This window comes from Piliocolobus tephrosceles, chromosome 1 (genome assembly GCF_002776525.5).
Source record: "Piliocolobus tephrosceles isolate RC106 chromosome 1, ASM277652v3, whole genome shotgun sequence".
NCBI classification, from domain to species: domain Eukaryota; kingdom Metazoa; phylum Chordata; class Mammalia; order Primates; family Cercopithecidae; genus Piliocolobus; species Piliocolobus tephrosceles.
The window spans coordinates 198,137,796-198,208,343 of NC_045434.1; the positions used below are offsets into that span (position 1 = coordinate 198,137,796).

At 44.3% G+C, this 70,548-nt stretch overlaps 1 protein-coding gene across 4 annotated transcripts; it reads right to left on the reverse strand.

Moving 5' to 3' along the window:
- Positions 1–21,978: 21,978 nt before the first annotated feature.
- RCAN3 (RCAN family member 3) lies at positions 21,979–60,347 on the reverse strand. 4 transcript variants are annotated; one of them, XM_023219638.3, is made up of 5 exons: positions 60,236–60,347; positions 48,300–48,547; positions 27,060–27,233; positions 25,547–25,718; positions 21,979–23,888 (listed from the first exon to the last, which is right to left on the reverse strand). In XM_023219638.3, the coding sequence occupies exons 2-5, from the start codon at positions 48,492–48,494 to the stop codon at positions 23,704–23,706; spliced, it is 726 nt and encodes a 241-aa protein (XP_023075406.1). In that variant the 5' UTR covers positions 48,495–48,547; positions 60,236–60,347; the 3' UTR covers positions 21,979–23,703. The 4 variants fall into 4 exon arrangements, with proteins under 4 accessions (XP_023075406.1, XP_023075405.1, XP_023075403.1 ...); XM_023219637.3 differs by lacking the exon at positions 60,236–60,347 and adding an exon at positions 59,534–59,801; XM_023219635.3 differs by lacking the exon at positions 60,236–60,347 and adding an exon at positions 59,567–59,796.
- Between the last annotated feature and the right edge of the window lie 10,201 nt (positions 60,348–70,548).

The window sequence follows — 70,548 nt, forward strand, 5'->3', positions numbered from 1 at the left end:
TCCACATGGATTCCTTGAGCCCCTCCTGTGAGCCAGACGCCATGCTAGGTGGGGACACAGTGAGAAGCAAGGCAGGCTTGCTCCCTGCTTTTCTAGAGCTTAGGGCAAAACACAGATATTAAACAAGGGTTGTTTGGATTATGGAAAGTGCTACAAGGAGAAGCTTCGAACTTGGCCCTCTTAGGGGCTCCAGCGCCTCCTGACTGTTGATGTACTCCTCCAGTCTCCACCTCCACTTTAGACCTTTGCTTCTCACATATTCGTGGTCAACCCAGGGAGATGGAAACCCACTGCAGCTGCCCGCCGGGACGTCATAAAACTAAAACTAGCTTTGCTTAGAGTGGCTCTACCTCAAGGACACAGCTCCTTCCTGGCTCCAGGCAGGAATGGCCACAGTCCACATGGTGCTATGGAGCCCAGGAACTGGCCCAGGGGATAAGCTGTTGATAGAAAACCACTACACCAGATTCCCACAGAGCCCAGCCAGTTCCTCAAGCCCAGCTCACTATATGCCCAGCTCACCGCACACGCCGTGGCTGGTTGGCTTGGCACCATGCTGCCTCCCCACAGCTCACCTCAGCCCCAGCCAGCAAAGAGCCCGGCAGGGACAAGGTGAAGAATGCCCCACGCCATGAAGGGGTCATGGGAAGCCCTTTCCCTTTTCCTCCTCCCCTCCCACGAGGCATTCATGGTCCTTTGGTGTCTCTTGACCGCCTTTCTTTCCCATCTCCCCACTTAGAGGACATGAGTAAAGCTATTGGTCTACTTAGAATTCCTGCTCCATCATCCACTCCCATGGGCTGCTAGGACCCAGGATTCCAGTGCCCTTCTCTACCCCAGTGCTCCGGCTGTGCCTGTCACTTTCTACTACCACCACCAACACACGCACGTGCGCACACACACTTACACACATGCACACATATACACATGCACCATAGGAGGGGGTGTCTATAGTCTGTTGCTCTGAGCTTATGCTTATAACGGTTCCATCCACCTAGACCACTCTCTGGCATCCATATGCACCTCTTAGAACCAGTCATCTGTAAATTCACTATTTGTGTCAAGCATTGTACTTCATACTCATTCATTCATTCATTGGACAAATATGTATTGAGACCTACTGCATGCTGGACACCGTGCTGGTGCTGGGGATACCAGGGTGAACCAAATAGGAATCATCCCTGCCCCCAAGCAGCTGCCAGTAGACGTTAATAGCTTATGTTTATGGAGTGCCTACTATATACCGACCCTGTATTAAGCACTTTCTGAATTATCTGATTTAATCTGTCAGAGAAATTGTTTCATTTAAGGAGCACATCAAACTGAACCACAGAGAAAAGTGTGGACTTGCCCGAGACTGTTGGACGGCCTTGGCTGAGGGGTAAAGCAGGGACTCCAAAGTGCGGCCCTAACCACCACCTTTCCTTTCCCTGCCCCACTCAGATGCCACCTCCTCCAAGGAGTCTTCCGGAATCTTCTCCCAGACTCAAGGACTGCCTTCGTCTCTCTAATCCAGCCTTCAAATTTGACACAGCCATCTCCTCCTCCCACAAGGATACCCAGAGAACTGGAGCCGTCTCTGCATCCTTCCTCAGGAGCGCAGTTGGATGAGTGACCCCCGAGCCCCTCCAAACGTGCGGCGGATCGGAACTAGAGCCCTGGGCTCCTTCTCTGCCATGGCTTTTCATCTCGCTGAACCGCAGATCTTCCGGAGGGGCCTCTGCGTAGGGCCGATCCATCAAGGCGCCCATTTAACAGATGAGGCGGACAAGGCCCCAAGTGGGTAAAAGCTCCTTGCATCTCCAGGCCGGGTCAAGGTCGACCCCCTTTTCTTCCAGCGAGCCTTGGCCCCTCCGCCAGAGGCTTGGGTGAGGAGAGGACAAGGAACCCACTGGAGACGGTCAGCCTCCCTCCCACCACCCCGGACCAACGCCCTCCCGCGCAGACCCCAGGCACTTCCTCCAACAGAGGTGGGGGCGAGACTGGGGACCCCTCGTCCCCACCCCCAGGCCCTCCTTCGCCCAGCGCGGTCGGCAGGTGGACAGGAAGCCACCGTACCTACGCCGGGCCGCTCCTCGCTCCTCGCAGCCCCGGGCGCCCCGGCGACCAGACGCCTCCTACCTGCTCTGTCGAGCCCTGCTCGGCCTCCCGCCGGCGCCGCCGCGCTCCCAGCCTGGGTCCCCGCCGCCGCCCGCGCTGCCACCCTGGGGATCCCGCCCTCGCCCGGGGCGTCCCGCCCCCGGCCCCGCCCCGTGCAGGTGATCCCGGGGGCCGCGCCGGGGGTGCCAGGGTCCCGCACACTGGAGTGGCGGCGCCTCCCCGTGGTGTCCCCGAGCCTGGGTCCTTTTTGGGACTGGCTCTGGCACTCCCAGGCACTCAGTCCAGTAGAGAAATCCAGCAGGAGGCTTCCAGGTCGGACTCCTCCTCCGAGGAGTAAGGAGAGGGGAGGGGCCTCGCAAACACACCCAGGTGAGCTCTAGGCACTTTGAGTAGGGTCTTTAAAGGAGCACGGCGCTAATCTGATTGAAGGTTGTGGGGGGCAGGTGGGGATTCAGACAGCCACAGAACGTTAGACCAGGAGGAAACAGGTTTGGCAGCGGCAAGTGTCAAGAACTCGGCCGCTGTAGGATCAAAGGCTCCTTCCTCCCCAGGCTGTCGGGCTTCCAGCTGTATCCCAGGAGCCCAGGGCGATATCCCTGGCTGGCAGCAGGCTCTCAATCAATATTTATAGAAAGCGGGAAGAGACCTAGGAGAGGGGATCTCTTCTTTCAGAAACAGGGAAGCTGAGGCCCAGGAAGCAGAGGTGAGTACAAAGTCTTATAGCAGGTTAGTGACAGAATCAGGAGTAGAGGCTGGTTTCCCGGTTCTGTTTTCAAATGATTTCCAGAAAGTGATTGAATCTGGGCCGACTGGCTTGCCGCTCAGTGCCTGTGAGATGCTTTCAAACTCTCCTGAGCTAAGAACTAAGATTTTTATAGGAAAAAAACATGTATTTTTTATAGGAAACTCCAAGGTAGTATTTATTTATTTATTTTTGAAACAGGATCTCACTCTGTCGCCCAGGCTGGAGTGCGGTGGCACGATCTTGGCTCACTGCAACCTCTGCCTCCTAGTTCAAGTGATTCTCTTGCCTTAGCCTCCTGAGTAGCTGGGATTACAGGCACATGCCACCACACCCAGCTAATTTTTGTGTATATATATATATATATATATATATATTTTTTTTTTTTGGTAGGGATGGGGCTTCACCATGTTGGCCAGGATGGTCTTGAACTCTTGACCTCAAGTGATCCACCAGCCTTTGCCTTCCAAAGTGCTGGATGAGCCACCGCTCCCAACCTGTTTTATTATATGGAGACTGGGTCTTGCTCTCTCACCCCAGCTGGAATGCAGTGGCGCAATCTTGGCTCACTGCAGCCTCTAACTCCTGGGCTCTAGTGATCCTCCCACCTTGGCCTCCCAAAGTACTGGAATTACAGGCATGAGCCACCATGCCCAGCCACAAATATTGATTGAGAGTATAATTCTGTAATTCTACTTTCCCATCAAAGACTTGAGACACTTGAGTATGATCTTTAAGGAGCATGGCGCTAATACGTGGCTTCAAGAGCTTCCCTGTGGTGGGGGAGGCAGACCTGGTTACAGGGAGAGGCCACGATGTGAGGAGGGGAGTCCAGTGGGAGCCTGCTCTGGCCCTGAGGCCTGAGTTCCATAGTAAATGGCACTGGGGGCAGGGGGGACACTTCAGGATGTTTCTGGAAGCTTTTCCAGGTTTGTTTGTGGGGGCAAGAGCCCCCAGTGCACAGTCTCAGATTCAAATCCTGGCTCCACTGCTTACTACTCTTAAATGGGAGTAGTTTCTGAGACTGTTTCTTTCTGTAAAATGAAGAGAAGGTACTTCAGTATGATTGTGGTGAGGATTAGAAATGTGATCACGCTTGTGAAGTGCCAGGTAAGTGGGAGAATGATTATGCCAAGTGGCAGGAGCTGGGGAGGGGAACCTGGGTGTCTCAGATAGGTCCTTCTCCATGGGGTTTGGTGGTCTTCAGCCTTCTGTTATCTATGGCTCAAGCCCACCTTCTGTTTTGTCCCTTAATCCAGGCTGGCTAAGCCACAGGACACCTGCCATGTCAGAATGAGTTTGTGCACACAGACAGTAAGGGGTTTGGGAAGGGAGCTCTTCCTTGCATCAGCCCTCCCATAACCAGGGTCAGACACACCAGCCAAGCCCAGGAGGCAGAAGCATGAAAAGGCTCTTCATTGCTCAGCATGTTCACTCATTAAGTGCTACAGACTGTTCACTACAGGCCAGGCACTTTGCAAGGTGGGACAGAGTCAGTGGTGGCCCCTCCCTGCCCTGTACACCTCACCTTCCAGAGGGGCTGGGGTAGGGGGACAGATGACACAAGCACAAAAGATGGTAACAAAATAGTGAGACCGTCTGAAAAGCTCTAAAGGAAATAATAATACGGTGTCATTGGTTATTATGGGTGGGGGCAGGGGCTCCCTCAGAAACAGAGGAGAGGGTAAAACTCATCTGCCAGGGGAGGACAGGGGAGCTGAGACCCAAAGGACAGGCAGGCAGGTGAGGAGAGGCTGGAGCTGGGGCCAGGGAGCGCTCTAGAAGGGAGCAGGGCGGGATAGGGTGGGGGAAGCAGAAGGCTGGTTTGTGAAAAGATCCTAAGGCCAGTATGTCAACCAAAGCCAGGAGTGGTTTCAGGGAGAGTGGACAGAATGAGGTTAGAGACAGGCAGAGATCAGCTGCGAGGTCTTATAGGTCAGAGTAAGAATTTTATTCCAAGGACAGGGGAAAGCCATTGAGGGTTTCCCCTTGCAATTAAGACAAGCAACAGGCTGGGGGTGGTGGCACACACCTGTAATCCCAGAACTTTGGGAGGCTGAGGCATGAGGATCACTTGAGTCCAGGAGTTCGAGACCAACCTGGGCAACATGGCAAGGTCCCATCTCTACAAAACAAATTTTAAAAATTAGCTGGCCAAGGTGGTGCATGGCTATAGTCCCAGCTGCTTGGGAGGCTGACGTAGGAGGGTCACTTGGGCCTAGGAGGTAAGAGACTGCAGTGAGCTGAGATTGCACCACTGAACTCCAGCCTGAGTGACAGTGCCAGACCCTTTCTCCAAAAAAAAAAAAAAAGAAGAAGAAGATTTTGAAAGGAGTTTAATGGAATTAAAAAAAAAAAAAGTGTGGTGATTTTTCATTTTTAAAATAAAGATGATGTTTATATATAAATCAGTTTTATTAGTCAATGAAAATTGCTTATAAAATTACCCAACATTCCAGCACTTTGGGAGGCCAAGGTGGGAGGATCACTTGAGGTCAGGAGTTTGAGACCAGCCTGGCCAACATGGCAAAACCCCGTCTCTACTAAAAATACAAAAAAATTAGCTGGGTGTGGTGGCATGCACCTGTGATCCCAGCTACTCGGGAGGTTGAGGCAGGAGAATCACTTGAACCCAGGAGGCAGAGGATGCAGTGAGCCGAGATCTGCCCCTGTACTCCTCCAACCTGGGTGAAAAGCGAGACTCCATAAAAAAAAAAAACAACAACAAAAACAATTAGCCAACTAATTAACCACTCCAGTTTTGGATGTTACCATATGGGAGTCTCAGGTGCTGGGGGATTTTAAAATAACAAAAACTGGCTGCTTCCACATGGAAAATACCCAGAGGCAACCAGTTATCCTTCCTTTTCTTATTACCAGAAGATGTAACTATAAACTAGCCTTTGAGCGGCTGTGTTTTCATCTCCTGGCCAGGCATGTCCAGTCTTTCATGTCTCCCCTCAAAGCCTTAATCTGCTGTTTATGGCTTTTGAGATGGTTGCTGGGGAAACCAGCCAAATGTCATGGGGATTAGAATGCAATTTCAGGGGAGGAGACGAAGCACAGAGAATCATGAGTCCAGAGAAACCCAAGTCCACATTGTTTTAATCTAGTACAGAGAGAGAGAAAGAGAGAGAGAGAGAGAGAGAAAGAGAGAGAGAGGAGGCAAAGATACCTAGGCTAATTGATTTTGAAACAATTCCCTGTCTCTCAACTAAGGGGGTAGAGAGTAGAGGGAGCAGCAAAGGCCGCAAGACTCAGGCCAAGGTTCTAAATGACCTGTAGGGCTCGTAGTGCAGTGTGTCATGTGGCTGTTCCCAGATGCGCCGGGTGGACGTGAAGTGCAGAGGAGGACCAGTGCCCCTTCCCACGCGCTGCTGTCCTGCATGTGGTCTAATTCCCATCTTACCTCTAGGAGCATCTGGCGACGGAGGATGAGAAAATAGAGTGACGGATGCGGAGTCAGGGGTCTAATCTCCCTGCAAGCCACCTGATCTCCCTGGGCCTCTGTTTTCTCATCTGTGAAATGACGGGTTGAACGACTTAGTCTCTGAGGCCTCATCCAGTTCCACGGTAAGTCTGATAATCGTGAGTGTGCCTTTAAATAGCCAGCCCAGGTAATTACCTGACAGCTTCCTCATTTTTTTTTATGCTACATTTTTAGGACTGTGTGTTAGCACAAACTATTTGTTGGCAATTACAAGGGAAAAACTTCTATTCTCAGAATGAAAATGGGAAGCTGTAAATTAATTTAAGTCCTTCTGCCATCAGTGGAAGCCACTCCTCCTCGCCTTGACAAGGAACCTGTGCTCACCTGGTGACAGTCAGCCCATTCGCAGCTATCTTGGCTGCTAAATCCTCCTCCCCTGGTACCTCCTTGGTCTATCCTACTCTCAGTCACCCTAGGAATCCCAGAGTGAGAGCAGAAAAGACACACAATGAGAGAAGACGCAATCTAATGGCTACTCCATTTACTTGCTGTGTGACTTCAGGCAGGTCTCCTAGCCTCTCTGGGCATGAGTTTCCTCTTCTATAATTCACTCATTCAGTGAATATTTACCAACAGCCTGCTATGTGCCAATGATGAATAAAAGAGATGACAATTCCTGCCCTGATGAAGCATGCATTCTGATGGGAGAAAAACAACACAAATGAAGAAGCCAGGCTGGGCATCGTGGCTCATGCCTGTAATCCCAGCACTTTGGGAGGCCGAGGAGGGTGGGTCACTTGAGTCCAGGAGTTCAAGACCAGCCTGGGCAACATGGAGAGACCCTGCCTCTACAAAACATACAACAATTAGCCCGATGTAGTGACACACAGCCGTAGTCCTGGCTACTCGGGAGGCTGAGGTGGGAGGATCACTTGAGCCTGGGAGTTTGAGGCTGCAGTGACCTGTGATTGTGCCACTGCCCTCCAGCCTGCGTGACAGAGTGAGACCCTGTCTCAAAAAAAGAAATAAATAAATAAGCCAATGACATGGCATGTTGGAGAGTAATAAGTGCTCTGGAGAAAAGTAAAGGGAAGCTGGGATATGATATCTGCCTACTCCAAAAGGCGTGGAGCATGAATGAGTTTGTAACCTCACTTTCAAAGAGTAGGCCAGGCCTGATGGCTCATGCCTGTAATCCCAGCACTTAGGGAGGTCGAGGCTGGCGGATCACTTGAGCCCAGGAGTTTGAGATCAGCCTAGGCAACATAGTGAAACCCCATCTCTACTAAAAATACAAAAATTAGGCGGGCATGGTGGCGGGTGCCTGTCATCCCAGCTGTTCAGGTGGCTGAGGCAGAAGAATCACTTGAACTTGGGAGGTGGAGGCTGTAATGAGCGGAGATTGCGCCACCGCACTCCAGCATGGGCGACAGAGCGAGACTCTGTCTCAAAAACAATAACAACAACAACAACAACACACACACACACACAAAGAGTACATACTCCTGTGCAAATATCAAGATTAATTACTGTATTATAGATGGACATTTTGTTAGATGAAAGCATTTACAGCAATTCTAAAGGCCCAGGGAATGTGGTGATCCACGGAGTGAGAAGCCACTTTTGGGTGACCTCGGACATCCCCCAGCCCTGGCTGTCTCAGTCCTGGTGGTCCCTCAGAATCCCTTGGGGACTTTGGAAAACTCCTGCTAAGGTTGCACTTTACAGCCATAGAGCTAGAGGCTCTGCAGTGCAGCCAGACCAGTCATGGGTTTTTATGAGGTGCCCAGGTGCTGCTAATGTGTGACCAGGGTTGGGAGCCACTGAGGAGCCCAAGATCATAGAGAGGGAGTGACTTGCTCAAGGGCTGGCACCCAAAGTGCTGGGATTAGAGGTGTGAGCCACTGCACCTGGCCATTTATAGTTACTTTTAATTGCGTGCAGATTAAGGGATGGTTTATGCAGAAATTTCTAGGAAAAGAGTAGTAACTTCTGGGTTTTTGGGTCATTGCCATGGAAAGGGGAGGTAACTCCTGAATGTTGTGTAAGCTGACATGGAACACTGGTGGGTGCGTCTCATGGAAAGCTGCTTCTGCCCTGTCCTTATTTTAACACTCCTCAGTTTGGTTCAGTGTCCAAGTCCCCTTCCAGAGTCTGGTCCCACCTTCTACCTCATGGCTACTGTTCATGATCCCAAAGGATCCCAGTTATGAAAGATAATAATATGTCAATGTAATGGAAACACAGTCAGTGCTGTCCTCTGCTCTGGCCATTTGCCTTAGGAGGTAGATTCCCCACCTTAGTTCCTTTCAGGAGAACAACGGGGACTTTGAGGCTAGTTTAAGATAAGAAAGAAAGAAAGAGAGAAAGAGACAGACAGAGAGAGAGAAAGAGAGAAAAAGAAAGAGAGAGAGAAAGAGAAAAGAAAGAAGACAAAAGGAGCCAATGGGCCATCTCTGGCAATTAAAAATCTCTGATCACATGACCAGGCGCAGTGGTTCATGCCTGTAATCCTAGCACTTTTGGAAGCTGAGTGGGTGGATTACTTGAGGCCAGGAGTTTGAGACCAGCCTGGCCAACATGGTGAAACCCCATCTCCACTAAAAATACAAAGATTAGCTGGGCATGGTGACATATACCTGTAATCCCATCTACTTGGAAGGCTGAAGCATGAGAATCACTTGGACCTGGGAGACAGAGGTTGCAGTGAACCGAGATTACACCACTGCACTCCAGCCTGGGTGACAGAGCAAGACCCGGTCTCAAAAGAAAACAAAAAAACACTCTGATCAGGTTTGTCTAACAAATGATCAAATGATCACAACTGTAAACAATAAAACACAATTTCTGAAAAAATATCTGGCATTTGGAAAACCACTGTCCTGCTTTTAGAAAGTTCTTCCTGAGCTGTAGGATTGAGTTTTATTAAAATTATTCTATGGGGACCGGAAGTTACCTTTTCTGGGATATATTGGTGTTTGCTCAGTTAGCCACATGTGTGAGATCATTTGAGTAAACACTTCCTGAGAGCTTAAGTGGGCAAGGCTCTGAGCTGGGCTCTGCAAGAGTCACAGAGGCTGCATTCTCTGCTTATGTGTTTGTTCCCTTACCGGGCCTCTCTCCTCCCCATTGTGCCAGGTTCCACATTCTTCCGTGTGTTTTTCCATCCACTGTGAGATCTCCACTGTATGTTTTCTATTTCCTAAACTACGTGAAAACTACACTTTTAAACACACAATTCCTTCCGGTGATTTTTTTTTTTTTTTTTTTTTTTTTTTTGAGACAGAGTCTTACTCTGTCACCCAGGCTGGAGTGCAATGGCACGATCTTGGCTCACTGCAACCTCCACCTCCTGGGTTCCAGCAATTCAGATGTCTCAACCTCCCAAGTAGCTGGGATTACAAGTGACTGCCACCACGCCCAGCTAGTTTTTGTATTTTTAGTAGAGAGGGGGTTTCAACATGTTGGCTAGAGTGGTTTTGAACTCCTGACCTCAGGTGATTCGCCTACCTCAGCCTCCCAAAGTGCTGGGATTATAGGCGTGAGTCACTGCACCTGGCATCTTTTATTTATAAAGTCAGAAAATCTAAATAAAAACAGGTTATGGAATTATTTCCTTTCTTGAATCTTTAGGTGCTTAAATAGGGAAATGGCACAAAACCAAAATATAAGTGGCTAACCTTATTAAAAATTTAGAGTAATGATAAAATACTCTTCTTTATGTATACTGGCATATATGATATGTCTCTTATTATGACATGGCAGACTGGGATAATGGTGTTGTCTCACATTCAACATCAAGATTATAAGGAAGCTCTGTGGTAAATATCATAAAAGCTCTCTGTCTGAAATTCTCTATACCAGAACTTACTTTGGGTACATTTATCAAATATGCTTAAAATTTACTTCTCGTATCTTGCCTGGAATCAGAATTGAGTGGTGAAAAAAATGAAGGCCAGATAAAAATCAATACTTACTTATTAGGTCTCTAAACTCGGACTAATTTACCAATGAATAAAATACTCTCCCCTTTTGGTCTTTATAAAGTCCCTTGAGATATTGAAGTTTACTGTGATTGAAGTCCACTGTGATAGCTGTTTTATTTTTGTCTGCCCTGCTTTCATTTCCCTTTCTTGGGTAAGAGACTTGCCCATCTGGCCTCAGGGATGGGCAGGCAACCCACTCTGGCCAGTGAGAATCCCACTGCAGTATGGAATCGTAGAAAGCAGCTCTCCTTCCACCTGAGTTGTCAGCTACCATGTTCTATGCTGTGCGGGGACGTCCTTTTTGTGGTAAGAAGGAATTTGGTGGACATGCAAAGAGAGGTAGAGACAAAGACAGCTGAGAGATGAAGAAAGAGTCCTTACCCTATGCCCTTCTAAGCTCTTAACATAAGCATTTAGAACTACACATTTTCCTCTCTACTTTAGCCCCCTTTTTCTCCTACTACATTGTACCAGGTTGGTCTGTGACCAATACCATATGGCAGAAGTGATGGTCCATCATTTCTGAGATTAGGTTATAAAAAGACTTCATCTTGGGCTCTCTCTCTTTCTGTCTCTCTGATCACTCACTCAGGGGAAGCCAGCATCCATGTCCTGTGATCAGGCTTCTGGAGAGGCACCCGTGGCGAGGAACTGAAGCCTCTTGCCAACAGCCTTGTGAGTTAGCAGGGAAGCAGACTGTCCAGCTGAAATGGGAAATGTCCCTTGACCCCTTTGTGAGTCTTGCGACAAGGGTGCCTCGCTTACTTAGCCCACAGCTCTCAACCCCTCGTGGGACGGGGAGTGCAGGAGAACAGGTGCAGGAGCCGGGGCAAGTGCTTTTGGGCACTGGTAGGAGCGAAACTCCCGTGGCAGCATCTATGGGGATGCTGGGACCCCCCAAGAGACTGGAGGAGTTCTACAGTGAACACAGTTTTAAAACTTTTTATTTATGTATTTATTTTGAGACAAAGTCTCACTCTGTCACCAGGCTGGAGTGCAGTGGCGTGATCTTGGCTCACTGCAACCTCTGCCTCCTGGGTTCAAGCAATTCTCCTACCTCAGCCTCCTGAGTAGCTGGGATTACAAGTGCACGCCACCATGCCCGGCTAAATTTTGTATTTTTAGTAGAGATGGGGTTTCACCATGTTGGCCAGGATGGTCTCGATCTCTCGACCTCGTGATCTGCCTGCCTCAGCCTCCCAGAGTGCTGGGATTACAGGCGTGAGCTACTGCGCCCGGGCTACAGTGAACACTCTTTTAGCTTTTGCCGTTCATGGATGGCTTAAGTGTTAAACAGCTCAGTGGGCCCCCTGCCTTTTTGCATGAGGTGGTTGCTTTCCGCCAGCGAGGGCGAAGGGTCAGTGTGACAGCCTTCTGTATCCCAAGCTCTTGTCTGGCATCCAGAAAAAAATGAGGTCACATGAACGAATTGAAGGATAGTAAATGTGCGGGATTTTATTGCTGATGGAAGTGGCTCTCAGAGGGAAGGAAAGTGGGAAAGGGGATGGATCGGGAAGGTGGTCTTCCCCTGAAGTCTGGCAATCTCCAACCGGACTTTTCTCCAAAGTCCCACTGTCAAGCCGTCCCTCTGAAGTCAAGCTGCTTCTCTCTGACATCTGGCTGCTGCTTCTCTTCTCCCCGTCTCTGCTCTCTGCCAGTGGAGCCTGGGGTTTTTATGGGTACAGGATGGGGGTGGGGTGGGCCGGGGTGGTTTTGGAGAGGGCAACATTTGAATGGGAAAAGAGAGATGTTCTCACTTTGGGCCATGGTTCTAGGCTTGAGGGTGGAGCTTTGCCAGGGTCCCTGTCCTTTTCAGCCTAGAATTTCTCCGCCTCCTGTCCCTACCACAGCCTTGCTGATGACTTGATGACAACCTCTTAGAGACCCTGAGCCACCACTGTCCAGCTTAGCCACTCCCAGATTCCTGGTCCTCAGAAACTGAGATGATGTTTTCTTGTTTTAGGCTGCTAAACTTTGGGATAAAATGTTGTGCAGCAATAGATGACTAATACACCCCTCAATGGATTTTGATTAAACCTGCAGTTTAACTGTCTCCTTTTTCTCTAGCATGAACCACTAGTTAACTTCTCTCCAGGAAAACGCACCTTAAAGTGTTCAGTTCGTATCGTTGGAGACATCTGGAGACAGGAACTGAGCGGGAGGGCAGCTCTGTGCCCTTTCACAATAGAACTCATTAGTATACAGTATCTAGGATTAGCAGGATACCCAAGGGCTGCTTCTCATTTGCAAAGGAGACAAATCTCCATTCTAGACTTTCCAACTGTTGTTAGAAATATCTAATGGGATAGAATAAATAGCCTGCCAAGTAACTGAAGTTATCGAGGAAATAAGTCAGAGGAGGCTAGTCCATTTGGTCCACAAAAGACCTTTCATTCACAGGGCTCACTCAGGTGATGTCTGAGAAATCATTTTAGGTTTAATTTCCTCCTTTGCAGGAAGGGGCCTGGTCAAATCTCTCAGGACAGAAGGCTGTATAATTTCCCATCAAAGATCTCAATTATTCAAAAGATATTGAAGAAAGATAGCACCAGACTGCGAATTAACCTGATTACTTCTTTGAACCAAAAGGAAATGGTGAATCTAGAGTCAAACCACATACAACACTCCTCATTTGTAGCTCAGAGAAGAATGAATGATACAGTATATATTTTTTCCATCCATATGGGAGTACATTTAATAGAAAATCTTCATCTACTATTAATGTAGTAAAGTAAAAATGTAAAGTAGTAAAGTAATGTAGTAAAAAAGAATCTATGTAACCCTTCAAAGTCTATCAAAAGGTGATATAAAGTCTCACAGTAAATCAGACTTCTCAATTCATGGCACATTATCTTTGATCTGTGCAAGATGCTTTTTATGTTTGGAGGTATATGTTTAATGTGTATCTTTTTATTTGTATGTATTTTTGCAAAGTGCATTACTGTCTGTGTGTGGTACTTCAGGTAATGCAAATGTTAGATACATCTTACTCCTTTTGGCACTCAGCTGTTTTCAAGATATATCCATGTGGCTGTGTATATGGCTACTCTTGCTGCATGGTTCTCCATAGTGTTCATTTTCCAGTTGCAAACACCAGTTTGTCTCCATAAATAATGGTGCAATGAACATCCTCGACATACCTCTTTATGGCCCTGTGTGAGAATCCCTTTGGGATATTCTTAGGACATCTCTCTCTCTCTGTCTCATCTATCTCCACGAGCAGAACTGCAGAGTCAGAGATTTTGTTCTTATTTAGATGACCAAGGACTGCCAATTTGTTCTTCAGAATGACTAAACTCGTCTGTACTTCTACCAGTTATATGTCAGATTTCCTATATCCCCGCCTTCTGCTATACTTGGCATTAATTGATTTTACATTTTTGAGAATCCAATAGGTATAAATGGCATCATGTTATTTTAATTTGCGCTTCATCTGATTACTGGGTTTTAGTGTTTCTTCATAGGCTCATTGTTTTCCTTTTCTGTCAATTATTTTTCATATCCTTTAGCCTATTTTTCTGTTGGGCTGCTTTTCCTTGTCAATTTGGAAATCTCTTCGCATTTTATAGTTATTTCCCCTCTGTTAGTGTCAGAGGTGTTCAAACTGGGGTGACTCTATCTTGAATAGGGGCTCAGTAAAACGAGACTGAGACCTACTGGGCTGCATTCCTAGGAGGTTAGGTGTCCTTAGTCACAGGATATTTACAGTTAAGGGAACAAGTTAATAATGTTAGTGTTAATGGGAAATAATAGACCCAGGAAATGTCCTGATGTCCCAATATCTTAAGAACAAAAGCTTTTTAAATTTAATAATCTGTTTCGCTTTAAACATAATAATATAGATGCTTGTGGAAGACAGCAGTTACACAAAGATTTAACAGTCCTTTGTCACAAACCTTTGTAGTAGAGCACATCTCCGCCATGACTTTTGCTTTACCTTATATATAAACAAGCATTGTATCTCAGGCAGGCACGTTCCCCCTTGTACTTTTGGGAAAGTGCTACTCTTGTCTATGGAGTATCTATTCTTTCATTCCTTTACTTTCTTTTCTTTTTTTTTTTCCTTGAGAAGTTTCACTCTGCTTCACTCTGTTGTTTGAGAGTTTCACTCTGTTGCCCAGGCTGGAGTGCAGTTGCACAATCTCGGCTCACTGCAACCTCCGCCTCCTAGGTTCAAGCAATTCTCCTGTCTCAGTCTCCCAAGTTGCTGGGACTACAGGTGTGCACCACCATGCCTGGCTAATTTTTGTATTTTTAGTAGAGACGGGGGTTTGTCATGTTGGCCAGGTTGGTCTCGAACTCCTGACCTCAAATGATCCACCTGCCTCAGCTTCCTGAAGCGCTGGGATTACAGGTATGAGCCACCATGCCCGGCCCATTCCTTTACTTTCTTAATAAACTTGCTTTCACTTGGCTGGGCATGGTGGTTCACACCTGTAATCCCAGCACTTTGGGAGGCTGAGGCAGGCGGATCACCTGAGGTCGGGAGTTCGAGACCAGCCTGACCAACATGGAGAAACTCTGTCTCTACTGAAAATAGAAGATTAGCCAGGCGTGGTGGCGCATGCCTGTAATCCTAGCTACTCAGGAGGCTGAGGCAGGAGAATCGCTTGAACCCGGGAGGCGGAGGTTGCAGTGAGCTGAGATCATGCCATTGCACACCAGCCTGGGCGACAAGAGCAAAACTCCGTCTCAAAAAAATTTAAAAAATTTAAAAAAAAAAAAAAAAAAACTTGCTTTCACTCTACTCTGTGGGCTCATTCCGAATTCTTTCTTGCGTGAGATCTAAAAACGCTCTGTAGGGGTCTGGATCAGGGCCTTTTCTGGTAACATCTGGACTGTAAATATTTCTCCCTATTGTCAACATTTTCATGGCATTCTTCGTTGAACATGAATAATTCATTTTGATGTAATCAATTATAATTTTTACTTTGTAGCTTATGCTTTTAAAGTTTTGTGAAGTCTCTCCCAGCCTCTAGGTCACAATGATATTCTCCCACGATTTGTTCTATTAACTTAGTATTTTTACATTCTAGATTTAGGTCTTTAAATTTTAACTTTCAACTTTCAGCATTTAACTTTTCCAAACATTTCGGACCACAAACTTTTCCCAAGTAACATACTTTGAAATACCTTACAGAAATATCTGTTCTACAAATCACTTATATTTATACTTTCTATGTCTCAGAAGACCCGGGGAAGGTTGGCAAGATGAGATCTTTCCTATGTGTATGAGAATTTTAATCTTTTCTTCTTCTAGATTAGAACCACATTTTAACGTGTTCATTGAGGGCAGGAATATAGCAGATGCTCACTCCTGCCCTTTAAACATATTTCTCAGTGATAATAGGACTCTGATACATCTGATACATACATTGTATGCATTTAACTTGAAGCCAGTCTATTAGGTAAATTACTTAAATCTTGATTCTTGTATTTCATATTCTGCATTAAAAATTTTGTGTTTTGGCCGGGTGCGATGGCTCGTGTCTGTAATCCCAGCACTCTGGGAGGCCAGGATGAACGGATCACCTGAGGTCAGGAGTTTGAGACAAGCCTGGCCAACATGGTGTAACTTGTCTCTACTAAAAATACAAAAATTAGCCAGGCGTGATGGTTTGTGCCGGCAGTCCCAGCTACTCAAGAGGCTGAGGTAGGATAATTGCTTGAATCCGGGAGGCACAGGTTGCAGTGAGGTGAGATTGCACCACTGCACTCCAGCCTGGGCAACAGAGTGAAACTTGGTCTCAAAAAAAGAAAAGAAAAAAAAAAAAATGTGTGTGTGTGTGTTCTGTCCTAGGTTATTTGCAGTGGTTTTCCAATTTTCTGTTTTCGCCAAGGAATCCTTAGCTCAAGTGAAACCTGACGCTGGGATGTTTAGATACAACAAATAATAGGAGTGCAAGGCCCCAGGAACCTGGAAGCATGGCGCCCCCTGGAGGCAGCCCCACAGAACACAGCTTGGAAAAACATCAAAGTGGACATGTCCCCAGAGACTCCACTTTAGTTTTTTAAAAACAGAGAAGGCCACTTTGCAGTGGCTCATGCCTGTAATCTCAGCACTTTGGGAGGCTGAGGCAGGTGGACTGCCTGAGATCAGGAGTTAAGAGACCAGCCTGGGCAACATAGGGAAACCCTGTCTCCACAGAAAATACAAAAATTAGCCGGGTGTGATGGTGCACACTTGTGGTCCTAGCTACTTCGGAGGCTGAGGTGGGCGGTTGGGGCTGCAGTGAACTGTGTTCATGCCATTGCACTCCAGCCTAGGCGACAGGGCAAGACCTTGTCTCAAAAACAAAACAATATCAAGAACCTTTGAATCCAAACACATTTATCCAGAAAAATTAGATTTTGCTGTAACAAAGTAGTGGAGTGTGGTATAAAGAATGTCAAGAAATAGGTTCTAGTCCCAGGTCCATGACCATCCAGATGTGTGCATCTGGCAACGCCTCTGGGGCCACTTTCTTGTAAAGGTGTGTTGGGGGTGGGGTGGGGATGGAGGAAGTGGAGGGAGGCAGGGGAAATAGAGGGGTGTGTCTGGGTCTGTTCTGCTGAGCTCTCACAGGGGTTGGAACTCAGGTCCCCATTCCTCCCCCAGCCCCTTGGTTTACCTTTCTTTTCTGTGATCAATTTTACATTGGCTTTGTGTAAGATTTCATTTGAACAAAGAGCAGAGTCCTATGGCTTAAAAATAAGTATTCGAAATCCCACTGCACTAGATAACCTCTGCTCTCATTTATGGTTCCACATTTTGGAGATTTTTTTTTTTTTTTAACCAAGACAAAAAGTAAGTCTTTACCAGGAATAAATCGTTTTTAACCAAAGAGGAAACCAGGGTAAAAGGGAAGAGCTGAAACTGCAGTGGTTATTTACACAGTCAGCAGTGACTCACAACCGTGAACTCTGGCACTGCACGGCATTAATGTTCAACAGGACTCTTGTGGAAGGAACAAACACAATATTGCACTTCTCTGTCTTATTAGCTAAATATAAGTGAGGCATATTGAAAATACTACACACACAAAAACTCAATTCAATGGGCTGATTTAAAAATAGTTACTAACTTTATTCGTAAGTTTTTAAAACAGAACTTGTTACAGGTAATCACGAAGCTTCCAAAAAAAAAACAATTACATTCTGCTTTTGTCACCTTGATAGGACAAGGAATGTTTAAATGTCCTTAAAACATAGGGGAGTTAAAAAGTTGACAAATAAACTACTACAAACTATGGATTGTCCACTTCACGCACACTAAAATGTGGAATACATGTACATAAATTACTGACCGGTTGTTTACGATGCAAACAGTATGCACTACAGCTTACAGTACCATAAAGGTAACATGCTCCAAAATATAACAGAAGATCACAAACACATTCAGAGAAAATAGTAACTTTGACTCTTGGGTTCAATTAAGGTTGAAGTGAAATGATCGGGCAAGTTTTCTGAAACTTGAAGGGCACACACAATATAGCAGAACCATCAATCAACACTCACATGGGGTTGAAAAGCAGCAGGAAGAATCTGGCACGATAACAAGGGTAACCACCTTTCTCTCTCCTCAGTCCCCAATTTGAGTTAGGAAGATTGGGGACTAAACAAAAAACAATATTTAAAAACATATATTATCTGCATAGACAGAAATCTTCTATTATGATGAGAGTGAACATTCGGTCAAAGCTATGCCGGAGTGCCAAGAGTCTGCAGGATATGATTCTGTTTTCAAAAGGAAATATATACGTTTACATCCAGACGGACCACATAACGAATTTAGTGAAAGATCTTTATGCTGTTATTGAAGGGGGTAGAGACACTGACTCAGCCCCAGGTTAGTTCTTAACCTCGGTTAAAAACTCTACTTTGAACATGATTTTTATCATCTTTGTCAGTGAACCCAGCAATTGTTGCTTTCAGTTGTCTTATCGATTGTACATTTGGTAATGAGAAAACAGTCTCCAAATGATTAACATGTTCCCCTGATTCACAATTAAACAATGGCATTCTGACCAAGATGTTCAGGCTGATCCATACACCAAGGGGAGTTTAAAAGACAAATAAGTATTTGGTGAATTGTAGGACAAGGTTCATAAATCTTTTAAAACTTTTTAAGTAGTGAGTTTCTGTAAGATGGACTTACTGCTCCAGCTAGGAAGCAACTATTTCCCCATCTTTTGTTCCTTTATATTGTCACCCGAATTATAAATAATTTGTTTCTTTTAGTACAGGAAAATATAAATGCAAACGTGCAAACAAAGGAAGAAGGAAAGATGGACCAAGTTCACCTGTTTGGTACGTACGAGGTCCACAGCTCTGCAGAAAGGGGAGAAACCCAGTAGACAGAGGGCCTAACGCACCACGGGATTGAGTACATTTTCCATTGCTTAATTGTGTGTGGGATTTTCTCTTTTAAAATAAATCTATGGTCGGTGAAATAGTCTGTATAAAAATATGAAGCCGGCCGGGTGCGGTGGCTCATGCCTGTAATCCCAGCACTTTGGGAGGCTGAGACGGGTGGATCACGAGGTCAGGAGGTCGAGACCATCCTGGCTAACACGGTGAAACCCCGTCTCTACTTAAAATACAAAAATTAGCCGGGCGTGGTGGTGGGCACCTATAGTCCCAGCTACACAGGAGGCTGAGGCAGGAGAATGGCGTGAACCCAGGAGGCGGAGCTTGCAGTGAGTGGAGATCGTGCCACTGCACTCCAGCCTGGGCGACAGAGCCAGACTCCGTCTCAAAAAAAAAAAAAAAAAAAAAAAGCCTTGAATAGGTCAGTCATAGCAGTTCCATCTTGAATAGAACTCAATTTTATAAGCACGGAGTGATAGGATCATTCCACTGCAAACTCTTTTATTTCCACCTCATATTAGATCTCATTCTGCTTCAGTAGAGTTACCTCTTAAGTACGACTATTAATCATTTCATTAATAGGAAAATCTGGGAAAGCCCATATAAAATGCCAACGTAACTGCTGGCCACCAAGATAAAATTATTTAGGTAGATTCCAACCCCAATGGTTCAATGATAACAAAACCACAAAACATGGGACATCAAATTCATTCACTAAAATTACTAAGTCACCTCTTCCATCAGACGATGAGATTTTTCTTTTTCATTGTTTCCCATCAGGGAAAAAAGAATCCTCCCAATTCATGCCCTTTTTTTTTTTTTTTTTTTTCCTTTTAATGAAAAAAAATTATTCATTGTCTCTTTAAGAGGCAAATGAAAAAAAAAAAAAAAAAAAGGGTAGAAAAAGCCCTAGCCCAGGAATTGGGATTGCCAGTTCGAGTACCTGGGTTGCCTTGTTGGGGTGCCTAAGTCAGTGCCATAACCTCAGTTTTTCTAATCTATGTAACATGGGGATAGAGTACATGATTTCCACGGTCACTTTCACCTCTGTGATTCAGCGTCTAAGAAAGTCAAATCTTTTCACTTTGTAATCATGACATTTTTAAAAGATGGAGTTAATATGAATGGGGAACCTTTTTTTTTTGAGCCAGGGACTTGCTATGTTGCCCAGGCTGGTCTTGAACTCCTGAACTCAAGTGATCCTCTCATTTCAGCCTCTCAAATAGCTGAGACTACAGGCATACACCACTGCACCTGGCTAAAGACTATCTTTTTAAAGAATAAAAGTACTGCACTTCACCTCTATCTCCTGGTATCTGTTCGATTCAAACACACCATCAATGCCTACAATATTTTATTTAGAGCCAGGCGTGGTGGCTCATGCCTGTAATCCCAGCATTTTGGGAGGCTGAGGCGGGCGGATCACTAGGTCAGGAGATCGAGACCATCCTGGCTAACATGGTGAAACCCCGTCTCTACTAAAAACAAAAAACAAAAAAACAAATACAAAAAAGAAGCTGGGCGTTGGGGCGGGCGCCTGTAGTCCCAGCTACTCAGGAGGCTGAGGCAGGAGGATGGCGTGAACCCGGGAGGCGGAGCTTGCAGTGAGCCGAGATCGCGCGGCTACACTCCAGCCTAGGCGACAGAGCAAGACTCTGTCTCAAAAATAAATAAATAAATATGCCGGGCGCGGTGGCTCAAGCCTGTAATCCCAGCACTTTGGGAGGCCGAGACGGGCGGATCACGAGGTCAGGAGATCGAGACCATCCTGGCTAACACAGTGAAACCCCGTCTCTACTAAAAATACAAAAAAAACTAGCCGGGCGAGGTGGCGGGTGCCTGTAGTCCCAGCTACTCGGGAGGCTGAGGCAGGAGAATGGTGCAAACCTGGGAGGCAGAGCTTGCAGTGAGCTGAGATCCGGCCACTGCACTCCAGTCCAGGCGACAGAGCGAGACTCCGCCTCAAAATAAATAAATAAATAAATAAATAATAAAAAATATTTTATTTAAATCTTTATGTTGAACTTAAAAGTTCCTTGAAGCTTTCTTTGCTTTGGCTCTTAATTACTGATATGTTTTTGAGTATAACATTTTGAAGAAGCAGAATGTGAAAAGACTAATTTGCTTTCCCACTGAGTTTTAGTTCTCGAAGGCAATGGAACTGTTGTTATACATTTCTGCCTCTTAGTACCTTGAACCTCAGAGATGCTCACTAGCACACTTTTTACTTGGATTTATCTTTGGTTTCATCAGGTGGATGTGCTACAAAAATCTAGAACATAAGAGCCAATGCAGTGTAGGTTCTGTGACTATCCTTGTTAAGAGTTACGGTTTTCTAATCCTTCAAGTATTTTTTTCCCATCACAAAGCACCATTATCTTTTCTCACAATTTTTTACATAGTTTGAGTCCCATGAAGAGGTTATGGTTTCTAAAGAAAACATGGCTACTACTATGCTATCAGGGTTAAATACTTTTTTTTTTTTTGTCTGAGACGGAGTTTCACTCTTGTTGCCCAGGCTGGAGTGCAATGGCGTGATCTCGGCTCACCGTAATCTCCATCTCCCAGGTTCAAGCAATTCTCCTGCCTCAGCCTCTCAAGTAGCTAGGATTACAGGCATGTGCTACCATGCCAGGCTAATTTTGTATTTTTTTAGTAGAGACGGGGTTTCACCATGTTGGTCAGGCTGGTCTCGAACTCCTGACCTCAGGTGATCGACCCACCTCGGCCTCCCAAAGTGCTGGGATTATGGTGTGAGCCACCACACCTGGCCTATCGGTTAAATCCAAGTAATAGCTCAATTTCAAAAAAATTGCAGAAAAGCTTATTAAAAGAAAAAAAAAAAAACACAAGACTTACCTCTCATAAATTTGTTACATGAACTAGGTATTATACAGCCAAAAAAGGACAGAGATGATAGTACCTGTTAAGATCCTGGTTCATTTCACAATATGAAAAAGCTGATGGGTACTTAGTAGCTTTTTTTAAAAAAAATTAATTTTATTATATTATACTAGAAAATGAAAATATTAATGTTTTCCATTCAGAAAAGTTTAAATGACTCTCTAATTTTGGTTTAAAGTTTTCTTCAATTTATTCAATGCTCTAAAAAAAAAAAAGATAGAAAAGCATTGGGTAATTTGCACTGCTTGACTGTAAAAAGTTTTATGTGTTAGGAATAGAATATTCTTTAATTGGCAGGCAAAGAATGAAAGCCAAGCCAAATAACAAAATATCATGGGTTTTGATCACTTAGAAAATTACAGTGAATCAATATTACCTAAAAGGAAATTCAAAAAATTCCCAATTGTTGATAATACATGTCTCCTGACATACAGGGTCCATCTTGCAACAAAAAATGGGCACAATGCTGAGTTCAGAACTGCAAAGTAAATTTATTAAGTGGCTCTCGGTTAAAATGACAAATGATGATTTGAATTCAATACACTAAATTGCTGATAGAATTGCAAATTTAAACTGAATTTACATTGAGGCTTAGCAGCGGTAGTTGGCTACACATGGAACAGTTTATTACCTCAGAGTATTTGAGGGCAAGGAAGACATAGAAAAAAAATTTAGGGGTGTGCAACACAGTTAGTGCTCAGAAATAAATGTTACCATAGTGAGAACAAAACCACAATGACATGTTAGTATCACTGTGCAGGCGTCATGGTTGAATGCCTGCATTTTGTTCCTTCATGGTGGCAGTCACCTTGGTTCATTAGTTCTCACTCATGTTTGCAGCTCCTTCACACGCCCCGGAGCTTCCCAAGTGTGCCACACAAAGGAAACAGCACAGTGAGTGGAGGCCAGCAGACCCACTTGGCCCAAAGCAAAGCCTTCTCAGTTATGAGACTTTTCTACAGAAGGGACTTCAAAGTCTAAACAGACCAGAAAGAGTTAAAAAGATCCTGCTTCTTCTTAGGGAGGGTCAAATATACATTCTGATACATAAGTGAGAAACAATTCTGTTTTAGGAAAAGTGCCAACTGCAATCCAAGTACAAAATTTCAACAAAAAGAAAAGTAAAACTGAATGATCTCCCCCTCATTCCCTAATTCATAGAAAAATAGCAGGTGTGACTTTTGTTTCAAAGCAAGCTGAAAAATGGTTCAAGGGACAATTTACATTATCATTACCTTTTCTAGTTGAAAGTCTATGAATGACATACATAAACGTACACATCACAGCAAAAGACTCAAGAACTAGTGGCTAACACGATACTGGAAAAGGTGAAGGATAAAGATTGGTGAATGAAGGTAGTTGGGTGGTCTACAGGCTAGAACACGGTCACCAACGGCAGAATGCAGTAGCCACCTGCAATCCTAATCATTCAAGCTTCCTGGTGGTACGTCCCACTTCTAAAGCGGCCCTCCTTCCCGGGCAGCCATGTCTCCAGGGCGCCACATCAGGAATGAGGGCCTATGCATTGCTTTGTCCCAAATTCCAGATAAGAGCAACATGTGGGGACATCTGTGTCGTAAGACTGATCCTCAAAGTGGATTTGGCATTTCTTCCCCAAAGCTGATGAAATAAATACTTGAGAACCATGATTTCTACGAATTATTCTGTATTTCAGGTTTCTTTTCCTGCAAAAAATGTCGTGTATACTGAATAACAACCTTTGATCGATTTATTAATTAGAAGCTATTTATACCAGTAGAAAACTACCCATTGTATTTTTCTATTTGTAAGACTATTTTTAAATTCATAAAAATGGTACTGTACTGGCTGTGACTAGAGTTCCAGTTTTTGGTGTCTCGTGTGATACGGCATCAGGAGGACTTACAAGGCTGGAGGGGAGCGAAACTGTTTTCCTAATCTGTTATTATTTTAAAATGGTTAAGGGTGGCCACATCTCCGGGGCTTCTCCTTTAATGTAAAGTCCCATTTGGAATATCACTTAAAATCTGGGACAGGTCAAATCAGCTGCTACTCTACACGACCGTGTCTGCAGTACAGGCGTGGTGAGAAGACCTACACCTTCCTCTGCAGAGTCTCAGCTACACCGTCGGCAGCAACGCACCGGCCGCGGAGCACAGATCGCCATGGCCGGAGCCCACCAGGGCAGCCGCCTTGCACCACAACCAAGCGCCTCACAGTGCGCAGTCGAAGGTCTGGGACTCATTCAGCGCTGCGGTCGGAGGGTCGGGGCGCCTCGTCTGGACAATTTTCTGTTTGGGGTTTTTTGTTTCTTCTTCCTCTTCAGTTTCACTTTCACAGACATGAACCACCACGCTGGGCGTCGACTCCGTTCCTGCGTGAAGTTCGTATTTCTCTCCTAGTGGAGGTAAAAGCAAAATAAGAACCATGACAAAAGCATCACTTCCAGCAAAAAGAACTCTTTTGTCTCTTGCAACGTTTTGTTCTACTCCTATTTTAATGGGTGATTCTTGTTGTTTAAATCTTTAAGTCCTATGTCAGGATATTTTATCTTGTTTTGGTGTTAGAGATTTGATACTTTAAGGCTGGTATAAAATGTTTCAGTACTGAGGTCTTGGGAGTTAAAATGCAAATGCTAATTATTGTTTTATGAATAATATGAGTGAATCTGTTTAATTAATTAATTTATTTATTTGAGATGGAGTCTCGCTCTGTCGCCCAGGCTGGAGTGCAGTGGCGCGATCTCGGCTCACTGCAACCTCTGCTGCCCCCCGTCCCGGTTCAAGTGATTCTCCTGCCTCAGCCTCCGGAGTAGTTGGGACTACAGGTGTGAGCCACCACGCCCAGCTAATTTTTGTATTTTTAGTTGAGATGGGGTTTTATCATGTTGGCCAGGCTGATCTCGAACTCCTGACCCTAAGTGATCTGCCTGCTTTGGCCTCCCAAAGTGCTGTGATTACAGGTGTGAGCCACCGTGCCCCGCCGAGTCAATCTGTTTAACTTCAAAATGGTTTCAGTTTTCCTTTGGAGATACTTGTAAGGATTCAGGCAGCACAGGCAATCCGTTGATTATAGGACCTTGGATATCTAAGATACAGCTCTAACGTCTAAAAACAGCACTGAGTCACTTCTTCCTCAAAATGCCTCTTTTATTCCCCTTCACGAGACATAACTCTGTCTTGGGTGGACAACTGTCTGAACCAGCATCACATCGGTTTCTTATATGATTTTAAAAGGAAGAGAGGTAGAGAAAGTAAAGAGAAGGAACAGAGGAAATGAAAAAGAAGTGACAAAAATATTGAAGGAATGAGATGATATCACTACCAATTCCTTGTAATGTAGTCAAAGCAGTTGTTGTTCACCTGATACTTGGTGGGGCTGGGGAGAGAAGGCACCTAATAGTCACTAACTGCCTATCAAGTACTAGCAAAATTTGTAGTAGTAAAAATTGCAGTTACATTTACTGAATATTATGTGTACATCATTCAATACTTATTTTTATTTTTATTTTTGGAGACAAAGAGTCTTGCTTCATGGCCCAGGCTGGAGTGCAGTGGTGTGATCTCGGCTCACTGCAACCTCCGCCTCTCGGGTTCAAGCAATTCTCCTGCTTCAGCCTCCCGAGTAGCTGGGACTAGAGGCATACGCCACCACGCCTAATTTTTTGTATTTTAGTAGAGACGGGGTTTCACCATGTTGGCCAGGTTGGTCTCGAACTCCTGACCTCAAGCAATCCGCCCGCCCTAGCCTCTCAAAGTGCTGGGATTACAGGTGTGAGCCACCATGCCCGGCCCTCATTTAGTACTTATAACCACACTGAATGGTGTATATGATTCTCCCTGCTTTATAGATGGAAAAGCAGAAGCTCAGAAAATGGAGGCTACGTAACTTGCTCAAGATCACAGAGCAAGTAGATGCCACAGCTGGAATTTGAACCCAGGTGTGTTTGACTTTATCCTCTGCTCTAATCATACTGCCACAATGCACACTGCTGAATACGATCTTCAATATAAAAGTTTCTTGGGGAAGAAAAGAGGAAAAATAGAAGTTTATTACCTGGTCCCAATTTGGAAACAGCACAGAGTAAATCATAATTTATAACAGGCATCGCATCTTCGCTCTGCTTCCACCCCACCGGGGGAGAGGCTGGAGGAGAGATGAGGAACTGCTTGACAGGCTGGGGCGGCAGGAGATAGGACTTGTCCCGCACTTCACCAGACATCTGCACCTGCAGGGAGCGAGACGCTCAAAGCCAGTTTGCCAACTGGGTTATGTTTTCTTCCTTATCAACTTTATGTTTACTGTTCCATCTTTTTGTAGAAAATTAAAAATTTCTCTTAAATAGTCTATAATCTCCAAGAAGGTGGGACTGGGTCTGTTTCGCTCACCACTGGCCACTCAGTGCACAGCACATGGCCACACATAGTAGATGCTTCATAAATATTAACTGAATAAAAAATAAATGGATGGGCTGGGTGTGGTGGCTCATACCTATAATCCCAGCACTTTGAGAGGCCGAGGCAGGTGGATCACCTGAGGTCAGGAATTCGAGATCAGCCTGGCCAACATGGTGAAACTCTATCTCTGCTGAAAATACAAAAATTAGCCGGGTGTGGTGGCACATGTCTGTAGTCCCAGCTACTTGGGAGGCTGAAGCAGGAGAATCACTTGAACCTGGGAGGCGGGGGATGTGGTGAGCTGAGATTGCATCACTGCATTCCAGCCTGGGTGACTGTGAGACTCCATCTCAAAAAATAAAAAAATAAAAATAAAAATAACAAATAAATAAGTAAGTAGACGAACAGAGAAATGAACGATAGTAACTACTAAATTCCAGTCTTAGAAGACATTAGATTATATCGACATCTTTTCATTTAGGTTTTTACTTGGAAGGCAAGACAAGAAACCTTTTTTTTTTTTTTAATTTGAAAAGGAGACTGTAAAAAATGCTTTTTTGAAAAGAAAACAGTGCACTTGATAACACGAGTAATCTCTTGATTTTGCCCATCCTTCTCAGAAGAAATTCGTTTCTCAGTGAGTCACACCAACGCAGGATTAGAATATACTAAGTGTAGCCAATTCTTGGTACCCTACAGGGTCCTCTGCAATTTCAAAGTCGAAGATTTGTACAGTTCTGTGACCTCCCTGGTTCCTCATATGAATTATGGAACACAGAAAATGATTTAAGAGACCATTTTCTCAGTTTCCCAAGGATTTCATGTCTTATTTCATGTGTGCCATTCTAGAGGCACAGGAGATAAGTTAGTTCCCTAACACTAGGTGTCAGGGCATAACCCATGCAGAATCCCAGTTGAGCAAAGCTGCCAGAAAAATCAACTGCTTCAACTGCTAGTCTCAGCAAAACAAAGTTAGGTGGTAAATGTGCTTAATAAATACATAAAATTATGTATCTATAAAATAAAAGGAAAATATTTTTGTATTATTTGCTGAATGAGATGGTTCATTCTGTACACCTCTGCTATAATAATATAGAAAATGGTGAACTAAAATTATTTTTGGATGGAGAAAAACAAGCTTAGAGAACAGTGTTCTTTGCACTGTGAAGTACCTGTGCAAAATACAGCTTTAGCTTCTGCCCATTGAAGTCTGTTTCGTGGAGTTCTATTCGCGCTCTTGCTGCCGCTTCAGGTTTGCTGAAATTTATTCTGACTCTTCTAAAGCTTTTAAACAGCTGAAAAGTAACTTGGTCATCATAGATGGTGAAGAGTGCTTCAAATCTTTCCTACAATTAAGGAGCAGCAAGGCAAAGGGAATGGGAGGGGAAAAAAAAGAAAAATCTTTAACAGAAGGGGAAATTTAAATCATGAAACCTAAGTAATTAAGAACTCATTGTGGCTGGGCGCGGTGGCTCAAGCCTGTAATCCCAGCACTTTGGGAGGCCGAGACGGGCGGATCACGAGGTCAGGAGATCGAGACCATCCTGGCTAACACGGTGAAACCCCGTCTCTACTAAAAATACAAAAACTAGCCAGGCGAGGTGGCGGGCGCCTGTAGTCCCAGCTACTCCGGAGGCTGAGGCAGGAGAATGGCATAAACCCGGGAGGCAGAGCTTGCAGTGAGCTGAGATCCGGCCACTGCACTCCAGTCCGGGCGACAGAGCGAGACTCCGCCTCAAAAAAAAAAAAAAAATATAACTCATTGTAAGTTAAACTTTTCTCCTAAAACAGTATACTTTTCTTGCACATATACAAGAACAGGTATCCTGTAATTTAGCAATTGCACTTACTTTATTTTTTTGAGATGGAGTCTCATTCTGTCATCCAGGCTGGAGTGCAGTGACATGATCTCAGCTCACTGCAACCTCCACCTCTCGGGTTCAAGTGATTTTCCTGCCTCAGCCTCCAAAGTAGCTGGGATTATAGGGGCCGGCCACCATGCCTGGCTAATTTTTCTATTTTTAGTAGGGATGGGTTTTCACCACGTTGGCCAGGCTGGTCCTAAACTCCTGACCTCAAGTGATCCATCCACCTCAGCCTCCCAAAGTGCTGGGATTACAGGCATGAGCCACCACGCTGGGTCATGCACTTATTTTAAGTGTAATTAACTTTATTAAATATTGTCTACATTCAAAGGTTATAAAACGAATGCAAGATATAAGAGAATGATACAAACATGCCCAATTCTAGAACACTGCTATTGTTCTGATGTCCTCGGTGCAACAAGGTTAGTTTTCCCTGTCACATTCCTTTTCTCCTTCAAAGCTGTCATTTCTGGAATTTTATCACTCCCTTGTTTTTCCTTATAGTTTACAACATTTATTTGTATCTCTAAAAATGTTATCATGTTATACGTATTCTTCCACAGCTTGCTTTTTTTGCTTAGATCTTGCTGCTGAGGTTCTCCCTTGCTGCTGTGACTGTTTTGTTTTTTTGTTTTGTATTTTTTTTTTGGAGATAGAGTCTCACTCTGTTGCCTAGAATGAGGTGCAGTAGTGCAATCTTGCCTCATTGCAGCCTCGACCTCTAGGGTTCAGGTAAACCTCCTGCCTCAGCCTCTTGGGTAGCTGGGACTATAGGCACCTGCCACCACATCCAGCTAATTTTTTGTATTTTCAGAAGAGACAGGGTTTTGCCACATTGCCCAAGCTGGTCTCAAACCCCCTGGGCTGAAGTCATCTACCCCTCTTGACCTCCCAAAGTGCTGGGATTATAGGTATGAGCCACTACACCCAGCAAGACATCCATTTCTAAGTACTGTTTCAGCTGTTCGCCACCAGTTTGTCTAATTTTTTTTTTTTTTTTGAGACAGGGTCTTGCTATATTGCCTGAGTTGGGTTCAAGTGATCCTCCTGCCTCAGCCTCCCAAGCAGCTGGGAGTACAGGCATGTGCTACCACACCCAGCACCTGAACAGTTTTGATACGTTTTATTTTTATTTTTTAAAATAGAAGGCAGGGCAAAAATAAAATAAAATAAAATTAGCCAGGTGTGGCCAGGCATAGTGGCTCACACCTATAATCCCAGCACTTTGGGAGGCTGAGGTGGGCGGATCACTTGAGGTCAGGAGTTCAAGACCAGCATAGCCAACATGGTGAAACCCTGTCTCTACTAAAAATATAAAAATTAGCCAGGCATGGTGGTCAGCACCTGTAATCCCAGCTACTTGGGAGGCTGAGGTGGGAGAATCACTTGAACCTGGGAAGGAGAGGCTGCGGTGAGCCAAGATTGTGCCACCGCACTCCAGCCTGGGTGACAGAACAAGGCTCTGTCTTTTTAAAAAAAAAAAAAAAGAGAGAGAGACAGAGTCTCTCTGTTGCCTAGGCCGGAGTGCAGTGGCGTGATCAGAGAGCTCACTGCAGCCTCGAAGTCCTGGGCTCAAGCCACCCCCACTACTTCAGCCTCCTTCAGCATGCACCACCATACCTGGCTTTTTTTTCTTTTTTCTTTTTGAGATGGAGTCTCGCTCTGTCGCCCAGGCCGGAGTGCAGTGGCCAGATCTCAGCTCACTGCAAGCTCCGCCTCCTGGGTTTACGCCATTCTCCTGCCTCAGCCTCCTGAGTAGCTGGGACTACAGGTGCCCGCCACCTCGCCCGGCTAGTTTTTTGTATTTTTTAGTAGAGACGGGGTTTCACTGTGTTAGCCAGGATGGTCTCGATCTCCTGACCTCGTGATCCGCCCGTCTCGGCCTCCCAAAGTGCTGGGATTACAGGCTTGAGCCACCGCCCGCCCCCTCTTTTTTTTTTTTTTTTTTTTTAAATGAGATGAGGTCTTGCTATGTTTCCCAGGCTAGTCTCAAACTCCTGAGCTCAAACTATCTTCCTACCTTGGCCTCCCAAAGTGCTGGGATTACAGGCATGAGTCACCATGCCTGGCCACACCTGGCTAATTTTATTTTATTTTTGTACAGAGTCTCAATGTCTTGCCCAAGCTGGTCTGGAACTCCTGCGCTCAAGTAATCCTTATGCCTGAGCCTCCCAAAGTGCTGGGATTAAAGATGTTAGCAACTGCACCAGTTGATTCTAAATACTCTCTAAGTTTTCTTACGATCTCTCCTTGTCTCATGAATTGTTTAGATGTATGTTTCTTAAATTGCAAATAGATGGGAGTTTTTTATGTTTTTAATGTCTAACTCATTTGCACTCTGATTGGAGTAGGCTATCCATAGTGATAGTAATCCTTTGACAGTTTGAGACTTGCTTTTGGTTCAATGTCATTAAATTTCACAAATCTTCTACATGTGCTTGAAAAGAGTGTATTTGTGCAGCTGTTTGGTACAGTATTATAAAAATGTTCAGTATATCCAGCTCATATTCTTTACAAGTTTTATATCCTGATTTTTTTGGGGGTCTGTTTTAACTATTATCAGGAAAGATCTGTTAGATTTTCCCACTATCAGGTGGATGTGTTATTTTTCTGTATAATTTGGTTACTTTCACGTCCTACATTTTAAGGCTAAGTTATCATGTGCGTACAAGCTTATAATTGTTTTCTCTTCCTGGTGAATGAAACTTTTAATCATTAGGTAGTGACCTTCTTCATCTGCCAGATAAAGGAATGCGCTTTGTTTTAAAGTCTATTTTGTCTGGCATTAATATAGCTGGTGTAGCTTTCTTTTGATTATGTATTGCATGGAAATCAATTTTTAGCCTTTACTGCTAACCTTTATGTATCCTTATGTTTTAGATATGTCTCATAAAAAGAATACATGTGTGTATAATGCATGTGTGTGCCTGTATGTAAATAAATGCAGTTTGACACTCACTGTCTTTCCACTGGAGTCCATTGTTGATTGCTGATATTTTGGGATGTCTACTATCTTATCTGTTTGTCTTAGATTTTCTGTGTTCATTTCTTTATTTGTTTGTTTTCTTTCCAACTATTTTTTCTCTTTCTCTATTTTCTTACCCTGAATGAAATTCCTATGAAAGATGCTAATGTATGTTTGGCAACGTCTTTAAAGATGCCTAACTCCCTATAGCCACAGCTTCTCTTTCACAAAGGCAAAACCATCAAACCTTTTTCTCAACATTCATACTGGGACTGTGTAATCACAAAAATAGCATTTTGGGGTGAAAAGCATTGGAAGAATATCTGAGCACAAATCATTTTATATAATTTGCAGTGTATCTCCTGAGTATTTTGAGATGGACTAGAGAAAGAGAGCAATATTTGAATCATTCATGAGGCTGAGAAAAAAATGGTTATTTTCCTATTTATTAATGAATTGGGATAATGAAAAGCCTAATTTCAATCACCAGAAGAAACGCAACATTAAATTTTCTTTACAGAAAACATATTTAGGCAATGGTTTAATAAATGAAATGTAATAAAACGGATCTAAGAAACTTCTCAATACCTTTAGAAGTATCCCTTAGGCTTGGCAATGGTAACACAATAAAAGGAACCTATAAATTAGCTTTGTTCTTGCTTGGCCTATGTAAAGATCTTTCAATGATCTGTTGATCCTGAAGTGCAAATTATACATTCCCTCATTTATTAGCTTCTCTCAATGTGAACATTTACTTGCCACTTTTCACTATTTCTCCAACTGGATAAAATATAAAATAATTTGTCCTCTGATATTTATTCTTTGTGTTCAAATATCCTTCATTCTTGAAGAAACATCATTTATCCTAAAGACTATGTATTTTTTGTTGATTCATTTAAAAAAATAAATTATGCCGGACCTTCTACTCAGCTTGGCTTTTCAGTGGACTGCAAGCTGCTTCCAGCAGGGGCAGTTTTAAGATCAATCCTATTCTTATTTACTACAGTATTTCCATATATTAAAGTAATACAGAAAGCCACACATGGTGGCTCACGCCTGTATTCCTAACACTTTGGGAGGCTGAAGCAGGCAGATCAACTTGAGGCAAGGAGTTTGAGACCAGCCTGGCCAATGTAGTGAAACCCCATCTCTACTAAAAATACAAAATTACACACCTGTAGTCCTAGTTACTCTGGAGGCTGAGACATGAGAATTGCTTTAGCCTGGGAGGCAGAGGTTGCAGTGAGCCCAAATTATGCCGCTGTACTCCATCTTGAATAAGAGAGCAAGACTGTCTCAAAAAAAAGTAATCTAGATAAATAATAAAATATTATATAGCTTTAGTAAGGATTTTAAAATAGCATATCAGTTCTTAAAAGGGAAGGTAAATAGGTAAATATATTAAATACTGATAATTATTATTGCTTCTGGATACATTTCAAAGTTTCTTCAGCATCCATTTCAAAGGTGGCTAGCTTTGTCGCTTTTAAAGAGAATGAGAATTGAGATTTTCCAAAATCACAACCCATTTGGTTCTTGGTATTAGTTTATTTTAAATGTATTTTAAACATTAAGAAAATATTAAAATTCCCATATGATATAGTCAAGAAATATTAACACTGAACACAATGGAAATTAAGAACAGCTTATAAAATATTAGTACTTTGTAATTCTATACATTAAACATTTTCCTTGCCCAAGGTAAAAGGACCATGTATTATCCCTAGTCCTCCACAGCAATGAATTTTTCCTAGTACCAATGCATTGTATGACAGAAGCTACCTTGCAAACAGCTACTTGATAATCATATCCTTCTTCCTTTTTCCCTTCAAGATACTTCTTTTTTTCAAATTCCAGAAATACACTGTAACTGAATGTAACATGCAGATGACAGCAATGGGTCATATGGCTCCCTCGCTCGCATTCTCTCTCTCCCCCCCCAAAATCCAATACCTGTGATAGGACTAAGAATTATAACAAAATGGCCAGGCACAGTAGCTCATTCTTGTAATCTCAGCACTTTGGGATGCCAGGAACTTGAGACCAGCCTGGGCAACACTGCAAGACCCCATCTCTACAAACAAATTAAATAATTAGCCAGGCATGGTGGCGCACGCTTGTAGCCTTATCTACTCAGTTGGCTAAGGTGGGAAGATTGTTTGAACCCAGGAGTTCGAGGCTGCAGTGAGCCACAATCGCACCACTGTACTCCAGCCTGGGCAATAGAGTGAGACCCTGTCTCTCTCTCTTTCTAAAAAAGAGAATTACACAAAAATGAAGCCATGCAAGAACTGATTAGCAAGCTTTTTCTGAATTTTGTGTTCTTTCTCTCTCCTTCACACCCATTTTCCCTTGAAGTAGCATGAATATGGTTATGAAATATGTGAATTCTAGCTGTGAGATGCTTTAGAAGCATGAAGAATTAACTTGGAGGCAAAACCATCAGTTTCCTATTTGACAAAAAAGGTTACGAGCCCTCAGCTGGTAGCTTTGCCCTTCTGTGAGTCCACAGACATCCCTATGTAGATTCCTGATGCTGCCCCTGATAGCCCGACATTAGCACGAAAGGGATTTAGAAGATTGCAGACAGCAGGGGAAGGACATAATCTATGAAAATGGACTGAAAACGACTTGTGATAAACATGAAGGATCTGCAGCTGTTCATTCAAAAACCAAATGACTATTTTTCTCCTTAGAGTTGTTTCAGAAATAGCTCATTTTTATAAATGTCTGAATTCTCTAATGATGTAACATTAACATCATCCTGTTGGGTGATGGCTGCACATTTATTTGAGAAAAGATAATGGGGATTCCATTAAAATAGAAATCATTGGCCGGGCGCGGTGGCTCAAGCCTGTAATCCCAGCACTTTGGGAGGCCGAGACGGGCGGATCACGAGGTCAGGAAATCGAGACCATCCTGGCTAACAGGGTGAAACCCCGTCTCTACTAAAAAATACAAAAAAAAAAACTAACCGGGCGACGTGGCGGGCGCCTGTAGTCCCAGCTACTCGGGAGGCTGAGGCAGGAGAATGGCGTAAACCTGGGAGGCGGAGCTTGCAGTGAGCTGAGATCCGGCCACTGCACTCCAGCCTGGGCGACAGAGCGAGACTCCGTCTCAAAAAAAAAAAAAATCATCATTAACCACTTTACTTTTTCTGTAGTCACTTACTATCCCCCCTCTGGCAGCGTAAGGTCTACAGGCACAACACAAATAGTGCAACCTAAAAACCAATGCCTGAGGCTTTTTCCTATGATGTACGTAGATTTTCCACAAAATATAGACCAGAAGCTGCCTTCACATGCTAAGATCACCTGTGCAATTAGTCAGCCATCAAAATGACAGCACATACCTTGTACCTAAAATAGCTAAGAACAACATGTAACCAACAACCTTTTTGGAGACTTAAGAAAGAGTGCTTGACAGCTGGATAACAGGCATCAGTAAAGGAGAAAAGTGGAAAAGGCCATACAGGAAGGTCAGTTTCAAGGAGCAACAGCAGATGAGGATGGCAGCCAAGTGTGTATTTCCTGACCTTTCTGGAACCACCATGGCTCCACTCTGTTGCCCTATCCCAACTCGGAGAAGGCAAGGTTTAGCTGTTTCACTGAAGAACAAACTGGGAACATGATTTTGCCACACCCCTTTGCTTTGGACTGAAAAAAAACAAGGAGCCCACCACTTCCAGTAAACATTAGAGAGTAGGAGGATGGGAGGCTGAGGCATGAGAATTGCTTGAACCTGGGAGGTGGAGGTTGCAGAGAGCCGTGATTGTGCCACCACACTCCAGCCTGGGCGACAGAGCAAGACCCTGTCTCAAAAAAAACAAAACAAAACAAAACAAAACAAAAGAAAACAAAACAAACAGAGTAGGAGGAATGATTTTACTCTTGAGAAGGAATGGCTTGATTCATTCAGCAGTGAAATTATCTTTGGCTTCCTAAGGCAAGAGATTTATATTCTATGTCTTTCTGTAAATCTGATCTAGAAAATTCCATTTCTCCAGTGTCCCGAGCCTGCAGGTCCACTAATATCAAAGGCAAGGCCTCCATTTCTGTCTGGGGGTAAGCAAAGTGCTTTTGGTTCTTCTCAATTACCACTGACTAAAACAGCCAGAGAGATGGACTTTACTGAACAGAAAAAAGGGCACATACAGCTAGGCATGGTGAATTTAAAAACTTTCCTTTGATAATCTGAGTACTTGTAAAATTCTGGGACCTAAAGTCAAAAGTGCTAGAGGGCAGCAGAATATATGAAAAATGCAAAAACCTTTGTCAACCTTTGTTATTTATGTTGCCATCATCATTTTTCCAGATCAGAGAGAAACCTGTAACTGAATTAAAATTCAAGAAAATATGGAATGCTAGCTATTCAAGATGGATTTTTATGTTTTAATGGCTACTGTATTTATAAACACATACTCTGACTTATTGGAACACAAATTCTTTCTTTTTTCTTGAGACAGGGTCTCGCTCTGTCACCCAGGCTGGAGTTCAGTGGTGCAATCTTGGCTCACTGAAACCTCTGCCTCCTGGGTTCATGTAATTCTCCTGCCTCAGCTTCCTGAGTAGCTGGGACTACAGGTGCCTGCCACCACGCCCGGCTAATTTTTGTATTTTTAGTAGAGACGAGGTTTCACCATGTTGGCCACACTGGTCTTCAACTTCTGACCTCAAGTGATCTGCCTGCCTCAGCCTCCCACAGTGCTGGAATTATAGGCATGAGCCACACGTGCCCAACCCTGGAACATCAATTCTTAAACAGCTATGATTTTTTTCCAAATCTATAATATTCCTTAAACCATGTGCAAGTAAAGTGGTCAACATGATGATTCATCATTATTGATCGGAACAAATTATGGATTGGCATAAGGATGGGATCATGAAAATATTTTGATTGCTGTGTTAGTTACAAGGGTAGATACTGTCAACTCACCAAACTGCACACTTTGAAGATCTGTATATTTCATTAAGAGTTTTACCAAAGTTAAAAACAATGTATAAGGGGAAACAAGATAAAAAGATGGGGTGAAGTGGCTACAGCAGCCAGCTGCCGGGTCAGAGGTAGCACCTGGGTCTCACCATCGCTGAGCACAGGTGTTGGATGCCAGAGCCCTGCTTCATGAGTGTCTGCAATGGACCTGGCTGTGGGCCCAGAAAGGCTGGTTTTGGCTGGCACTATTTTCCATCTTCAATTAGGGCAACATATCCTTAGTTATTAATAGTAATTCTGGTTATAGAAACTTCTCTGGCTGGGTGTGGTGGCTTATGCCTGTAATCCCAACACTTTGGGAGGCCGATGCAGGAGGATTACTTGAGGCCAGGAGTCTGAGACCAGCTTGAGCAACATAGTGAGACCTCATCTCTACAAAAAAAAAAAAAAAAAAATTAGCCATTCATGGTGGTGTGCACCTGTAGTCCCAGCTACTCAGGAGGCTGAGGTGGGAGGGCTGCTTGAGCCCAGAAGGTCAAAGCTGCAATAAGCCAAGACTGTTCACTGCACTCCAGCCTGGGTGACAGAGTGAGACCCCATCTTAAAACACAAAAACAAAAAAATAAAAATAAAAATTTCTCTCTTCCGTAGTTAAGTTGGAAAAGATCTATGACTGTGTTTGAACTGAAGATGTATGCACAATGTAGAAATCATTTTCGCCGGGCGCGGTGGCTCAAGCCTGTAATCCCAGCACTTTGGGAGGCCGAGACGGGCAGATCACAAGGTCAGGAGATCGAGACCATTCTGGCTAACACGGTGAAACCCCGTCTCTACTAAAAAATACAAAAACCTAGCCAGGCGAGGTGGCAGGCGCCTGTAGTCCCAGCTACTCGGGAGGCTGAGGCAGGAGAATGGTGTAAACCCGGGAGGCGGAGCTTGCAGTGAGCTGAGGTCTGGCCACTGCACTCCAGCCTGGGCGACAGAGCGAGACTCCGTCTCAAAAAAAAAAAAAAAAAAAAGAAATCATTTTCAAGCAATTTGGCGGCCAGTTACCAGCCTCAAAACACCTCGAAAATGCACTTTGCCACCTGAAGAACAGGTCCACAACCACAGCTACCCCCCAATTACAGCAACATTAACAGTTAAGCTGATTAGGCAGCTGTCAGGGCTACTACAGAAACAGTCTATACACACACACACACACACACTCTTTCAAGATGTGAAGGTACTGCACTCAAGTGATGACACTCAAACCCTGTAGCCCATCAATAAAGAAAAGTACTTTTTATTTGGCTTTTCTATTGGAGAAGTGCGATCTTCAAAACCACAAATGGGAGAACTTCTAACAGCTCGTGACAGCAGTATCGGCCTTTTTCCCCTTAAGCCTAGAGGTTGTTTGGTTATTTACTGAATAAAGCAAAGAAGACAGAGGAGCAGATTATAAGGTCCCCTGAAGGAAACAGCAGATGGACCAAATCTAGACAGAGTGCACACAAATTGTGAAACACAGATTTCTGTCCTTTGCAACCCCACTTAGCTATTTTGCTATTGAAGGGCATCTCAAAGAGGCAGTCAAATTATAAGCAGGCAATTACCTAATCCAAAGCCCAAAAACAGCCCACAAAACACTTCAGGTTTGCAAACCTATCCAGGGAGCTGGACTCAAACATACAGTTTTGATCTAAGACATCACAGTTAAGAAAAACCACGGTGAGTTCTTCCCCCAACAAACCGTGCAAATTTGCCCAGGAACAAAGGAAAGTGTTTCAGCTGCCCAGGCTGCTGTTCGAGCACTCTGGGCTCAGTTTTCAAGGTTGGTGTGGTAGCAGATCCATGCCAGCTGCTCGAGAAAACTGATGACTGCTCTCTAGGATGTCCACTGGAATCTTCCCTCCCTCTTTCTTGTCCTCCCTGTCCATGAAGTAGGAAGGATTTGGGAAGTCCAAGTTCAGCTTGAATTCCACATCTGGCCTTGGGTTCCATGACAGCCAGGAGCAGAACGACATGGGCCAGGTGCAGATGCTCTGACGGCCCCGTCAGAGACAGTGCCCATATGGTGAGCTCTTTGTGACTTTTGTGAGCGAGCATTGGCTTTGATGAACAAGCATCAAACCCTGCTCTGCCTCTGAGAAGGGGAACATGAGTGGATATTATCCATTCGGGAGGACCAGAGGCCCCTGTTCATAGGCCTGTGGTCCCAGCTACTCAGGAAGCTGAGGTGGGAGGATCACTTGAGCCCAGGAGGCAGAGGCTGCAGTGAGCCGAGACTGCTCTACTGCACTCCAGCCTGGGCAACAGAGCCAGACCCTGTCTCAAAATAATAATAATAATAATAATAAAAATAATGAATAAGGCATCCTTTCTATTCCTGAACATTCAGTCCAGAAGCTGTCGATGGAGCCATGGAAGGTAGCTGTGCACAAAGCTGGGCAGTAGGGGAGCTGCAGCAGCCCGCAGCATGGTGTGGGGTCCGGGTGGGGCAGGGCAGGTGGTCACTTGGAGAGTGGCCTGGCATGGGGTATTGGAGCCCAGCAGAGATGAGGATGGTACGCCCAACAAGAGGCTGCCTAACACAGGGTAAGGGGGACAGTATTCCTACATTGGAGCAATCGGACTGGAGGAGGAAGCCCAGGCAGGGTGGGAAGGTGAGGGGGCGCTGTGTGGGAACTCAGGAGCGGGTAGTGGAGCCCTGTAGGGTGAGGGGGTGTCTGTATAAGGGGCAGCCCAGTATACACAGGAAAAAGGCAGTGACAGTCACAGACAGGGGAAGGGAGAAAATTCTTTAGCATTGGACTGGAGCTGGACGTGTTAAATGTAAATACATGTATATGCACGTATGCAGATACGTGTATATGTGTGCATGTATGTAGACACGTGTGCATCTGCATACTTCCTAGCCCTGTCCACTGAAGGGCCTGGAAACAGGGACACTCCAAGAGCCAACTGCCATATCCTGGTTTCTATACACTCTTCTCCACTGAAAGCAATCCAAGGGCTCCTTGGAAAAATGGCTGACTCCTAGTTCAACACTGTATGTTGGAGCCCAAGCGCCAGGGCTGTGGCAGCGAAAGTACCAAATAATTCTGGAATATCTTGTGCTAGGAAGTAAGGAAGTACTCAAAGAGTGATGGGTGCATGTCAAAAAGACACAGAAGCCATCTTGAAGGGACAACTACTGGCCAAATCTGGACAAACTGTAGCATCAAAATAATCACAGTAACAGATTATAACCAATGAATAAAATAGGAAACCATGGACCTTACTATATGAATAAACTGAATATACTGAAGGTTTGATGGGGAAACAGTTTCAAAGTACCTCCCACAAAATATTAATTAATTACAAGGAGAAAAAGAGCAACTCGACAGTGGAGAAGTCTGGCAGACATCACCTTCACCAAAGGCTCAGAGCCAAAGGGGACAAATGGAAACCGCACCATCGGACAGGACCTGAAGGGAAGAGATCAGTGTCACTTCTGCATTGTTCTGGCCAAAGATGCACAAACTGCAATGAACCCTAAGGAAACATCACGCAAACCCAAAGTGAGAGACATGCTACAGAATAACTGGACTGCAATCTTCAAGAGGGTGGGATGCTATGAACAGTGAAGAAAGACAGGTTTCCTTCAGATTGAAAAGGACTTAAGAGACCTGACAAATAAATGCGATGGGTGAGAAACGACTGGATATTTTCACTATAAAGGGCATTACTGGGACAACTGGCAAATCCTGAATGGGATCTGAGGACTAGGAGGGAGAAATGTAACAATGTTAATTTCTTGGTTTTTGTTTTTTTTCTCCCAGGAAAATGCCCCTGTTTGTAGGAAATACATATGGAAGTACTGGGGAGTGACAGCCATCATTGTGGGCAACTTATGCTTTGAAATGGTGCAGGAAAAGCAAAGTGCTCTGTACACCTAACCATTAAAAGTATCTTTCTTCGGGGGGATGGGATCTCGCTTTGTTGCCAAGACTGGAATGCAGTGGTGACATCATAGCTCACTGCCGCCTCAAATTCCTTGGCTCAATAGATCCTCCTGCCTCGGTCTCCCAGAGTGCTGGGATGACAGGTGTGAACCATCATGCCTGGCTTACTTATTTATACACACACATATATTATGAACATGTTCTACTGTCCTAAATATGACATAAAACTTACAAAAATAAAAATGTAAATCAGGTAAGGAAATAAAAAAATAGGAAAGACATGGTTATTCAAACTAATTGATGAGGGTTCAACATAAATGTTGGGGCGTGTTGATGTCTCAGTACATGTAGGTTACTTTCCCAGTAATTTTTCCAGCACATATTTCATGAACAGCAAGGCTCACAAGCCAGGCTCTGTGCTAGGCAGTGTGGAGGTGACACACATGCCTATCCTGAGCTCCCTCACTTCTGAATTACCCTGTCCCCACCCATGGGCACACTCTGTTTTGGAAAGATTAGGAACGTATACACATGGGTAACCTAGCTATTTCTTTCTTTCTTTTCTTTTTTTTTTTTTTTTGAGATGGAGTCTCGTTCTGTCACCAGGCTGGAGTGCAGTGGCGCGATCTCAGCTCCCTGCAACCTCCGCCTCCTGGGTTCAAGTTATTTTCCTGCCTCAGTCTCCCAAGTATCTGGGACTACATGTGCACGCCACCACACCCAGCTAATATTTGTATTTTTAGTAGAGTCGGGGTTTCACCATGCTGGCTAGGATGGTCTCGATCTCTTGATCTTGTGATCCACCTGCCTCGGCCTCCCAAAGTGCTAGGATTACAGGCGTGAGCCACCGTGCCCAGCCATAACCTAGCTATTTCTTAGCACCTAAGAGTCTTGAGGTCTACCTTGATTTGGGGAGTAGTGGATTGTTTCCAGCTGAAATTGAGATTACTGGAAAAACAAAAAGCTTCAAGGTACAGAAGGGGCCATTAGCTCAAAGATATTTTACACTTGCTTTGATATATGGAACCTCCATAAATGAAGATAAAAAATTATAAGGCATTTTGAGTATATATACACATCAGAAAAAAGTTATTTACATTATACTAGTATAAATGTCAATGAAGTGATAGGAAGTTAAGTAATTCTTTCATGTTATTTAGGTCTCACTTCCAATGTCAGTTCTTTGGATAGGCCTTCCCTGACCACTCAAGTTCAAAATCACGACCCATCAAGTCACTCTCTCTTGCTCCATACCATTTTATTTTCTCACGGTACTTGTTATTATCTGAACGTATCCACTTGTTGGCACATTCACTATCTTTTTCTCCCTATGCTCCGTGAGGGATCCTTCATCTTGCTGACCGCTGTCTCCCCAGAACCTGTGACAGAGGCCAGCACAACGCTCCATCAAAACTTACTGACTGCACAAATTAAGAAAGGGGATCTGTAAACAAGTCATCTCCAAGAACATGACAGCCAACCTTACTGTTCAGTGACTCTTAATTTTCTATTAATTTAGATGTCCAAATAAATCATCTGAAATCCTTTTAAATTCTTGTTTTTGAGGCAACGTATTCACAATGGAAGCTACAAATATCCTGAATGGTAAGTGAAGAGAGCTTTTTCATTTCAAAATCTCTTAAGATATTTCAAAATCCCTAAATGTTACATCTACCGTGATGTAGTCTGAGGACCCAGTGCTAGTCCATGGACTTTGCTACCAGTCCACGAGAAGGTTCAGTATCAAAACAGAGAGAAAGTGTTTAGAAATGTTTTAGCAAGTTTACATCACTATGACATTTTTATTCCATTTTACAAAAGCATCACACAATGACAGTTTAGAGGAAAAACCTGGTCTTCCACTGGCTATAAGTCTGAGAAGGATTCATCTATAATTTACTGAAAAATACGTTGGAAAGTAATAATGCTCTGATGATGCTCTGAAGCAATGGGAACTCTTACACATGACTAAGAAGATGCAAACAGGTCCAAATGCTTTAGAGAGTATCTGACAACATGCACTAAGATTGGAGAAGTGTAACTCCACAAGCCAGCAGCGTCGCCCCAGCCTCACACAGGATGCTACGGAATGTAAGCGGCATCCGGGAATGCGATGGCAGCACACCAAAAAGAACCTAAATGCCCATCAACATGAGAATGGGTAAATAAACTGTAGTATATTTAGAAAATAAGATATTATAGAAGTGAAACTGAATACACATTTCAACATGGATTAGTCTTGCTGATACAGTGTTGAGCAAAAAAATAAGAATTTATACAATTATGCCATTTATATAAAATTTTATTTATTTTTTATTTTATTATTTTCTAAATACTTCCAACTCCTTATTTTTTGTCTTTTTTTCTCAGTCGCTCAGGCTGGAGTGCAGTGGCATGATCTCGGCTCACTGCAACCTCTGCCTCCCAGGTTCGAGCAATTCTCCTGCCTCAGCCTCCCAAGTAGCTGGGATTACAGGCATGCACCACTATGCCTGACTAACTTTTGTATTTTTAGTACAGATGGGGTTTTGCCATGTTGGCCAGGCTGGTCTCAAACTCCTGACCTCAGGGTGATCCACCCACCTTGGCCTCCCAAAGTGCTGGGATTACAGGCCTGTGCCACCACGGCTGGCCAATATATAAAATTTTAAATGATGTAAAATACTATTTATTTCATTAGTGTTTTAGCATACAGTTTAGCATACGATTTTCAGTATACAGATCATACACATATTTTGTTAATGTATACTTAAGCTACAAATATCGTTGAAAGTAATTGAAGATGCTTATCTCAAAATATATTACAATATTTCATGGTCAGGCATGGTGACTTGCTTCAATCCAGGAGGCGGAGGTTGCAGTGAGCCGAGATCGCACCACTGCACTCCCTCCTAGGCAACAGAGTGAGACTCCGTCTAAAGAAAAAAAATATATATATATATGTGTGTGTGTGTGTGTGTGTGTGTATATATTTGAAATAATATAGACTGACATACCTTTATATATATGTGTGTGTGTGTATACATATTTGCATAAATATATGTGTGTATATATATTTAGGGATTTTTAAAATATCTATAGATATTTCAATTTCCAAATGTTTACTGTTACAAAGACAGTTGATTTTGTGCACTGAACCCATATCCTACAATCTTCCTAAATTCACTTATTCGCTCTAACAGCTTTTACATAGATTCCTTTCTAAAGAGACAAATCACATCGACTTCAAATACAGATAATTTAAAATCCCAGCACTTTGGGAGGCCGAAGTGGGCGGATCACCTGAGGTCAAGAGTTCCAGACCAGTCTGGCCAACATGGTGAAGCCCCATCTCCACTAAAAATACAAAAAATTAGCCAGGCGCAGTGGCAGGCACCTGTAATCCCAGCTACTTGGGAGCCTGAGGTAGGAGAATCGTTTGAACCCAGGAGGTGAAGGTTGCAGTGAGCTGAGATCGCACCATTGCACTCCAGCCTGGGCAACAGAGTGAGATTCCATCTCAAAAAAAAAAAAAAAAGTGTGTGTACATACACACAGAGTATCAAGCTAAATCAGAATAAATGCTGATATTTGACCACATTTGACCAACAAATATAGCAATTTCATACGGTTAAACCTATTAAAGGTTACAGATTTCATGGAAAATGGGAAACCTGAGTTCAGGATGATGGTTATCTCTGGGAGGAGACACAGGGGATTCAACTGTATTAGTAAAATTTCATTTGCTAAATTGGGTGGGCACGTGGGTGTTTTTTATATTAGTCTTTATCCTTTTTGCATAACCTAAAATTTGCCTTTTTTATTTTGAGAGCCTGGGACAGCACCTTACATAAGAGGAATAACCACAACCAAACTTGGAAGCTTTACCTGTGCCTAACCTGGGCTCCTTGGAGAAGCAGAGGCAAGGCAAGGCAAAGGCACACACACTGTTGGTTTCGGGAAGCAACCCCATGAGACAAGAGTGGAGGCCTGGGAACGGTGGCACTGGGAAGGAGGGCAAGCCCATTCTCTGTCCTTCCAGGTCATGTTTTCAAGCTTGTCCCCTCTGTGGGCAACTGGGGCTTGATCTGCTGGGGAGCCAGTAAGAACCCACCTGAGAATTGCCGGATTCAGTGTCAGAACACTGGGCAACATAGCAAGATCTTGTCTCTTAAAAAAAAAAAAAAAAAATCAGGCCAGGCACAGTGGCTCATGCCCGTAATATCAGCACTTTGGGAGGCTGAGATGGGCAGATCACTTGAAGTCGGGAGTTTGAGACCAGCTTGGCCAACATGGAGAAACTGTCTCTACTAAAAATACAAAAATTAGCTGGGTGTGGTGGCATGTACCTGTAGTCCCAGCATTTTGGGAGGCCAAGGCAGAAAAATCATCTGAAGTCAGGAGTTTCAGACCAGCCTGGTCAACAGGTGAAACCCTGTCTTCACTAAAAATACAAAAAAATTAGCCGAGCATGGTGGTAGATGCCTGTAATCCTAGCTACGTGGGAGGCTGAGGTGGGAGGATCACTTGAATCCAGGAGGCAGAGGTTGCAGTGAGTTGAGACTGCACCACTGCGCTCCAGCCTGGGTGACAGAGTGAGACTCCATCTCAAAAATAATAATAATAAATAAATAAACAAAAATGAAAACTTAGCCAATGTGCTGGTGCATGCCTGTAGTCCCAGCTACTTGAGAGGCTGAGGAAGGAGGATTGGTTGAGCCCAGGAGGTCAAGGCTGCAGTGACCTATGATCACACCACCACATTTCAGCCTGGGTGACAGAGCAAGATCCTGTCGCTTTTTAAAAAGACAGAGAAAAAAAAAAAACTGGCGTTAAAAACAAACAAGCAAATACAATCACTTTGGGACAAATCCAATCTGTCAAAGAAAAATGAAGCACTAAGCCTGCTGCACCCCTGATGGAGTGACTGACTAGCACAGCACATGCATGAAATTAACAACCCTATAGCTGAGAAATACACATTCAAAGGTAAGTCCCTTTCTCCACCTATTTTTCTTACAGTTTATTTTCCTATGATTTATTATCCCCCCAACACTATTAAGAAATACTGATAAAAACATAGAGCCAAACCTAACAATCTAGAGCAAAGATTTACCTTTACATGATAATAGCACCTGTGTTATTTACTTTATTGTTTGGAAGAATGTAAAAGCTTACTCCAACAGTTAGAAGCTTATGAAGACAAAAACTTTTTCAAGTTAGGAAAAAAAAATTTTTTTTATAGAGATGGGGTCTTGCTATGTTGGCCAGGCTGGTCTCGAACTCCTGGGTTCAAGCAATCCACCTGCCTCAGCCTCCCAAAGTGCTGGGACTATGGCTGTGAGCCACTGCACCCAGCCAGAAATTATTTTTTGAAATTAAAGTGTTTCATTGCAATCAGGATTATTCTGCCTATAATTCAACAAAAGCAACTGTTTTATTTTTTGCACATTCATAGATAACCTGAATAAGCAGGTGATTTCAGGAGAAACTACAACAAAATAAGACACTGATAGAAGAAAAATGTAAAGGAAACATTTGATTCTGCCCATATTTTTAAAAATATTTAATAGAAACGGGGTCTCACTATGTTGCCCAGGCTGGTCTCAAACTCCTGGCCTCAAGCAATCCTCTTGCCTTGGCCTCCCAAAGTGCTGGAATTACAAGCATAAGCCATCATGCCTGGCCTTGATTCTGTCCATATTTTATATCCAATTGATGATCTATAGACAACTATAATAAAAACATTTTATATTTAGTCATTTCAGATATTACTGTTAAAGTTATTCAATACAATTTACTAGGAAGTCCACTGAACTGCTGTTATTAGAATTTCTGCTGGGATGATATCCAGTATAAATTTAGGTTAGATATAATCCCCAAATGGTTTAAAAACTGAACTGAAACCCAACAAGGACTCACCCTTTTTGCAGGTTAAAAATTTCCCAGGCTACAGTTAAAAAGAAAAGGTAGAAATAGAAAAGATTGTGAGGTTTCTTGAGAGAATTCCTACGTATATAATTTTAACATAAATTGGCAATTCATCTGGTTTTTTACAACAAACAACAAGGTTAACTTATTTATAACATAAAAACTTAGAGCTCTTAGAAAGCATGAGAAAACTCAAAAGGATGATTTCAAAATGTCTAAATTATGACTGGACTTGGGAGAGCAAACAGCGTTTGTAAATGAAACAACCCCGAAAGACACAAAGCTGGTGACCGCAGCCCCTTCCCTGCTCCACTTCCGGGTGGGTCATCTCCAGGTGGGTGCACTCCGAGAGCTCCCTGCTCTGCCCTCTTCTCCCATCGCTCCACCATCCACGTGCTGCGGGCTCAGCTTCCCGACATGGAGTTCTGATGGCCGCTCTGTGCTCAGAAAACCTCCGACCGTCTCCCACAAAAGGGCAAGCTCTGGGTTGTGCTGGGCGGCCCCATACTTACTCTTCTGGCCCGATTTTTCTGACTCTGGCCACGTATCAGCTATGTGCTAAGCACACAGAATGGCTCGCTACTCCCGAAATGGCCCACACTCTCCCGATTCAGCTCTTTTCTCATTTTGTTCCCTGTGGCCAAAATTCCCTTTCCCTTCCCTGCTAAAATCCTACCCAGCTCTCACAGCCCTTCTCCAATGCCACCTCCCTGTGAGATCTTTTATTCCAACTGGCTGTGATCCTTCCTCCTTTCTTACCTCAATACACTTTCTAAATTATTATTACTTTTTTATTTTATGGAGACAGGGTCTCACTGTATTGCCCAGGCTGGTCATGGACCCCTGGGCTCAAGTGATCTGCCCGCTATAGCCTCCCAAAATGCTGGGATTACAGGCACGAGCCACCGTGCCTGGCCCTATACTTTCAAGTGTTCAAGTGTTTCTTTCTTTTTTTTTTTTTTTTTTTGAGACTGTTGCCCAGGCTGGGGTGCAGTGGCGTGATCTTGGCTCACTGCAACCTCCGCTTTCCAGGTTCAAGCAATTCTCCTGTCTCAGCCTCCAGAGTAGCTGGGATTACAGGCACCTGCCAACACACCCAGATAATTTTTTTTTTTTTTTTTGAGATGGAGTCTCACTCTGTCGCCCAGGCTGGAGTGCAGTGGTGCGATCTCGGCTCACTGCAAGCTCTGCCTCCCGGGTTCACGCCATTCTCCTGCCTCAGCCTCCTGAATAGCTGGGACTACAGGTGCCCGCCACCTTGCCCGGCTAGTTTTTCATATTTTTTGGTAGAGACGGGGTTTCACCGTGTTAGCCAGAATGGTCTCGATCTCCTGACCTCGTGATCCGCCTGTCTCAGCCTCCCAAAGTGCTGGGATTACAGGCTTGAGCCACCGCGCCCAGCCAATTTTGATATTTTTAGTAGAGACGGGGTTTCAGCATGTTGGTCAGGCTGGTCTAGAACTCCCGACCTTGTGATCCACCTGTCTTGGCCTCCCAAAGTACTTGGACTACAGGCGTGAGCGACCATGCCCGGCCACTTTCAAGTGTTTCTAAAGGCACTAAGATTCCATTTGATATCATAATTACTTGTCATCCCTGCTGCCTGGCCTTGATTTTGCCACAGGGCTGGACACCATGAGACAGAAGCTGCATGACTCACACTCTATCCCCTGAAGCAACTGGCACCAGTGCCTGGCACATTGTAGGCACTCAAGTATGTCCTGAGTTAAATGGTATCGAAGTTCTGCTCCAAGAAAGTCACTGGAAGGGAAATATTTTGGGTGCATCGGCTGAAAACTAAAGGGCCAGCGATAGCGTTTTGAGAAAAAGCCTCAGAACATGGAAAACACATCCCGGTGGCAGAGCTATTTTACTTTTGTGGGACTAAGACCTATAGCCTTTTGTGAGGTCATGAGGGGGAAAAACAAAATACACACACACACACACACACACACACAACTCTCTTTCTAGGTAAATAATAAATGAACTAAAGGAATCTTTAAAATAAACTCAATCATTTTCCCCAGTTATAGAAACTAATACAAGAAACGTGAACAATTTTATTACGACAAAATCATAAATAGTCCTAATAGGTTTTAGGTAAATCAGCCCCAGGAAAAAGCTGAATTCCTTCTTTTGTGAACGCACTCCCAAGTAACAGGAAGCCCGGCTAAAGACCTCCAGGTTTTCTTTAATTATAGTCTCCGAAAATGAGTAAGTGAATAAATAAGTAAATGGATTGAATAAGACTTGACTCAGAGTTCACTAAATGCCAGTGCTTCTCAAAGTGTCTATGGAGAAGGACTGGTTTTGAAACATTTCCTATCTGCTGCAGACTGACACTCTTCTAAAAATACAATAAAAATTCTGCGGCAACATCTATAAGTGGACATACACTTTCTTTTTTTTTTTTGAGACGGAGTCTCGCTCTGTCCCCCAGGCTTAAGAGCAGTGGCATGGTCTTGGCTCACTGCAACCTCTGCCTCCCAGGTTCAAGTGATTCTCCTGCCTCAGCCCTGCGAGTAGCTGGGATTACAGGTGTGCACCATCACACCTGGCTAGTTTCTGCATTTTTAGTAGAGACAGGGCTTCTACATGTTGCCCAGGCTCGTCTCGAACTCCTGACCTCAGGTGATCTGCCCGCCTCAGCCTCCCAAACTGCTGGGATTACAGGTGTGAGCCAATGCGCCTGGCCTAAAAGTGGACATACATTTTCTATACTTAATTTGTCAGGGACCAGTCATGCTCTGTCTCCCCAAATCCACACACATTCAACATGCTACAAATGCAGGGAAAGGGAGGATAGATGCCTACCTTCTGCTCTCGTGCCTCAAACACTGCTTCATGGACGCTGCAAGCAAAAAGTGAGGTAGGCAGATCACTTAAATCCATCATCTCATCCAAATCATCTTCATTTTCACCAAAAATCATCTCTTCTTCCTCTTCTTGGTCAGTGCTACACAGATCTGACTGGCTATCATTCCAAGACTTCATAGTGTCCCTCAGCATTATCCTCCAAAGTGGGCCTTTTCCGTCTGTATAGTCCTAGGATCAGGCACCCACTGTTAATAAAAAGAAAACGCAGAGGTAAAAACTCTGAAGGCCAAATAATGTTCCAATCAATCAATGTCTCCAGGTTGCAATTCATCAAATGAAGGAATCTTATTTAGAAAGCTAAATCAGTATTTAAATCAAAGCATTTCAGTCCTCATAAGTGAATTCTAGATACGCTAATTTGATTTGCTTAGCATATTTTATGTAACATATTTCACTGGCAATGATTTATTAAGAAAAAAAGGCAAAACATTTTCTAGTGAACTTATGGAAAAAAGGGTAATATAAAATGAGATCATATCAATATGTACTCCAGTTTATAAGCAGTAGAAAGAAAAATGTGAACCAGAAGAGCCTCCACATATTTGTTTGGGGTTTTCCATCTACAACAGTGTAACTGGCACAGCCAAATACAACCCACACTAATTCTCTCACCATCTGCACCCTGAAATATGGTCTGTGATGAGCTGACTGTACCTCTCCTAACCAATTTGTTCTTTTTGAATACACTTGAAAGAATTAAGTTACACAGAATCAAAAGCTGTCTATAAATCAGTCTTTGTTAATATCTGAAATATTTGCAGTAGGCAAAATTTAACACAGAAAATCAAAAAGAGAGCCAGGTGCAGTGGCTCACACCTATAATCCCAGCACTTTTTTTTTTTTTTTTTTGAGATGGAGTCGTGTTGTGCTGCCCAGGCTGGAGTGCAGTGGCTCGATCTCGGTTTACTGCAACCTCTGCTTCCTGGGTTCAAGCGATTTTCATGCCTCAGCCTCCACTACAGGCGTGTACCACCACACCTGGCTAATTTTTTATATTTTTTGGTAGAGATGGGATTTCACCATGTTGGCCAGGCTGGTCTCCAACTCCTGACCTCAGGTGATCTGCAGACCTCGGCCTCCCAAAGTGCTGGGATTATGGGTGAGAGCCATCACACCTGGCCAATCCCAGCACTTTGGGAGGCTGAGGCAGTGATCAAAGGATCACTTGAGCTCAGGAGTTCAAGACCAGCCTGGCAACATAGTGAGACCTTGCCTCTACAAAAAATTTAAAAAAATAAAAAGATGTCATTTTTCTGAACTTTTTTTGAGATGGAGTCTTGTTCTGTCGCCCAGGCCGGAGTGCAGTGGCGCAATCTTGGCTCACTGCAAGCTCCGTCTCCTGGGTTCACACCATTCTCCTGCCTCAGCCTCCCAAGTAGTTGGGACTACAGGCACCTGCCACCACACCCAGCTAATTTTTTGTATTTTCAGTAGAGACAGGGTTTCACTGTGTTAGCCAGGATGGTCTCCATCTCCAGACCTCGTGATCCGCCCGCCTTGGCCTCCCAAAGTGCTGGGATTACAAGCATGAGCCACTGCGCCCAGCCCCTTTTTCTGAACTTTAAAAAATAACCAATTTTAAGGCAAATGTCTGAAGCTGACAGTGTCCCTGAGTGGAATAACAGGACAGAATCTGTCTCTCATAGACTGTTTCTGTGCATGTCTGCCTCTTCCAATGAATTGCACATCACATCCACTGAGCAGACAGTCTTGGACATGACACATTTCAAGATGTAGGGGCAGAATTTGAGAAATAAGTAGCAGGCACAGACAAACTAAGTGATTATGATTACTACCTCAATACCACCTGATTTGTGAGTTTTCACTTTTACTTCAAAGAACAGAAGGTCACAAATACATTGCTTATACACAGTACAATACAGAATGGCAATTATAGAATAAAAATAGTGAGGGTTTTTGGTATTCTATAATACTAATCAAGACTACTTCTAAGAAGTAAAATCTCTACCCATTTGTGTACACATTTTCTGAGCGCCTACTGCTTGGTGTTGGGGAGTGAAGAAAACATGGTTCCTACCCTCAAGTCACTCCCAGCAAAGCCAGCATTTCTCCTCCTCAACAACGGTAAGCACCCGTTCTCCTACAGAACTTTGTTCCATCAGCTGTCAGCTGTACTTAATTTTTTTTTTTTTTTTTTGAGACAGAATTTTATCCTGCCACCCAGGCTGGAGTGCAGTAGTGCGATCTTGGCTTACTGCAACCTCTGCCTCCCAGGTTCAAGCCATTCTCCTGCCTCAGCCTCCCAAGTAGCTGGGACTACAGGCATGCACCACCACGCCCGGCTAATTTTTGTATTTTTAGTAGAGACGGGGTTTTGTCATGTTGGCCAGGCTGGTCTCGAACTCCTGACCTTAAGTTATTGGCCCACCTCGGCCTCCCAAACTGTCAGCTATACTTTCAATTCCTCCTTCTCCACTTGTTCCTCTTCCTCAGCAAACATATGTGTTCCCGCAAGCCCTACCATCCGGATTCTACCCTCCCTTCACACTGGCCCTAATTCTCCTTCACCTTCCTACCAGCTCCTGGGAAATGTGATATCTTCTTGCCGCGCTCCCTCTGCTCTAGTCACTCCTGAATTAGGTGCAGTTTGGCCTCCGCACTACCTTTTGGCTGCAGCTGCCCTCCTCGTGGACGGCAACGGCTTCCCAACAGGCATCCCACATTTTACCATACGTCACTGTATCACACAGAACTGCATTTTTTCCAAAGTGAAGGCTTATGACAACCCTGCATTAAGCAAGTCTATCAGTGCCATTTTCAAACAGGATGTGCTCACTTCATGTTTGACATATTCTGGTAATTCTCACAGTATTTCAGACCTTTTCATTATTATTGTATCTGTTAATGTTGATCTGTGGTCAGTGATCTTTGATGTTACCATTGTAATTGTTTTGGGGCACCATGAACTGCACCCATATAAGACGGCAAACTTAATCAATACATGTTGTGGGTGTTCTTAATCAATGAATACATGCAGGTGTCCTTAACCAATACATGTTGTGGGTGTTTTGTTTTGAGACAGAGTCTCACTCTGTCCCCAGGCTGGGGTGCAATGGGGTAATCTTGGCTCACTGCAACCTCCACCTCCTGGGTTCAAGAGATTCTCCTGCCTCAGCCTCCTGAGTAGCTGGGGCTACAGGTGTACGCCACCACACCCAGCTAATTTTTTGTATTTTTAATAGAGATAGGGTTTTACCATGTTGGCCAGGATGGCCTCGATCTCTTGACCTTGTGATCTGCCCACCTCGGCTCCCAAAGTGCTGGGATTACAGGCATGAGCCACGGTACCTGGCTATGAGTGTTCTTAATCAGTATGTGTTGTGGGTGTTCTAACTGCTCCACTGACTGGGGCCATTCCCCCGACTCTCTCCCTCTCCTCGGGCCTCCCTACTCCCTGAGACACGACAATACTGAAATTAGGCCAACTGATAACCCTTCAATGGCCTCTAAGTGCTCAAGTGAAAGAAGCTTCGTGAGTCTCTCACTTCAAATCAAAAGTCAGCAATGATTAAGCCTACTGAGGAAGATTCATCCGGAGACGCTGAAAGCTAAGTCTCTTGCACCAATCAGTCAAGTTGTGAATGCAAAGGAAAAGTTCCCAAAGGATATTGAAAGTGCTACTCCAGTGAACACACAAATGTTAAAAAGGCAAAAACAGCCTTATTGCTGATATGGAAAGTCTGAGTGGTCTAGATAGAAGATCAAACCAGCCACAACATTCCCTTAAACCAAAGTCTAATCCAGAGCAAGGCCTAACTCTCTTCACTTCTATGAAGGCTGAGAGAGCTGAGGAAGCCGCAGAAGAAAAGTCTGAAGCTAGCAGAGGTTGATTTATGAGGCTGAAGGAAAGAAACTGTCTCTATAACATAGAAGTGCAAGGCGAAGCAGCAAGTGCTGATGTGGAAGCTGCAGCAAGTTCTCCAGCAGATCTAGCTAAGGTCACTGATGAAGGTGGCCACACTTAACAGATTTTCAATATAGACCAAATAGCCTTCTATTGGAAGAAGATTCATCTAGGACTTTCATAGCTAGAAGTCAATGCCTGGCTTCAAAGCCTCGAAGAACAGGCTGACTCTTTTGTTAGGGGCTAACACAGCTGGTGACTATAAGTTAAAGCCAATGCTCATTCACCATTCTAAAAATCCTACAGCCCTTAAGAACTGTGCTAAATCTACACTGCCTCTGCTCTATGAACGGAACAATACAGCCTGGATGACCGCACATCTGTTAACAATATGGTTTCCTGTATGTTTTAAGCCCATTCTTGAGACCTACTGCTAAGAAAAAAAAAGAGAGATTCCTTTCAAAATATTACTGCTCGTTGACAATGCGCTTGGTCACCCAGGAGCTCTGACAGAAATACACAGGGAGATTTCTTTTCATGTCTGCTAACACAATATCCATTCTGCGGCCCATGGATCAAGGAGTAACTCTGACTTTCAAGTCTTACTATTTTAAGAAGTACATTTCGTAAGTATACAGCTGCCAGAGACGGCAATTCCTCAGATGGATCTGGGCAAAGTAAATGGAAAACTTTCTGGAAAGAAGTCACCATTTTAGATGCCATTCAGAACATTCGTGATTTATGGGAGGAGGTCAAAATTGCAACATCAACAAGCGTTGGGAAGAAGTTGATTTCAACCCTCATGGATGACTCTGAGGTGTTCAAGACATCAGAGGAGAAAATAACTGCAGATGTGGTGGAAATACCAAGAGAACTAGAATTAGAAGTGGAGCCCAAAGATGTGACTGAATTCCTGCAATCTCAAACAAAACTTGAATGGATGGGAGTTGGCTTCCTGTGAATGAGCAAAGAAGGTGGTCTCCTGAGATAAAATCTACTCCTGGGGAAGATATTGTAAACATCATTGAAATGGCAACAAAGGATTTACAATATTCCATAAACTTAGTTGATAAAGCAATGGCAGAGATCAGAGGATTGGCTGCAAATTTGAAAGAACTTCTATTGTAGGTAAAATGCTATCAAACAGCATCATACACTACAGAGAAATCTGTCACGAAATGCTGTTGTCTTATTTTAATAATTGCCACAGCCACCCCAAACTACAGCATCACCACCCTGATCAGTTAGCAGCCATCAACCTCAAGGCAAGACCTTCCACGAACAAAAAGATTACGACTCAGTCGTCAGCATTATTTTTTGAGATGGGGGTCTAACTCTGTTGCCCAGACTCTAGTGCAGTGGCGTAATCATGGTTCACTGTAGCCTTGACCTTCCCAGGCTCAGGTGATCCTCCCACCTCAGTCTCCCAAGTAGCTGGAACTACAAGCACACACCATCATGCCCGGTTAATTTTTGTATTCTTTGTAGAGATGGGGTTTTGCCATGTTGCCCAGGTTGGTCTCGAACTGGTGAGCTCAAGTGATTCACTCACCTCAGCTTCCTAAAGTACTGGGACTATAGGTGTGAGCCACCACACCAGCCAATTGTTAGCATTTTTCAGCAACAAAGTATTTTTTAAATGAAGGTATATACATTTTTTAAAGACATATGCTATTGCACACTTAATAGACTATAGTATAGTGTAAACAAGACTTTTATATGCACTGGGAAACCAAAATTCGTGTGTCCGGCTTTATTACAACGATCTGTAACAAAACCCATGACATCCCCGAACAAGCCTGTAGTTGAAACCCAGTGTCAAGTCTCAGCCTATATCTGTAGCACATGACCGGCCTGCCTATTCCACTCATTCTTGGACCTTCCTGTGTCCCTGCCTTCTGGGTCTTGGCTCTTCCTGGTCCTTCTTTCTCACCAACTCTATCTTTTTTACTGCCTCCTCTTTCTCCACATCCTCATCCTCTTTTCCTCATCTTCCTCTCCTGGGTGATTTTATCCACACTGGAGTATTTAGCTGCCTAACCACCAGAGGTTCTCAACTAAGTTCCTGCCTCCCTGTGGTTCACACACACCTGTGTCAATACTGGCTCTCATTTCATGCAACGACCTTAAGAGAGGATGAATGTCACCAAAGTTGGGAGTGAAGCCAGAGCAGAACCTTGAGCAATAAGGAGGATAGGTAATTTGGAAAAGCACCATGTCCCCAAGAGACTGTGATCTGCCTGTTGGTCTTTCCTGCCTACACACCCTGAAAATCACTGATTTATATAGCTACGTTCAAATTTATATACCAGGATTCACTCTCTCTCCTGAGTTCTAGTCTTGTATTTTTCAATTTCTTTCTTTCTTTTTTTTTTTTTTTTTTTGGAAAGGGGTTTTCTTTTCGTCTTTGTTGTCCAGGCTGGAGTGCAGTGGCACGATCTTGGCTCACTGGCAACCTCTGCCTCCAGGTTTCAAGCAATTCTCCTGCCTCAGTCTCCCGAGTAGCTGGGACTACAGGCACGTGCCACCACACCCGGCTTTTTGTATTTTTAGCAGAGATGGGGTCTCATCATGTTGGGCAGGCTGGTCTTAAACTCCTGATGTCAGGTGATCCACCCTCCTCGGACTCCCAAAGTGCTGGGATTACAGGCGTGAGCCACCACACCCAGCCGTATTTTTCACTTTCTATTGAATATATCTATCTGGGTGGCCCACAGGTACAACAACTGTTTTTAACTTACTCATTTATTGTGCCAGAAATCTCCAATCGGGAAAGGGGCCCTGGGGGAGCAGGGCAGGGAGTGATACTGTATCTCACTGTGGCTATTAGTCTTTTCTTCAAGACAAAGTTAGCAGGTGGACTTAGCTCTTACAGTGCTTGGTTCATTTTTCTGTTATACACACTTATGTTGTGATTATTTGTTTACAAATCACTCCTAGCTACAAGACTGTATCTGTGAAGCCCCAGGCCCTGGCACAGTTTCCCGCTCACAGTGTATGCTTAATAAGGGAGGCTGAATAAAAGCAGGTAGCATTGTGGTGACCCCACTGATATGTCAGCACAGACACAGGTAAATTGAATTTTGCATGGGATTACAGATAGCTTCCCAAAGGAGGCGATGGTGAGACTTCAAGGATGAACAGAATTTCAGGAGGAAAAGAATGGGGAGTATTCCATGCAAAGCCAGCAGGACGTGAACAAAGGCAGGAAGACAATAGGACCCTCATGTTCACGTGATCCGGCATGGCTAAGGTGCAAGGTGTTTGGTGGGGGTGGCATGAGACAGTCGGAAAGGCAGGTATGGGCCAGGTTGCCAAGAAAGTAGGGTTACAGAGTTTTGACATAAAAACCATGTCACTATCAGCATGCCATTGTGGGTTTTTAGGCAGGGAAATGATAAAACCAAAGCAATTTACTTTTAGTATCTCTAAAGGCGGGCTGTCTTGGTGTCTTATCTCTTAGAGGCACTAATGTTTCTATCCTATTCCCAACCCATTAAAAAGACGCAAAGAAAATACTGTGCCTGGGTTTTTGGAGGCTGACAAGTTGAGAAGCTTGGCTGACTAGATTTTGAAATTTGAGAAAGTCAACCTATTCTTGATAAGATTTTTTTTAAGTTCCCTCGTCTAACCCATAAAAAGATTTTAAAAAACAGAACACAGGAAACAATCCTTCACCTGACTTAAAAAAAAAAAAATTCTTAGAATGTCACACCTTCATTTCCTGTTTTCTACCTTCAATTTTGAATACCTTTTTTTTTTTTTTTTTTGATATAACTTCAAACAGAAGTTATAAGAATAGCACGAGGAACTTGGGTACGCTGTATCCTTTACCCAGAGTCACTAATTCCTTCTGTTTTGTCCATCTGCTTTATCTTTCTCTATTTTTATAGACGTGCATTTTCCTGAGACATTGAAAGATGGAACATACCCCTTTTACTTCCAAATACTTCAGTGTATAAGAACAAGATAATTTTCTTACATAACCCATAAGATATTTATCAAAAATAGGAACTTTAACATGGATATAATACTATTATCTAATACATAATTTGTCAAATGCATAATCTGGATTCAAATTTTGTCAGTTATCCTAATAACGTCTTAGCTATTTTCCTTCCTTTTTTTTAGATTATTGTCAAATTATTTGTCTTTTGTCCCAAGATATCTATATTTCTTTCTTTTTTCTTTTTTTAGAGACAGGGTCTCTGTCACCCAGGCTAGAGTGCAGTGGTATGATTACCGCTCCGCTCCAACCATCAGAAGACTCAACTGTTCCTCAGTTTACCAATCCAGGGAACTTCTGACTGGCCCAGCAGAGCGGGCTGAACCAATATCCTCCAGCTCCTGTAAGCAAAAGTCTGTGCTAAGCCAGGTTTCCCATCATCTCCAGCACAACTGTAACTGCGGCTGGCTTCTGGCAAATTGTTTCTTCATGGAAATATCAAATGAGTGGAAAAACTCCAAGTAGCATGACCATCTGGTCTGCCACAACAAGCCTGTGATAAAAGTCACCTATCAAGGCAAAATGTCAAGCACATGGCATGGATCTTGCATTTTCTGTTCTGATCAGGAAAAGGCAAATTCTTTCTCCTCCAGGATTAAAATAATAATTTTTCAAATTAATAAGCTTCCCAACTTGGTGAACATTTCAATATCTTAGCTAGAAGCACTTTTTACTTTGTGTGTGTGTTAAAAATGCTAGCAAGCAATACTGGAAGCAAACAAGTGCTCCATTATCAGCTCTACAAGCATCCTGCTGAATAACCTTGGGAAAAATCACTTGGCTTTTCCGTATTTATAAAATGAACAAAATAAAATACATAAAATGTATAAAATATATAAAATAAACACAGGTGCTTTGGGCTACTAAGTTCCTTTTATAAACTTCTAAATTATAAATTTCAACTAAGTTAAAAAACAAAACGAAACACCTGGACTGGTGTGGTGGCTCATGCCTGTAATCCCAGCACTTCGGGAGGTGGAGGCAGGCGGGCTGCCAGAGCTCCAGCGTTCAAGACCAGCCCGGGCAACATGGCAAAACCCCGTCTCTGCAAAAAAATACATGGTGCACACCTGTAGTCCCAGCCATTCAGGAGGCTGCGGTGGGAGGACTACTTCAGCCTGGGAGGCCAAGGCTGCAGTGAGCTGTGTTTGCACCACTGCACTCCGGCCTGGGCAACAGAAGGAGAACTTATCTCAAAAAAAAGAAAAGAAAAAGAAAACAAAAACAACAATGAAAAGCCACTTAGGACCATCAATGGGAAGTTCCAAACGGCTATCACAAAGCCCTACCTTCTATTCTCTACTCATTTACCACTTACAGGCAGAACTGTACTATTTTTTAGTAGCTGTGTGTAAGAAAAATTTGGTGCGACGGTAAAGTAAAACAGGTGAAGATCTGATTTTTGTATTTTTTATGCTTCAGTGACCCATGTCCTGTTTTCACAGATAACCTAGAATTAGCCCTGTTAAAATTGAGGTTCCACTCCACCAGGAATTTGTTAGCAAGAGACAGATAGAAATAAACAACAACAACAACCAGCCTACAAAACACATGAAAACAACAGGCTTTAAAGAATAACTGAAGTTGAGATATATAAGACTGATGCTATTTGTTGTGCTGTGTGTAATTCCTTTCCCCTGGATAGAACTTCTACATTCTAGGGAGAAAGTGGAGACTGCTGTCCTACCTCCACCTTCTGTGGTTTTTTTTTTTCTAAGTAACAAATGGTGTTGAACTTCAGAGCTTCCATTATTTCACAGGCTTCAGGCTAATGGATTTCCGGTTCACGCTATTTTTCATGTTTTAAGTCCTTCAACCAACAACTCTAACACCATACAAAATCTGATCTTGTCTGTTACCTAATGTTCACGTTTGAAACCTTTACAAACGTTATATTTCAACAGCAGGAAAAATCTTGTTTCCTAGAAAAGCACTGAAATCTGTTTCCAGGCTAAGAAAAAAGGTCTAGGCCGGGCGCGGTGGCTCATGCCTGTAATCCCAGCACTTTGGGAGGCAGAGGTGGACGGAAGGCTTGGGCCCAGGAGTTCAAGAACAGCCGGGCAACATGGTGAGACCCAATCTCTACAAAAAATTAGCCGGCACCTGCAGTCCCAGCTACTCGGGACGCTGAGAGGTGGGAGGATCGCTTGATCCTGGCAAGTTGAGGCTGCAGTGAGTTGTGTCTGCATCACTGCACTCCAGCCTGGGTGACAGAGCCAGGCCTATGCCTCAAAAAGAAGGAAAGGACAGGACAGGACAGGACAAGAAAAGAGAAAAGAAAAGAAAAGGAAAAAGGCAAGGCTTGCCAATGCAGTAAAATGTAAAGCTGATGACCTGGCTAACAAAGAGACTCAGTTTTCAGGCTTTTCACAGTCTTTCTGCATGGAAAGCCCATTTCTAGAAGATCAATTTAAATCCCCACCAAAAAGAACACATTTGTGTGATGCATATCTAGCTGCTGAATTACGTGTTTACAGAGCTTAAGATATTGAACTAAAGCCAATGAAACAGTCTTAGAACAAATTACTTTACATCGTATGTAATCACAGCTACCGATAAATCAATTGCTTCTTTTGCCAAACAGTACATCAGAGACTTCTATGAAAAGTTCAAATAAATGTGGTGTACTCAGTGGCTTCCAACAAGTGGAAGCAAGTATTTTTGGCTTTCAGCACTACAGGAAAACATCACTTTAAATAATCCTTGTTTGTATCTGAAACACGGATCTGGATTGCTTCCTACACCAGAATCCTAATCTCTAAAGGAGATGATCAGATTTTGCACGGAAGCTAGACGAATCAACCTGGAACAGATCACTCCTGCCCTACCTGTCCAGGCGGCGGACAGAAGCAGACAGACAAGTTTCAAGAAGTTAGGGAGTCACTGATGCGATAGTGGTCCACGCACCGTGGAGGCAGCGGGGCAAGGGAGAAAGACAGGGGGCTTCCACCTTCCAGGCGCCCATGCACCGCTCCTGCCTTCAGAGGCAGGCTGGGCCTGTCGGCTTTTCAAAAAGTCAAACACTTGGTGGGAGAAAATGGTTGGTGGAGAAGACAAAACACTTTTGTTTTGTTTTCCAAGACACCACCCTCGAGGCTGCCAGACTAGACCCAGCGCGCGAGAAGGGTGCGGCGGGAGGCGACGTCGCTGCGACGACCCAGCATCTCTGGGTCCCGCGGCTCGGGGCTCCCACCCCTCCCGGGCTTCTGGGGCTGGGTTCTTCCTTTTTTTTTATTTTTAACTTTTCACGGCCCCCGCCCCCGCCCCGCGCCCCACCCCCGCCCCGCGCTGGGTGCAAACCTGCTGGAGAGGGCGGGCGCCAAGGAGCCTCACCTGCACGCCCCGCCGCCGCAGGACCCGAGCCGGGAGGGCAGCGGACGAGCCCTGGCGGTCCGACGGGTCTGCGGGGAGCCGGGCGCCGCGAGCTGCGGGGCCTCCGAGAGCCTGGCAGGCGGCAGGCGGGGCCGAGGGCAAAGCCAGGAGCCGCGGGCAGCAGCAGCCTCGCCGCCACGCCCTCGACGCCGGAGAGAGCGGCCGCCTAGGCGCGGACTAGGGCGGTGTCCCGGCTGAGCTAGGCTGCCGGCGCCGCGCGCGCTCCCGGGTCCCTGCGCGCGCCCGCCTCGTCTTCGCCTGTTCTGGCAGGGCGCGCGCACGGCGGCGCAGGCGCCGGAGGCCGGGCCGGGTGGGGGGCGCGCAGGAGCGCGCGGGGGCCGGGGTGGGGGTGTCTCGCCGCGCGCGCGCGCGCGCCCTTCTTCCGCTCCTCCGGGTCCTTGGTCTCCAGCCTGTAGGGGGCTTGGGCTGTAGCGCTGGGGCGGGGGCTTTAGATCCCCCCAAAACAGGACCTCTGGCGACCTTCTCGTTTTCCACCGGGAGCGGAGAGAGCCGATCTCCTTTTCCTGCTAGCCCCGTAGGACAGTCTCCGGAGCAGCTCATAGGAATATGACGAACGTTTACTCAGGGCTGGTTACTATGTACACTGCGCCCCGCGCGCGGAGAGTTTACCTCGGTTCACCTCCCGGCAACCGGCAGCCCGGATATTATCAGATGCGGGGGACTTCCCGGCGCCTCATTGCCCGAGGAGAGGCGGCCTCAAGTACCTGAGCTGGAGCTAGCACCAGGTGTGGGACGGCACAGGCTGGGGCCCGCCCTGGCGGGTACAACCCTCTTCCCCTTCCCCACACCACCCCCTCCCCTCCCCTCCTCCCCACTCGTGCTCTTCTTCCTCCTCCCGCTCTCCCTCCTCCTCTTACTCCTCTTCACCCTATGCCCTATCTACCGTTGTCGTACAATTCACATGTTTAATGCTTTCTTTTTCGTGTAAAAACCCTTCCATGCAGTCTTGCTCGCTTGTCTCCGACGCCCTAGGAGACCATGGGACATGATTACAACTATTAGACAAAGGGAAGAGCCCGGGTCTAAACTGTTCAGCGCGTTTCAGTGGTAGAACCGAGGCTTACATTGGCAAGTATTATTATTACCAATAACAACTATGATGACAAAGCTCCTGAGCACAACTTGGAAGGCAGCTGGTGTCTCCTCCCTTAGCCGGCAGAGAGGGAAGCAGGATCACAGAGCAGGGAAAATAACTGGACTCAGCTCCCACCTGCAAAGACCCGCAGCCGCGCGGTGGTGCGCACCCATAGTCCCAGCAACTCAGGAGGATGAGGCGGGAGGATCGGTTGAGGCCAGGAGTCTGAGACCAGCCTGGACAACATAGCAAGGCTCCGTCTCAAAAGAAAAAAAAAAAGGAATGTGCAGTGCAGTTAGAAGAAAATCAGCTCTGATTACCCACTCAAGGCCTTTCAGAGGCAAAGTGAGGCACAGTGAAGGTTAACATCAAAGGCACTCAGTGCCTGCATCATGGGGCAGGAAGATGGACTAAAATGTGTACAGCACATCTAATCCCTGTTAGATGTAAACTGAGGAATCGGGGTTGGATTATGACCCCAAGGGCTCTCCAGCAGTTGGGCCCAGCACCCTCACAGAGGCATACCCAGCAGATCACCCTTCCTGCTTCCTGCTTGCTGCTTCTGTGGTTCCTGATGGCTCCAACCCTGCTGCTCCTGCTCCCCATCTTGTCTTAACTAAGTTCTTCACTTTCATTCGTTTAACTAATATTGATTGCAAACTGCTTCTTTTGTCAAAGTCACCCTAAGGACTGCAGTAATTTTTTTTTTTTTTTTTTGGTTTAAATTCCTCTAACACAGCAACTTTTGCAAAAGTTGAGGGTTTTTTGTTTTGTTTTGTTTGTTTGTTTTGAGATGAGGTCTGCTCTGTTGTCTAGGCTGGAGTGCAGTGGCACAATCATAGCTTCAACCATCCAGGCTCAAGCGATCTTCCCACCTCAGCCTCCTGAGTAGCTGGGACTACAGGTGCATGCCACCATGCCTGGTTAATTTTTCTATTTTTTGTAGAGATGAGGTCTCACTATGTTGCCCAGGCTGGTCTTGAACTCCTGAACTCAAGCAGTCCTCCTGCGTTGGCCTCCCAGAGTGCTGGGATTATAGGCATGAGCCATTGCACCTGGCCAAAAAATTGAGTTTTCACATCACATAAGATTGGAAATGGCTGCATTCCATAGCCCTGCCTGGAGATGTCTGATGCACGTTCACACACACACACACAAATGGCCTTGAGAGATCCTAAGTCAAACAACCAAGTTAGCTTGTTTAACTGAGTTTCCCTGAGGTATTAGGCCCTGTGCGGGTGTTGGGCTTGCACGGGTAAGGCCCATACAGATCCGCCACCTAAGGAGCCCACAGATAGGGGAGACAGTGATTGTGACACAATTGTAGATGTGCACTATTTGAGACATTGGCGACGCGCTGACAAAGCAGAGGAAGAAGTGAGCAATCTACATGATGGGCCAGGGAACGGGGTTCACATTATCCGGTATTATTCAAGATTCTCTTTTTTTTTTTTTTTCATGGAATACATCACTCAGACTGGGTTAAGCAGCAAATGGAATGCATTGACTCACATAACAGAAAAGTTTGGGGCTTCAGGCATGGCTGGATTCAGGGGCTTAAACTATGACTTCAGGATTAAGTCTTTTCTCTCCATTTCTTGACTCTATTTCCTGTTGACTTTTCATTCTTAGGCTTCCTTTTCCCCATGAGATGGCAGAATGGCTGCTTACAACTTCAAATCACACCCTTTCCAGCAGAAAGGGAGTTTCTTTTCCCTGATGCTGTCAACAAAAGTCCCAGGACTACATCTCATTGGTCTAACTTGTGTTACCCATGCATCACTAAACCACTGTCCTGAGAAGGAGCATGAAACATTCTGACAGCTCCTCTCAAATCGCATGGGCTGAGATTTGGGGAGAGCTGGCTTCCTGTGCTAGACCATTTCTGTTGGCCCTTCCAGATCTACTCTCCACCCTTTTCCTTCCTGATTTGAGCCTCAAGAGGCCAACCTGCATGGACTGCTTCCACAGGTCCCTTGTCCTCTGACTTACAGTTGAATTCACCAAATAGAAGACATTGGAAATGAGACCCAAGGGTTGGAGGAGGAGGAACGTAAGGGTTTTATTCCTCTGGCCCCTGCCCTTCTGGGTTGCTGCAGGTTGGCTACATGCATTTATTGAAGCTTCTGTCAACTGGCCTTCTTCACACAGGTACTCTCTCCTAGTTCTAGTAAATTCTCCTTTCTCCACCTCCAGAATTATCCACCCTGGAGGTGATAATGGTTCCCCTCTGTTGCCTGCCACAGTGTATCACACCATCAGACCTGCTTTTTCCCTCAACCTTGCCCACACATCTGTATGGAACCTTTACTAAACCCACTTTAGATTAATCATCTGCTGAGATGCTGATGGTTACATTCACCAAAGGAGATTCAAGTTGCTATTACCAAAAGAAAGGGGAATGAATCAAGGGCAGGCAACAGCACTACTGTAGTGATATTGATTTGGAAGAAGTATCACCACAAGTGCAGACCAGAGATGACTGTGGCTTGGACAGGGTTGTGATGGGGGAAGCAATGAGAAATGGTAGGATTCTGGCTATATCTCAGAGGCAGTGTTAACACAGTTTACTGAGGAACTGTATGTAAATTATGAGTGGTAGAGAGGAGCTGAGGATGGAAGCAGTTGGAAAACATGCATCTGGAGCCTAGGAGTGAGCTCAATGAGTAGTGATTTGGGATGGAGGTGCGGTAGTCAGTTGAAACCACGGGCTGAGATGAAATGACCCCGGGAGCGCATGTAGAATAGAACACAGAAAAGGCAAAAGGCAGAATCTAGAAGAACAAACACCAGCCTTTCCATGGTGAACAGAGGAAGAGTTGCCATCTTGTATCTATCATCTAGATCGTGAGCAACTCGAGAACTTGAGAACAAGAACAGAATCTTCCACATCCTTCCTCTTTACCATCATGTCTAGCGAGGTGATGACCACACGGTGGGTAATAAATGCTTGTTATGAATGAACTTGACACAGTTTCACATTTCTAACACTCCCTCCCTCTCCATCTCATGTGAGGTTTGAGTTACAGGCTGAGAAAAAGAGAAATTGATCCCTGTGGCTCAATCCATTGAAACCTATGCCCAGGTTGCTAAGCATTTTGCTGCCCTGGAAAACTTAAGCAGAACCTCTCAGATGATGCCACAGATCCCGAGTAGCACACCTCTTGCCTTTCAGGAGAATTTCCAGACCGGCAATTTCATTTCAGATTTTCTTATTCTTATTTGAGTAGATTTAACAGTAAATATCCTAACAAATCTTTATTAGGTTTGTTTTGGGGCTGTGCTATAAAAATAATACAAGTGGCAAAAGATCTCTCTCACATGCATACATTGCTGCTGGAATGTAAAAGGATGCAACTGTTTTTTAGAAACTGCCAGTTTACCAAGCTAAATGTACACCTACCCTATGACCCAGAAATTCCACTCCTAGATGTAGACTCGAGAAACCTAGGCAAATGTCTACCAAAAAACAGGCTGGTACAAGAATGCTCTTAACATCTTGGCTGGGTGCAGTGACTCACCCCTATAATCCCAGCACTTTGGGAGGCCAAAGTGGGTGGATCATTTGGGGTCAGATGTTTGAGACCAGCCTGGGCAACATAATTAAATACAGCCAGGCATGGTGACGGGCACCTGTAATCCCAGTGACCCGGGAGGCTGAGGTGGGAGAATGGCTTGAACCCGAGAGGCAGAGGTTGCAGTGAGCCAAGATTGTGCCACTGCATTCAAGCCTGAGCAACAGAGTGAGACTCCATCTCAATAAAACAAAAACAAAAACAAAACAACAAAAAATCTTTACTCATACTGTTCTCCAATTGTAAATATCCCAAATGCCCATAAGAGGAATGGATAAGAAAACCATGGTATATTCAAACAATATGATACTACACAGCAATAAAAAAAATAATGAAATACTGATACACAAAACAACGGATAAATCTCAAAAGCAATTGTTGAGCAAAAGAAGTCAAAAAGCATAGATGTATGATTTCATGTATATGAAAGTCAAGAAGAGGCAAAACTAATGTATGGTAATAAGCATCAGAATAGCGGTTGCTTCTGAGGGTAGGGATTAACTGGAAAGGGGCACAGAACATTCAGGGGTTATGGAAATGTTCTTCCCATGCCAGTATGTTTACTAGACACGGTTCTAGGCATTGGGAATATAGCAGTGAACAAAACAAACCGAGTCCCTGCTTTTATACAAATCTATCTCAGTTCTTTTAATTGGTTGCATTGTTTAATGCATTTTAAATAGGAAAAAGGTGACCTTTCTTTAAATATCGTCTATGACACATCTGAGGAACTTTCTTGCTTCGTTTTTAGTTGCTGATGGGAAGGCAGAAAAGTACAATGGAAAGAGTAGGGGCTCCAGGAAGTCAGCTCTACCACTGACTGGTTGTGTGATTTTTGGGCAAGTTCTTTAAGCCTGTGAAGCCTTACTTTTCTCATCTGTTACAATGGATTTTTTAATTATTATTTTTATAATTTACAAGCAAGGTCTCGCTTTTGTTGCCCAGGCTGGTCTCAAACACCTGGGCTCAACTGACCCTCCCACCTCAGCCTCCCAAAGTTAAATAGAATCGATGATACCTGCTTTGCAAAGTTGTTTTGTAAAGTGCCAGACACATTGCAGATGCTCAGGAAACATGAGCTGGTTTATAATCAGTTTACAAGGAAAATTTTACTTTTGCCCAGTGAGATATGAGCAGAGGGAGGCTGGCTTGGCTGGCAGAGGTACCCTTTTGCTTCTTTTTTTTGAGATGGAGCCTTACTCTATCACCCAGGCTGGAGTGCAGTGGTGTGATCTAGGCTCACTGCAACCTCGCCTCCCAGGTTCAAGCAATTTTCCTGCCTCAGCCTCCTGAGTAGCTAGGATTATAGGCATGCGCCACCACATCTGGCTAATTTTTGTATTTTTAGTAGAGACAGGGTTTCACCATGTTGGCCAGGCTGGTCTCAAACTCCTGACCTTGTGATCCACCCACCTCGTGCTCCCAAAGTGCTGGGATTACAGGCATGAGCCACTGCGCCTGGCCCAACCTTTTGCAGTTCTTTCTTCTAGCCTGCAATGTGAACACGATGGCTGGAGCTCCAGCAGCCACTCTGGACCAGGAGGTAATCTTGAAGATGGAAGCCACATGTCAGGATGGTGAATCCAAAAGATGAGGAGCCTGTATCCCTTGTGACACCAGAGCTGCCATACCAGCCCTGGGTTCCTCCATCTATACTGCCTTCATATGGTAAAGAAATATTCTTGTATCTTGTTAGGTGTCTGTTGCAGCCAAACACAATCCCAACTGATATTCACCGTAAATGATTCCATGGCTCCCTGTAGTACTTTTTCAAAGCATCTATCACAATTGTAATTAATAAAATAATTATGCAATTACTGATTTAATGCCTAAGTCCCAAATAGAGTATCAGTTCCATGCGGGCAGGGATTAGTCTGTTCATGGATGTATTCCCAGCTCCTGTAACAACATCTGGTTCTGGTAGGTAGTAAGTGCACAATAAATGTAGTGGAGTGAAAGGGAGAGAGGAAACGGAGCTGCTTCTGATGAGGAGAGAAATCGCTGCATGAGAGAGCATGCAGTGAGAAATAAAGAAGGGGAAACTAGAGGCCTGCCTGCTTTAACTCTAGGAATCGATCGATCTCTATCTCAGACTCAATATGCATCTGGGTGTGCTGGATATTTTAGTTCATGTTCTGCCACACACTCTAGATCTCCTATAGGATTTGCATCCCAGATGGTACCTTTTCCTGAAGAGCCTTAAATTAACCTGCCTCCCTGGTAACACCCTCATTTGTCTCCCATTCCTGGCAAGTCAGCCATTCTCCCAAGAAGAGAGTTGCAACACGATCCAATAGTTTGCTGGAGGAGTGAAACTTCTTATCAGCACATCCAACATTGGTTGGGAGATGAGTCATGTCGATTTTTGATATTTAAAATTTTCTCATAAAAATTGGACTTGGCCTTTACAGAACACTTGAAAACAAAAAGATAAATAAAAAAAATTCAAATCACGTACAATCCCAGGATCCAGAGATAGTCATGTGCAAGGAAAATACCTTGGGTCCCCCAAATCACTAAGCTAAAGGGAAAAGTCAAGCTGGGAACTGCTCAGAGCAAACCTGTTTCCCATTCTATTCAAAGTCACCCCTCTGCTCACTGAGATAAATGCATATCTGATTGCCTCCTTTGGAGAGGCTCATCAGAAACTCAAAGGAATGCAGCCATTTGTCTCTTATCTACCTATGACCTGGAAGCCTCTTCCCCACTTCAAGTTGTCCCGCCTTTCCAGACCAACCAATGTTCATCTTACATATGTTGGTTGATGTCTCATGACTCCCTAAAATGTATAAAACCAAAGTATGCTCTGACACCTTGGGTACATGTTGTCATGTTGTCAGGACCTCCTGAGGCTGTGTCACAGGCATGTGTCTTCGACCTTGGCAAAATAAACTTTTTTTCTTTTTTGAGACAGAGTCTCGCACTGTCGCCCGGGCTGGAGTGCAGTGGTGCAATCTTGGCTCACTGCAAGCTCCGCCTCCCAGGTTCATGCCATTCTCCTGCTTCAGCCTCCCTAGTAGCTGGGACTACAGGTGCCCACCACTACGCCCAGCTAATTTTTTTGTATTTTTAGTAGAGACGGGGTTTCACCGTGTTAGCCATGGTGGTCTCAATCTCCTGACCTCGTGATCTGCCCACCTCAGCCTCCCAAAGTGCTGGGATTACAAGCGTGAGCCACTGCACCAGGCCCAACCTTGGCAAAATAAACTTTCTAAATTAACTGAGAACTGTCTTAGATTTTTAGAGTTCAGAGTCACTATTCAATATTTTAGTATAGAGTGTTTTTCTCCAATTTTTTGGGTAAGATTAGTATACCATTAATCAGCCAATTTGGATCTCCTATCTATTTCACTTAACATGTTGCAAACATTATCTTATGCTTTAAAATACTATTTAGATTTTTTAATGACTACATAATATTGCATTGTGTGTTCTGTTATTTATCTAATTATTTCCTTATTGTTGTAATCAAAGTTTCATTCCAATTTTCTCTTACGTGATTAACCATACAATGAATACCTTTATATATAAAATATGCTGTTGCATTTATGATTATTTCCTCAGCATAGATTCCCAGAAGCAGTTACTAGGCAAGGGGCACGAACATTTTAAAAAAACTATTAATCGGAAAATGACAAAATGCATTTCAAAAAGGTTGTTACTATATTTAGTTATAAATACCTTTCCTGATTGATAGGCAAAAAAAAAACCCCAAAAAACAAAAAACCTTCCCAAACATGACATCTTGATTTTTCATGTGCTTCATTTGAGATCTGCCCTGGTTCTCTGTCCATTCTTCTACTGAACTATTAGCATTGTTTGTTTATAAGGACATCTTATACACTGTGGATAGTAACCCTGTGATTACATTTGTTGAAAATTTTCTCCTCATAATTTCCCTTTTGAAAATTTTCTTTTTTTGATATAAAGATGTTTTAAAATTTTTATTTGGCCAGGAGTGGTGGCTCATGCCTGTAATCCCAACCATTTGGGAGGCCGAGGGAAGAGGATTGCTTGGCTCCAGGAGTTCGAGATCAGCCTGGGTAAACACAGGGAAATCTTGTCTCTACAAAAGATTAAAAAATTGGCTGGGTGTGGTGGCACGCACCTTTGCTTCCAGCTACTCAGGAGGCTGAGGTGGGAGCATTGCTTGAGCCCAGGAGGTCAAGGCTGCAGTGAGCCATGATTACACCACTGTACTCCAGCCTGGGTGACAGTGTTTTGAGACCTTGTCTCAAAACAAACAAAAAACCCATGTAATCCTAGCACTTTAGGAGGCCCAGGAGGGAGAATCACTTGAGCCCAGAGTTTCAAGACCAGCCTGGGCAACATGGCAACCCCCCAATCTCTATAAAAAAAAAAAATTAGCCTGGGCATAGTGGAAGGCTATACTTGTGGTCCCAGTTGCTCAAGAGGCTGAGGTAGGAGGATCACTTGAGCCCAGGGAGGTTGAGGCTGCAGTGAGCTGTGATCACACTGCTGCACTCCAACCTGGGTGACAGGGTGAGACCCTGTCTCAAAAAACAATTATTTGTATACAGTGTATTGATCTTGTACTTTATGATCTCTTAGCTTGCTGAAGGCTGATTAATCATGACCTTTACTTTCTTTTTTTGGAGACAGGATTTATCAAGATGTAACACCAACATAAGTCAAGGTAAGCCTCAAACTTAAATACTATTTCCAGTGATTCTAACTGAAGGAACCCACTGCTTCATATATATACAATTTAGTACAGATGCTCCTTGACTTATGATGGGTTATGTCCTGATAAATCCATTGTAAGTTGAAAATATCGTTAAGTCATAAGTGTATTTATTTATTTAGAGATGGAGTCTCACTCTGTTGCCCAGGCTGGAGTGCAGGGGTGTGATCTCAGCTTACTGCAACCTCCACCTCCTGGGTTCAAGTGACTCTCCTATCTCAGCCTCCTGAGTAGCTGGGACTACCGGCACATACCACCACACCAGGTTAATTTTTGTATTTTTAGTAGAGACAGGGTTTCACCATGTTGGCCAGGCTGGCCTCGAACTCCCGACCTCAAGTGATCTACCTGCCTCAGCCTCCTAAAATGCTGGGATTACAGGCGTGAGCCACCGTGCCCGGCCCGTAAGTGTATTTAATATCGTATATGTAACCTACTGAACATCATAGCCTACCTGAAGCATGCTCAGAGCACTTACATTAGCCTACAGTTAGGCAAAATCATCTAACACAAAGCCTATTTTATGAAGTGTTGGATAGCTCATGAAATTTATTGGTGACGGTACTGAAAGTAAACGCAGAATGGTTGTGTGGGTACTCAAAGTACAGTTTCTACTGAATGCGTATCGCTTTCACACCATTGCAAAGTGGAAAAATCATAAGTTGAACTATCAAATATTAGGGACCTGGGCAGGGCGTGGTGGCTCCCACCTGTAATCCTAGCACTTTGGGAGGCTGAGACAGGCGGATTGCTTGAGTCCAGCAGTTTGAGACCAGCTTGGGCAACTTGGTGAAACCCCATCTCTACTAAAATTACATACACACAGAAAAACTAGTCGGGCATGGCAGCATGTGCCTGCGGTCCCAGCTACTTAGGAGGCTGAGGTGGGAGGATCACTGGGGAAGTGAAGGTTGCAGTGAGCCACTGCACTCCAGCCTGGGTGACAGAGTGAGACGCTGTCTCAATAAAAAATAATTGAAAAAGAAAATTGAAGGCTGTCTGAATATATAAGAACATACTACATATATATTTCCAGATGATTTCTTCTGTTGCATTGATCTAGCTGTTAATAAAAACGGTTTTGATCATTGTAATTTTATTATCTGGAAGGGAATGTCGGTACACATATTTCCAAATGCTTTTCAGAAAGGTTGTACCAATTTCTACCTGCCTCCTCCTGGCCCCCGCCCTGACTCTGTCCCCTTTCCACAATCTCACCAGAGCTGCAGGCATTTTACTTAAAAATCTTCAGGCCGGGCGCGGTGGCTCAAGCCTGTAATCCCAGCACTTTGGGAGGCCGAGACGGGCGGATCATGAGGTCAGGAGATCGAGACCATCCTGGCTAACACGGTGAAACCCCGTCTCTACTAAAAAATACAAAAAACTAGCCGGGCGAGGTGGCGGGCGCCTGTAGTCCCAGCTACTCTGGAGGCTGAGGCAGGAGAATGGCGTAAACCCGGGAGGCGGAGCTTGCAGTGAGCTGAGATCCGGCCACTGCACTCCAGCCTGGGCGACAGAGCACCAGACTCCGTCTCAAAAAAAAAAAAAAAAAAAAAAAAAAAAAAAA

Excerpts from the sequence above, each read along its gene's own strand:
- RCAN3 (XM_023219638.3), bottom strand. The coding sequence starts at position 48,494 with ATGCTGAGGGACACTATGAAGTCTTGGAATGATAGCCAGTCAGATCTG. Across the intron at positions 27,234-48,299 it reads TTGAGGCACGAGAGCAGAAG|GAAAGATTTGAAGCACTCTT; the intron begins GTAGGCATCTAT and ends CCTTAATTGTAG. Across the intron at positions 25,719-27,059 it reads TAAAGCTGTATTTTGCACAG|GTGCAGATGTCTGGTGAAGT; the intron begins GTACTTCACAGT and ends CGCTCCCTGCAG.